Source organism: Hylobates moloch, unplaced genomic scaffold (assembly GCF_009828535.3).
Source record: "Hylobates moloch isolate HMO894 unplaced genomic scaffold, HMol_V3 SCAFFOLD_14, whole genome shotgun sequence".
NCBI lineage: Eukaryota > Metazoa > Chordata > Mammalia > Primates > Hylobatidae > Hylobates > Hylobates moloch.
This window is the reverse complement of record NW_026652289.1, coordinates 30,030,902-30,102,990: the sequence shown is the minus strand read 5'-3', so window position 1 is coordinate 30,102,990 and position 72,089 is coordinate 30,030,902. Positions and strand designations below refer to the sequence as shown.

The following is a 72,089-nucleotide window of genomic DNA, read 5'->3' as shown; positions in this document are numbered from 1 at the left end:
AAGTAGCTGGGATTACAGGCATGTGCCACCATGCCTGGCTAATTTTTTGTATTTTTAGTAGAGACGGGGTTTCATCATGTTGGCCAGGCTGGTCTCGAACTCCTGACCTCAGGTGATCCACCCACGTTGGCCTCCCAAAGTGCTGGGATTACAGGCGTGAGCCACCATGCCGGGCCCAACACTTCTTTTCATCTTGGATGTGACAATGTGCTCATGAAGGGTTGGGTAAAATCCACAAATCCACAAATTGCAAAGCGCTGTTGAATTGAGTTAAGCACTGTGGGAAATCAAAACCTTATATAATACAGTTCCTATTTTCAAGGATCTTCCTGATTGCAAAGACAATTATATGTAAGCTTAACAATTTCTACCTAAATAAAATGATGATTTTAGTATTTCAGAGAGCCAGCATGGTTTTCTAGACTGAGTGCTCACTTGCCTTGGAATCAAATGCTTCAATTCACATCTACACACTGACACTTACTCACTTTCCTCATTCATATAGATTATTATGACTAGATTATTTTTAAGTTCAAACATTTCGTGATTTACATCTTTAAAATATGTGCTTTTTTATAGTGATTTACAATGCAGCTAACAGGTTAGATTAGTAAATTATCAAAAATATTACCTAAGATTTGAGTGAATTTAGATTAATAAAAAAGTTTTATGTTCTAACAATGTTTTAACAATGATTTTGAAAAAAAACACCTTGGCTGTGTGCCTCCTCACTAATTAAATATTTATAAATGAGCATATTTTCATTATTTTTAAATAAGACAAACTGAACTTCTATACAGAGCTGCTATTTACACCTGAGGTGTTTGCTTTTTGGTTTATCTTGCTGACTTTCGCCAATCCCCCAAGTGGTTTTAACTGAAGACAAGGTTATCTTGCCATCCTTGATTTGGGGCAATCAGCCATCACAAAACAATTCTTGGTAATAAACATTAGAAGGAGAGGCCTGCAAGCAGCTCCAGAATGATACATAAGGATATCGTTTTCCAAATAGGAAACGGGAGGAGGTTAATTTAAAATAAACCACTATGAGGCTTCTTACAGAGTTATCATCACCTGCCTTTCAAAATAAGTATAATCATTACATGTGAGGGCAATTGTTCATCTGAACATCTTGTTTACTTGTCTGATTGTTCTCCCCAGGTATAATGATTTTCAACAGGTCAATCAGTGGTTCTAAGCGCTTTTCAAGCCTATTTAACAGGATAATTTGGTCAAAGTGCACGTGTTACATAAACTGCCCTCCCTTAACGTTTCCCATCATGAAGGCATGCACTCAAGAGTTTCATGCAAACCTGTCTTTACATCTTGCCTCTTCCACTTTCCTGGAAAGTTGGATAAGTTACTTAAAATTTTTTAGTCTCATTTCCCTCATCTAGAGTTTTTCAGGATTGGGGAGGTTGAGTCCTAACACTGGGACAGTCCCAGGCATCTGTTCAGGCTCATTGATGATAGAGAGGGAAGGAGACAGCATCTCTGTCACTTCATGATAACATAAATAAAACACATAACTGATGAACTATGTGTAACATAATCTTAACCTGGCATTTATTTTCAGATATTACGGTTAAGTACTATATCAATTTTTTAAAAGTAAAAAATTATTTCTACCTGCATAGAAGGCATTACCTGGATTGATTGATTGATTTAGAGACAGGGTTTTACTCTGTAGCCCGGGCTAAAGTGCAGAGGCACATCACAGCCCACTGCAGCCTCTGCCTCCCGGGCTCAAGCAACCCTCCCTCCTCAGTTTCCTGAGTAGGTGAGGCTACAGGCGCACGCCACCACACCCAGCTAATTTTTGTAGTTTTTGTAGAGACTGCCGTGTTTCCCAGGCTGGTCTCAAACTCCTGGGCTCAAGCCATCAGCCTGCCTAGGCCTCCAAAAGTTCTAGGATTATGGGCATGAGCCACTGTACCTGGCCTGATTTTATTTTATTTTTAAATAAGCCAGTTCATGAATAATTAAATGAAAACATTATAATAATAGACAAAAAGATTGCTAAATAATAAATCTGGTTTATAACTAATATATCTATCTCACTTCCTTAAATTAGTTTTCAATGCTCTTAATTTGTATGTGTGTTAACATCTCTCAATTTTCAAACAGTTTTAGCTTTTTGAAAAATAGCATGGCAATTGAAAGACTGATTTTTAAAGTGAACGAAACATTGATTCCCAGAAGAAATATTTTAATGAACAAAACATCGATTTCCAGAAGATGAACAATTTCACATGTTCATATGTAATCAAAATATGTGACACTAATTATAGGTGTATTCACACTTTTCAAACATCAATATTAATTCCTGAATACATATGCTATTAAGCCACTTTTGAACACAGAAAAGATGGCTAATTGATAATGTATTTTTGTAGCAAAGCAAGTTTTCATGCCAATTTTACATTTTGGGATTCATTAGATAATAACCTCAATTCCTTCTTATTTAACAGAAATAAAAGCATCCAATATACATGCTTTTCAAGATGTGGAAGGCTACATTTGACAATCAATTATTAAAGTAAAATTAAACCTGGCTTTGGGAGGCCAAGGCAGCGGCATCTCTTGAGCCTAGAAGCTCAAGATCATCCTGGGCAACATAGTGAGGGATCCAGTCCCTATAAAAAAATATAAAAAAGGTGAGGTGTGGTGGCATGTACCTGTAGTCCCAGCTACTCGGGAGGCTGAGGCGGGAGTGTGGCTTAGGTCCAGGACTTAGGGCCTGCAGTGAGCCATGATGGCGCCCCTGCACTCTAGCTTGAGCAATAGAGTAAGACTCCATCTGAAAAAACAAAACAAAACAAAATAAACCTGGCATTGTCTGACAACCTAACTTTTGGAACTAACATCAGCCCATGGGGAGTCCTGAGTGGTATCAGAAAAATGCCATTTAGATCAGCTAATAAATATTCAGCCCTCTACCACAAATCCTGCACAGAATAACTCAATAAATGTTAGTAGCAATGACAATTAACAACTGCTTTCAGTTCAGCAGCTTATGGATCCTTGATATTCTTAGCTTATCTTCCTAATCGTTAGTAATTCCATCATCTTTTAATGAATGAGTCAGAAATTTAAACAGCAAAAGGGAGAGAAGGCAAAACTAAACATCTGTGAATTTTATTTATTATTAGCAATTCCTTCTAAAAGCCAAGAGGGGGCCGGGCGCAGTGGCTCACACCTGTAATCCCAGCACTTTGGGAGGCCGAGGCGGGTGGATTGCTTGAGGTCAGGAGTTCAAGACCAGCCTGGCCAACATAGTGAAACCCTGTCTCTACTAAAAACACAAAAAATTAGTTGGGCGTGGTGGGGGGTGCCCGAAATCCCAGCTACTCAGGAGGCTGAGGCAGGAGAATCGCTTAAACCCAGGAGGCGGAGGTTGCAGTGAGCCAAGATTGCACCATTGCACTTCAGCCTGGGCAACAGGAGCGAAACTCTGTCTCAAAAAAAACAACAACAACAACAACAACAAAAAACAAACAACAACAACAAAAAAACAGCCAAGAGGGGATTAGAGTGGCCCTTATGGTTAAAATCATGACTAAAAGTTGTTTAAACGACCCTTTCAATGCCATTCCCCTTGTGCACTGTTTAATCAAGAACTGGTTACAGTGGCATATTTGAGGTTAAGAAATATTGAGAAAAGGGAAAGGTGTATGTGTGGTTTCTGCTTCACTGGGTTGTCAGGAGAATGGCAATAACATAACCATTTAAAATGGAAAAATGGAGCAGTAGGCCCTACTCTGAAGAAGATGGGACATATTTTCAATGTTTCCTGAATGTTATGAGACATAAGAACAGCTACCCAGGGAGTTCCTATCTTGAAGACTGGAAAGTTATGAACAAAAGCAACTAGCAAAATAAAAGAATTTGGAATATTTATCCTCTTATGATGGCTAGACTTCAGACTTCCTGAAATAGCCTTTCTCTTCGCTTCTAAGCCACTGCTTCTCAAACTTTAATGTTCATACAAATCACCCAGGGATCAGGTGAAAATGCACATTCTGATTCTATAAGCCTGGGTTGCAGCCTGGTGTTCTGCATTTTTAACAAGCTGGTCTTCAGACTCTTCTTGAGTACCAGGCTTCTGTCTTTCTTACACTGTAACGTTTCTTATGCTTATGGTGACGCTACATCCTGTACTCTTTAACATAGCCTAAATTTTATTGGTATTTCATTATTTTCAGCAAAGTCAATTAGCTAACTAAATGGATTTAATTTTTATACCTTTTGGAAGCTGTTAATATAAAAGATTTCCCTCACCAGAAGTCCAATGTCTTGACTTGGGGTTTCAGAAGATGGTCTTATCACAAGTGACTTAGCAAAGGTTACCTCTCTCTCTCTCTTTTTTTTTTTCTTCAGACTTCTCGTCTTACTCCAATAGCCCTTTGTGTATCTGCATAACAACTTGACTGGAATAAAGTAACTATTATTTTCTATCAATCAAGGCTAAATGAGTCACCTATGAGGAAAGAACTGTTCAGATGGACTGGAGCCCTGGGCTAGGTATTACAACTGGAAACAAGGGAGAATGTGATTTAGGAAATGTTCCTAATAGTCATAGGAATTTCTTTCTTTTCTATCAAAAAATAAATTGACGAAAATCTCTTCTCTGGTCTCCAGGCTCCAAGCTCTAAATCTTGGCTTCATGCATTAATGAAATTACACTTCACTCAGGAGAACTGAGTTAATTTCTTGGTCTGTCACTCACCAGCTGTTTGACATTGGTCAAGTTACTTTACTTCACCTTTGAGAACTTCTGTTTTCTTCTTTTTTTTTTTTTAATGAGAGAACAAAGTTAGGGAGGCAACTAAATGCCCTATAAGCTCTTGTTCAACTTCAAAAAGAAAATATAAATATATGGCATCAAATTTGAGCTCTTACCAAATTCCTAAGGGCTTGATATTCTGATTATAATATGGTGATTATGATTTGATTGTAATTTACCAAGCAGTTGATAAGAAATCGGTATGTGTAATCCAAAGCAAGTCCTTGAAAACCTTGTGTCTCCCAAAGATAATTAGAAACTAGGATTATCCAGGCGACATTTGAATTTCTGTTAGTAAAATCTTGAAAGTTGCTGTACTATGTCTCTATGCGACTGGACTCAGACTGAGGGCTACTTTTAGATCTCATTTTAGCACTCTGAACCATTGTCATCTAGATAACAACAGTGAACTTCATTTTAGTATGAGGGCAAAAGTCTCCTTTTCTAAACTCTAAATCACTGAAATAGTAATGGGAAATAAAATAACATTCACCATCTCATTAAAAGAGGACAACAGAATTTGCATGGGTGTATATGTTAGTCTGGTTTCTTCAAAACAGTTACTCAAGACCCGAGTAACTGTTCAATCAAAAACTCAATCAGTTAACAAAATCATGGAGAAGCTCTGGAAAACCTGTAACAGAGGATAAAGAAAGTCTTTAGAACCTAAATTGAAGGAGAAGTACCATAAGCTTTCTCCAGAACTTTAATACCTTTGAATTAATTAATTATTATTTTTTTTTTTTGAGACAGTGTCTGGCTCTATTGCCTAGGCTGGAGTGCAGTGGCACCATCTTGGCAACTTCTGCCTCCTGGGTTCAAGAGATTCTCCTGTCTCAGCCTCTGGAGTGGCTGGGATTACATGCATGCACCACCACACCCAGCTAATTTTTGTATTTTTATTAGAGATGGGGTTTCAGCTTGTTGGTCAGGCTGGTCTCAAACTCCTGACCTCAGGTGATCTGCCTGCCTCAGCCTCCCAAAGTGCTGGGATTACAGGTGTGAGCCACTGCAGCCGGCCTGAATAATTTTTTCTTAAGTGACAGTCTATCAGAGTTTTAGAAAAATTCAAATTCTGGGCAGGAGCATACAACACATTACTATGCAAAAGGTGAAAATTAAACATTTACAAACTACCTCTAGAAATCATTTTCATGAAAGTTTAAAGTGTATGTTGAAGAGAAGAAATATTGATATGAAAAACTCCAGTGAGCCACAAAACTACTTGAATCTCTTAACTCCATAATCATTTTCAACCACCACCACCCAGACGGAAAAACACAAGCCTGAACTAATGTAATGCTTCCCCTCTCCTACTTCCCAGCAAATTCATGCCTTCACACTGATGACTTCAGGTAGTGATCATTTAAAAGTAAATGTATGATGACTTGTTATGTGACTCTCTCCCAGCACCAGGAAACATAGATCTCTGCGTATTTGATTACAGGTCAAATTCTCCATTCAGGGAGCAATTAAAGGCTGCTATAACTTTTAAGTCATTGAAATGAGAAAGAAAATCCAAGAAATGAAATTTGCTTGATGATTCTATTGCCTTTATCTAACACTGATTTTCATATGAAAAGTATTGCTTTCAAAAGTCCTAATTAGAAGGCCACCCTTAATAGCTGCATCTACAAGACATCAGCAATATATAGTAACAGAATTAAGCAGAATACGTGAACTTTGACATTGGTGTCTTACTGGGGAAACAGCTTTCAATCAAGTAGCCCTGTCTGTATTCTATGTTGAAAAGGAGTTTTTAAACCAAAACTACATGGATTATGCTCAATGGACTATATTGATAATTTACAACTCCTCTATTTACTATGTTCTTTTCAATCATAAGCTAAGTTTCTTAATGGAAAGAAAATATTAAATGGTAAAAATATGGAGATATTTGTCTTTGGTAGAACCTCTCTTTATAGGCTATGAAAGGGGAAAATCAGATACTACCAACACCAACTTTAATCTTATATATTTCTAGTCACTTTGTTTTCTGAAATCAGTCTGTGCAGAAATCTTTTTCATACAATGTCACATATTTAATCTTAATAGTAAAACAACATTACTAGTTAGAAGGAATACATAAAGTGAGTTTAATTATTCTTTTACTTTCCATGAATTAATAATAGAAGCATTATTTTTCTCATTGCATTTGTAATGAGTGAAGACTGACAACTCTTTCTGAACACAAATTCCAGTAACTCAGAATTATGATGAGACTTGAAGAATTTTAAACATTTCCTACATTTAAGAAGAACTCGGTGGCTCTTGCCTGTAACCCCAGCACTTTGGGAGGCCAAAGCAGGTGGATCACGAGGTCAGGAGATTGAGACCATCCTGGCTAACACGGTGAAACCCCGTCTCTACTAAAAATACAAAAAATTATCCAGGCGCGGTGGCAGGCACCTGTAGTCCCAGCTACTCGGGAGGCTGAGGCAGGAGAGTGGCGTGAACCCGGGAGGCGGAGTTTGCAGTGAGCCAAGATCGCACCACTGCACTCCAGCCTGGGTGATAGAGTGAGATACCGTCTCAAAAAAAAAAAAAAAAGAAAAAAAAGAAGAGGTGCTCTTTCAAAAATACTGCCACTGTTGAAGAAATTCAAGATTGTCATAAATGCTCACGTGTAGATTTTAAGGAAAAAGTTATCTGAGAAATATAATAAATCATCTGGGTTTTTCATTTGTTTTACCAGTTATAATTTTCCTCTTGTTACGGTGAACTTTTTATTGCCCAGAATCCTATTGGCAAAAACTCTTTATTAACCAAAACTTATTTGTACTACCTCCCCCAACACTATTGTAAAAATGTTATAGCACAATATTTAATAGCAACCCTAAAATGAAAATGATGACTTAGAAGATTCTGTATTATTTTCTGAAACATCAAGAAATGAATTTACTCATAGATAATCTGCCTCAGTTAGAGTAACTCTCAGTTGACTAAGATTTGAGAAAACAGAATACCCAAATCTCAATCAGGCAAACAGAATTTACTCTGTATATAACTGATACCTAAAGAGTGGGAGGAACGTTCACAGAATTTTAGAAAAGGTATCTAAAACCAAGTGAGAAGATAACAATGTAATTAACAGTCTTTGCATTGTATTTATGGATTCAGATAATTATAAATTGTTGCATTGCCTAAATGAAATTAGGAGACTTAAAAGCTAAAACTTAGAGAAGAGATCCAGAGAATGAATCCAATTCCCTCATACTGCAGATGGGAAACCAAAGCCCAGAAGTTACGTGATATTGGGTTTGGACCAATATCCAAGTCCAAGTTTCCATTCAATATATTTTCCATAACAGAACGCTTTTAAAAAATAGATAAAATATAGGCTAAAATTGGAGTTGGGGAAGCACAAATAGGCGTAAGCAGGGATGGAGGCTACCAGCATTTGAAGAGCCTCTTACTAGGTGTCAAGCATTGTTATCGATATTTTTATTTATTATTTTTATTTATTATTATTTATATTTTATTATTTATTTGTTTATTTACTATGATTATTATTATTATTTTTTGAATCTTGCTCTGTCACCCACGCTGGAGTGCAGTGGCACAATTTTGGCTCACTGCAAGCTCCGCCTCCCGGGTTCATGCCATTCTCCTGCCTCAGCCTCTTGAGTAGCTGAGTAGCTGGAACTACAGGTGCCCACCACTGTGCCCAGCTAATTTTTTGTGTTTTTAGTAGAGACAGGGTTTCACCGTGTTAGCCAGGATGGTCTCAATCTCCTGACTTCGTGATCCACCCGTCCGGGCCTCCCAAAATGCTGGGATTACAGGTGTGAGCCACTGCTCCTGGTCTATTTTTAATTTTTTTTTTATTATACTTTAAGTCCTGGGATACATGTGCAGAATGTACAGGTTTGTTACATAGGTATACACGTGCCATGGTGGTTTGCTGCACCCATCAACCCGTCATCTACATTAGGTATTTCTCCTAATGCTATCCCTCCCCTAGCCCCTGACACCCTGTCATGTGATGTTCCCCTCCCTGTGTCCATGTGTTCTCATTGTTCAACTCCCACATATGAGTGAGAACATGTGGTGTTTAGTTTTCTGTTCCCATGTCAGTTGGCTGAGAATGATGGTTTCCAGCTTCATCCATGTGCCTGCAAAGGACATGAGCTCATCCTTTTTTACAGCTGCATAGTATTCCATGATGTATATGTACCACATTTTCTTTATCCAATCTATGATTCATGGGCATTTGGGTTGTTTCCAAGTCTTTGCTATTGTAAACAGTGCTGCAATAAACATACATGTGCATGTGTCTTTATAGTAGGATGATTTATAATCCTTTGGGTGTATACCCAGTAATGAGATTGCTGGATCAAATGGTATTTCTGATTCTAGATCCTTGAGGAATCGCCACACTGTATTCCACAATTGTTGAACTAATTTATACTCCCACCAACAGTGTAAAAGCATTCCTATTTCTCTACACCCTTTCCAGCATCTGTTGTTTCCTGACTTTTTAATAACTGCCATTCTAACTGGCATGAGATGGTATCTCATTGTGGTTTTGATTTGCATTTCTCCAATGACCAGTGATGATGAGCTTTTTTTCATATGTTTGTTGGCCACACTTCTTTTAAGAAGTGTCTGTTCATATCCTTTGCCCACTTTTTGACAAGGTTGTTTGTTTTTTTCTTGTAAATTTGTTTAAGTTCTTTGTAGATTCTGGATATTAGCCCTTTGTCAGATGGATAGATTGCAAAAATTTTCTCCCATTCTCTAGGTTGCTTGTTCACTCTGATGATAGCTTCTTTTGCTATGCAGAAGCTCTTTATTTTAATTAGATCCCATTTGTTAATTTTGGCTTTTGTTGCCATTTGGTGTTTAGTCATGAAGTCTTTGCCCATGCCTATGTCCTGAATGGTATTGCTTAGGTTTTCTTCTAGGGTTTTTATGGTTTTAGGTCCTACATTTGAGTCTTTAATCCATCTTCAGTCAATTTTTGTATAAAGCGTATGGAAGGAATCTAGTTTCAGTTTTCCACAATGGCTAGTCAGTTTTCCCAACACCATTTATTAAATAGGGAATCCTTTGAATCCTGTCCCCATTGCTTGTTTTTGTCAGGTTTGTCAAGGATCAGATGGTTGCAGATGTGTGGCAGTATTTCTGGGGCCTCTGTTCTGTTCCATTGGTCTACATATCTGTTTTGGTATCAGTACCATGCTGTTTTGGTTACTGTAGCCTTGTAGTAGAGTTTGAAGTCAGGTAGCATGATGCCTCCAGCTTTGTTCTTTTTGCTTAGGATTGTCTTGGCTATGTGGGCTCTTTTTTGGTTCCATATGAAATGTAAAGTAGCTTTTTCTAATTCTGTGAAGAAATGCAATGATAGCTTGATGGGGATAGCACTGAATCTATAAATTACTTTGGACAGTATAGCCATTTTCACGATATTGATTCTTTCTATCCATGTGCATGGAATGTTTTTCCATTTTTCCGTTTGTTTCTGTCCTCTCTTATTTCCTTGAACAGTGGTTTGTAGTTCTTCTTGAAGAGGTCCTTCATATCCCTTGTAAGTTGTATTCCTAGGTATTTTGTTCTCTTTGTAGCAATTGTGAATGGGAGTTCACTCATGATTTGGCTCTTTGTTATTGGTGTATAGGAATGCTTGTCACTTTTGCACATTGATTTTGTATCCTGAGACTTTGCTAAGTTGCTTATCAGCTTAAAGGGATTTGAGGCTGAGATGGTGGGGTTTTCTAAATATACAATCATGTTATCTGCATATACAGATAATTTGACTTCATCTCTTTCTATTTGAATACACTTTATGTCTTTCTCTTGCCTGGTTATTGACACTTCTACATGTTTATCACATTATGCACTGTGCTCAGTTTAGAGATAAATAAACCAAAACTGTCTCATGATGAGAGGTCATCACAACCCCAAGGTCTATGCAATTTCTCTTTATTGACCCCAGAAACAAACTGACTATGTATCTGGTGATTGGTTGACTATAAACTGGCTTATTTGCTCACATACTCATTCAACAAACGTATACTGAGCCTTTTCTTTGTGGCATACCCCATCCTGGAAGTTGGGTGTGCAGTGAGCAAGAGGCTTAATTAACCCTTGCCCTCAGATAGTCAGTGGGCACAGGGGCCAACTCCACTCTTTTCTACCCCACAGTGTCTCTCAGTCATCGCCATGGTTGGGAGCCGCCACTTCAAACTATTTTAGAAACTCTGATAGTGGCCAGATCCTTGAGAAAAACACCAGAAAGCTTAATATCAGCCCTTTATATACGTCTTCTCTAAAGAAAGGCTATTAATGTAAATGGTTTCAATAACAATTGGCAAATATGTTTTTCACAGTAGTTTTCCACGGTAGGGAAACATCAAACTTCAGATTTGTTTCAGAATGAAGTATATTCTTAAAATTTTACATTTTCTTTAAATCTGTCAACTCAAATATGCTAAAATTTGAGTATAATGCAACATAATTTTTAAAGTTAGGTTTATTTTAGACTCTATGCAACAAGATCAATTAGAGAAAAGGTGATCATTGACCATAGGAATTGTGGTCCTATGCATTGACCATAGAGGTTTTGTTGCATTGAATTGTTAGCATAATGCTTGAAGCACCAATTCTGAGAATGTAAACCATTCTTATATCATAGACAGCATATATTCTGTGAATAACAGAGCACTCAAAAGAATGAATAGACTTGGTATATGGCTTTTCCAGGCATTTTATAAATACTCACTGCAAACTTACATACATAACTGGGTTTTGTATTTGAAAACAGTACTAATCATTCTTTCACCAACCAGGCATGTATATGTGCAGATAAGAATGATGCATGTCAGAGATGCCTGTCTACACTGCCTAGATGAGATTTGCCCTTGATTTGCAGCCACAGCTGCTAATGGCAAAACATACAGCTATTTTCAACCACTCTACTTAGATTCACATTCTTCTCTGCTCTGGTGCTTTAAAAAGCACCAGGATGCTTGCTTGTCTCCACTGTGTCCTGGCAGGCCATTATTCTATAGACTGATTTTAATTTGAGCTTAGGCATGTCATCACAAGTTTGTGGGAGAGTCATCTAAAATCATCAGAAACGTGATGACTATGTTCTTGAGGCACACATGCAGGATGTCATGCAAAAGATTATAGATCACTTTGAAGAGTCAACATTGTCTCCCAGAGTGATGATAAATCCTGAGAAGATGTACACCTCCACATAACAAAGATCCTCCCTGGTATTGTAGAGATGAGACGTGACATGCATCGACACTGTGTCCCATGATAGACTGACAAAGAAGCATGATGATACCTCAATTGTTCACAACTTCTGTGGGTAAAACAGACTTTGGGCAAAGTAGGCCCAGGTAGGGGAAAATTCCTGACTCTTCATTATTTTAGTGGCTGCTGAGAAAGCTCAACCGTTTCTTTTGTAAAGCCTTCTGTGACCCATCAAGACGAGTTGATCCCTTCCTCCTTTGCACCTTTACTAGCGATTTGACATCTTCTTGTTTTTGTATCAATTTACAGTCTACTCCCCTCCTAGACGCTTATCTCTTTGAAGGAAAGATCTGTTTCTTTAAATTCCTAACACATTTCATAGTGCCTGACATAAAATTTTGGGATTAAATATGGGTGGATGAATGAATCGATGAATGGATAGGGTGAGAAAAACAAGACTCAGTAGGCTACTGATGTTGTCTGGCCTGGGGCTGTTAAACTAGAACTAACTTACCCCATGCTCCCACAGTTGAGTCAACTTGGAGAGAAAAAATGAGGGGAGTAATCTCAAGCAGTTATTATATGACATCGGTGCTACTTGATAGGAGTCACTGCTGAGAGGAGAAGAAGCTTCCTCCATTTTAACCAAGGTTCTTGCAGATCAACTTTCCTCCTGGTATGAGGAGAGAAGAGATTATCATTCTGTAGAGATCCAGTAAGGTGGGTAAATTGGGATGATACAGAAAAGAATCTTTGAAAAAGGACACATGTGGGAACCAGCGAGAATTTAGCCAATTACTAATTAGCTGAGAAATCTGGGACAAGTTACTTGGTTTCACTGAGTATCTGGCTCTTCATCTACAAATTAAATTCATAATATCTACTTTGCAGCATGATCATAAAGCTTTAAGGAGCATATGTTCAGTGCCTGGCACAGAGAGATACTCAATAAATATTTTTATTTAAAATAACCATGTATATGCATTACCTTATTTTTAGTTGTATAATGACATTTTATTCCACTAAATTTGACATTAATATTGTTGGAAATTATCCTCTTGGTTAATTCTGATTTTCCTGCAGAAAAAGAGATTCATTTTTCTTTCAATGAGGTAAGTATTTAGTGCCTACCATCAGGCAAAATGGTGCATCTAGAGGGCCTGTAATAGTCTTAGGAAAATGTCAAATAAAATGGGGTGAGCACAAGAAAGGTCCATACCTGGATGATTGAATCACACAGCCTGCAAATAAGAAAGCTTGAAAGGTAGGAGGAATAGGCATTCAAAGACACATGCTGTTATGGACTGAATGTTTGTGTCCTTCCAAAATTTATATGTTAAAATCCTAACCCTAAGGTGATGGTACTAGAAGCGTGGCCTTTGGGAGGTAACTAGGTTATGAAAGTGGAGCCCTCGTGATGGAATTAGTGCCTTTATAAAAAGGAACCAGAGAGCTCTTTTGATCTCTTTCCAACCATTGAGAGGACAAGGAGAAGCAGGCAGTCTATGACCTGGAGAGGTCCGTCATCAGAACCCAATCATGCTGGCACCCTGATCTGAGTTCCATCCTGTAGGACTGAGGGAAATGAATTTCTGTTGTTTATAAGTCACCTGGTCTCTGGTGTTTTGTTATAGTGGCACAAGCTGACACAGGCATACATATGCATATGGATAAGAAGGAGCTCATGGTTGCTTGGGTTTAAAGAATAATATTTGAGTATTCCACTCATATTAACCTTCCACAATTATAGAAGGTCAAATGTGAACCCACAATGTCTCTGAATTAGTTACCACGTCATGAGTTCTAGCACTAGGTCCTTAAGATGTTAACCTTTCCTTTCTTCAAAACAAATAAAATTGGTCATAAGAATAAACAAGTGACCTAAGAGAAGGGTGCCTGATGGGTCACTCTGTATGATGCCTAACACTTCACAGGCTGTTACAGCAACCGGCTCCAATATCCTAAACTCAACGATTTGACTTTGACACTCCCCCTCTTTCCTGCCCGTTCCTTCAGGTGACCATCTCACTAGAAGATGACAGATGCAGCAGAGAGACCACTAACTGTCCAAGTCACAGGATACTCCTCCTACACCCCCCTCCCTCCCTGAAGTGGTCTGTTCTCTACAATCATCTCATCATCCCCATGTTTTAACTTGTTTTCATAATTTTTCAGAACCCTAATCTCAATCAGATATGAGTATTAGTAGATTTCATGATTTAAATGATTTAAAATAAGGTCTGGATGACAGGGTATGCTTGTCTGATTTAGATAGTCTACTTCATTTAAAGAAGTACTTAGTTGCCTAAATAAGATTTAAACATTTGGATTTGGGAATCTCCTTTCACTTGTTCCTTTCCTGGTCCATAAGAAAAGCCAGAACCACAGCTTGCTTCTCTGTTTCAGATCTATATTAAGATGAGTTTAAAAACAAGTTAACTTGCTGAATGCCAGGAAGAAAAACAATATAAGAGAATAAAATCTGATGAAGATAAGATTTGGCTATTGAGGAAATTATCTTTGAATAAGCAATCATATAAAACTCAATTCTTAATTAGTTGAATCAAGCCACTCTTAAGTGAGAATTATTAAATAAAATTTTAAAATTAGTTGTCTCAAATTATTTTTTAACCAGAAGATGTATCAATAATAAATATATTAAAATAGCATGTACAGCATGCAGTTTGATAAAAATTGATTAGGATGGATTATACAGCCCTCCCCCAAGTAGTTTTGCACTGAATTCTGAAGGTAACAAGAATGAGTGGGAAGGAACCATGAAAAAAATGCAAACTTGTTACAACAGAAAACTACGCTTGTGATTCCAAAAAAGAGAAGTTTGGGTGATTTCCAGTAATTCTTGGGAGAAAAAGAGCAGGAACTATAATCTCACAACATAATGAGTTGGGATATGAGACTGAAGTATAAAGATGAAATAACATACCTTTCAAAAACAGAATTCCTCAAAAATCTACAAGCTGAGAAGAAAGCACCTTCGAAAATATTTAAAGTAAAAATAACAGAATACAAATGCTATAATTATGGGACCATACTATAGCCGTCTAGACAGATTAAGAATACAGAAGTTACCTTGACAACCATTTCAGAGATTGGATAGAATGGGGTGAGAAGTCATGAGCTATCCCATCATGACCCATCAGTCATAGGTGCTGAAAGTCTTACCATCTGTATTAGTCTGTTCTCACATTGCTATAAAGAAATGCCAGAAACTGTGTAGTTTATAAAGAAAAGAGTTTTAATTGGCTCACAGTTCCACAGGCTGTACAGGAAGCATGGCTGGGAAGCCTCAGGGAGCTTTTACACATGGCAGAAGGCAAAACAGATGCAGGTATCTTCACATGCCCGATGCAGGAGGAAGAGAGGGAGTGGGGAGGTGCTACACACTTTTAAACAACCACATCTCAGAAGAACTCTATCATTAGAACAGTACCGAAGGGGAAATCTGCTCCCATGATCCAAACACCTCCCACCAGACCCCGCCTCCACACTGGGGATTACAAATCGACATGAGATTTGGGCAGGGACACAAATCCAAACCATTTCACTATCTAAGCACAGAGCTTGGTTCTATGACCGTCAAGCTAAGTCTGCTTACAAGGAAAATGCCACTGTTTCATTTATTTTTTAAATTCAGTAAACACCTACTGTGCACCTACTTTGCTCCAGGAAGTGGGAATGTCAAAACAAGTTTTAAAAGCCCCTGGAGGCGGAGCTTGCAGTGAGCCGAGATCGCGCCACTGCACTCCAGCCTGAGAGACAGAGTGAGACTCCGTTCCCCCCCGCCCCCCAAAAAGGCCTCTGGAATTTAAATTAACATGACAAAATAATGTGGCAAGTGCACAAATAGAGGTACATAAAAAATGGCACTATGGGAGCTGTGCTGGATGGAGTCCACCAACAAGGCTGCAGGAACGACTTCATAAAAGAAGGCACACCTGGGTTGGAACCTGAAAGACAGCTCAGCCAGGCATGGAGGTGTGAGGGAGGAGTGCTCCGCCCACGTGGAAGAGCACATCTAGGAAACAGACAGAAGTATGGTGCGGGTGGAACCTCTTAAAGATGGGGTTTGCTAAACGATGTGGTTGAAGAGGACATTGTGTTGAATTTAGGAAATGAAAGGCAAATAAAATGCTTAAAGGAAAATGTGACATAATCGGATTTGAATCTTAAAATGTTCACACCCACTTTTGTGTAGAAGACACTTGGAAGAGAGTAGGACTGGGGGTGCTTTATCATACTGAGTTCATTTTCTTTTCTTTTTCCCAAGGCTGTTAATTTGCTAGATCAGAGAAATCCACTCGATAAAAATGTTTTTAAGATTTCATCATGGCACTTGATGAGCTCTCTTGTCTGCAAGTTCTGGAAATATTTACTGGATGATAATACAATCAAGTAGGTTAATCACTAGGCCCCAACCTACTTTTTTTTTTTTTTTTTTTTTTTTTTGAGACGGAGTCTCGCTCTGTCGCCCAGGCTAGAGTGCAGTGGCGCAATCTCCGCTCACCGGAAGCCCCGCCTCCCGGGTTCACGCCATTCTCCTGCCTCAGCCTCTCCGAGTGGCTGGGACTACAGGCACCCGCCACCATGCCCGGCTAATTTTTTTTGTATTTTTAGTAGAGACGGGGTTTCACCATGGTCTCAATCTCCTGACCTCGTGATCCACCCCTCAGCCTCCCAAAGTGCTGGGATTACAAGCGTGAGCCACCGCGCCCGGCCCCCAACCTACTTTTCCAGTCCTTTCTTTCCCCATTCCCTATACCTCCTTATGCTCCCATCATTAAATTCCTTGTTGATCCCTGTAAACACCTTGTGTGTTCCAGCCTCACTGCCTTTGTTCACAATGTTCTCTCCACCTGGAATGACATTCTTTCATCTTCTAGCTATTGAAATCCTATTCATTGTTCAATGGACCACCACCATCACATGTATTTTTGTACTTGCCTTATGATCCTTTCTTTATTCTATCTTCATTGTAGTCATTTGAGTAATTATCTAATACTTCCTACCACAATTTACCTACGTGAATGTAGGAATGTTTTCATATTCCTCAGCGTAATGAAAATGATACTTATAATAATCCCACCTTGAGTGTCTTTAGTGAGTCTTGCCAGGCACTGTAGAAAGTCGCATGCCTCCTTGTCTTATGTACTTCTAAGTGGGAGTTTCATGTATTCGTTAGAAATGAAAAAAACATGGCAGTCATCCAGACCCAGGCTAGCTCCTAGCTGTAACACCTTGTTGCATGACCTGGGGCAAGTTATTTAACCCTTCTGAAGTTAAATTTTCTCATCTGAAAACTTGTAGGGTTGTTTTGGTGATTGAAGTAGAGAATGTTTAAAACGCACTTAGCATAGTGCTTAACATACAATAATAAGACTAAAATTAGTCTCTATGAAATCACATCTAAACCCATTACACAGATTCTAGGAGACACAAAAATACATGTGGACTCCTCTTAGGAAGCTCACAATTTAGTGGAGAACAAAAGCTGTCAATGCTCTGGGATTTTGATAAATACTCATACTAAATAAGGAAAAATGTGAAAATGGCAAATCAATACTATAAACATTTCATATTCATATTGATATTATGGAAATGCTACATGAAAGTTAAATCATTTTTAAATCTGGCACACTTAGATTGCCTCCATGTGATACATTCATGTTTTACTAAAAATATTTTAATTACCCATAAACCTTTTTTTAATGATGGGGGAAAAAATCACCCCTGGAATATATCAGGGAAGAAAGGAAAGAAAGGTGTTGAGAATTTTGAAAAGCATTTTAATGTCATTTTCAACTATTCTTTTTCAGCCCTTCACTTCCTCCTCTTCAAATAAGCCATATAGAATAAAGGGAAAATCTACGGAATATTGGCAACTGGGATGACCCTTGGCCTCTACCTCACCTAGAGAGGAAAGGAAAGGCCCAAGGACCCTGAGATTTCATGTGCAGAAGCATCCGACGGGCTGGTTACCTTCTTTGCCCTGCAGATCTTCTCTATTCCTCTCCCCACAGCTCTCTGCCCTGAGAGGCTGACCTGGATGAGGTGCACCAACAAGCTCATTTGTCCTCAGGTTTCCAGTTGAGTTCCACCAATGGGAGGCACCATCAAGAGATGCAGACTTCAAGAAGAGTGAAGCTGGGACATTTACTTCCCCAGCTTTTGCTCTGCTGAGCTGCGTGTGAGCTGGCTGGGTACTTCGGTGAAGTTTGCAGCTCCCATCGGAGCCCTTTTCTACATCAGCCTCCATAGCTGCCCCACTTTCTTTTGCCATTGCAGCCAGTTGAGTGGCAAAACTGGCTCCCTCAATATTTGACTGTCCCTTGTTGGCTTCGTTTTAGCCTGTCCACACTTTTGTCAATTACCTTTTCTTTAAACGCTCAATCATCTGTTTGAACATGCCACCGGGGACGCTGCTTTGATCCTGCCTGACAACCTTGGTTTCTAGTTTAATATTTTCTCCTCTCCCCTCTGCTCCACACTATGCTGGGTTGAAGCATGAAGGAAATAAAAGATTGCCTTCATGGAAATGGGTCTTATTTCTTTATTTAAAAATTATATTTTATTGGAGATACTTTGATAGTTAAGAACTGTAATCTCAGTCTTTTTTTGTGATGACATTGCAATTCCTTTGTAGAACAGTTTAGAAAAACATTGAAACTTTTCCTAGGCGAATTGCTGATAGAACCACATCCCTTTCCAGCTCTTGTCCTTCCTCTGATGAAAATGAAAAGAGGTTATTCTTTGCGATATTGGAGCCACAAAACAACCAGATAAACTCACAAATAAAATCCCTCTTAAGAATAAACCAGGAGTCCACGAGTGCAGTATTTCAACTATAACATAGCATGAAGAAAGGGCAGGCTGAAAGAAAAAAGCCCATGGGGACGAGTTTTCTTTACATGTCCTACAATAGTTTTTCTTTCATAAAAGTAATGAAAGAAAAGGTGGGGTGGAGTGGCAGTGGGGAGAAGAATGGGTGAGAAGATAAGACACGCATGCTTGGTGCTGAAGAAAAGACTATTTGTACCTAGTACATTGTAGAAATTGTTCAAGAACAGCTCAGCCATGTAAAAATATGACCCTGTAATACTGCCAAGGTCAATCAGACCCACAGTGATTGACTTAGAAAGAGCTGGCCTTACAGGATACCATTGCACAAAGCCTACGAGAGTGTATATGCCTAATTGCTAGCATTTGGAAGGTATTTTTGAATCTTGAGAATTTAATTGTACAAAACTACAGTATAAAACTCATACTTTAGTTTTTTTCTTGGTGGATAAGACTTAAAAGAGATACCATAAAAATGTAAAGTAGATACCCAGTCACTATTTCACGTTATGGTATTTTCATTATTTTATTAGCATTTATTCCTGATATTTTTGTTTTAATATTTCTTTGGCGTGGCTTTATTTTCCAAATAGAACTTTAGCTGCATAAGAACAGATATCATGCTTTTTAGTCACTGTTTTTTGAATAAGCTAACTAAATATTGACTCATAAATAATAATTTGTAGAGAGTTGCCTATTAAATGTCAAATTTATATACCTCTAATATGAACAATTATGACATCCCTGAGTAAGAGCAAAGTGTGTGCTGAGAGTATGTTCATTTTTATCTTATTCATACAAAAGAATAAAGTAATTCTTTTTAAAAGAAGGGGCCCTTTATATATTATGTATTATATGATGAAAAAATACATGTATATAAAAATTTGCAAGTCCAAAAAAGTACCAAGTTGTATTCAATTTTTCCTCCCAGGGAATCAGGTTTTGGAGGTTTTACATTTTTTTTAGACTTCTGTATTATTTGTTTTTTCACAAGGAACAAGCATTACTTGTTTAACTTAGAAAAAACTAAGATCATTAACAAAATCTTGTAACATAGTGGCTTTAGAGACAACTATTGAACCAAGTTAGAAGATGTATTTGTAATAAATGATGATTTGATTTCCCTTCTCTCACTCTTTATATGTTTTTTGTTACAAGAGTTTTTTGTTACAAGAGACTTCTCCCCGATTTCAGCTCCTATCCCCAACTCACTCCAACAATATATTTTGCAACCATCTCTTTACCCATGACCATATACCCTATTAAGATTTTACTACCCAGTACTATTTCTAGGCTGAACCAACTTTTAGGCTGTGGAAAATAATAAAGGGAAAAGGAATAAGGACGGGATAGGATTTAAAAGAACAAAGATATTTGAGGGGAGGACAGGCTAGGGAGAAAGTGACAGAGCCCTAAAATGATCTCTTTTGCATTCTACCCTCCCCCCAGATCAGTGCACTTAAATGTCTTTTTTTTTTTTATGGTGATTTGGGCAATATTTACTAGAGCCAGAAATACCAGAGTATCAAGTATTCTTGTCTGAGCTGGCATTTTGCCTACTAGTCCATGAATTCTCCCACTGGGTACATCCTGAAGCCTTCTTGGAGATTGCAGGTCATAAATATGCATGATTAATTGCCTATGTTGAAACAAACAAAAAAGAAGTTTCCAGAACATTCAGACTAGAAGGTGAAGCAAGACCCTGTTGGGCGATAGAAGAAATCTGTTTGGGAGCCTGACAGTGATGGCTGAAGGAAGAGGACTGAGCTGACTGGAGCTGACTAATACACATTTCTAGTAGGTGGAATAACAAAAGGGATACGACTAGGAAATAGGAGTTTGTTACAAATTGTGAAAGACACCTAATAAATTACAAGGGACACAGGCTATGGGCAGTGACTTAGATAAAACTAGAAGAGCAATGGGTAAAGCAAATTTTTTTATTTTTTAATTTAATTTAATTTTACTCTATTTTTTGAGATGGAGTCTTGCTTAGTTGCCCAGGCTGGAGTGCAGTGGCGCGATCTCGGCTCACTGCAAGCTCCGCCTCCCGGGTTCACTCCATTCTCCTGCCTCAGTGTCCCCAGCAGCTGGGACTACAGGCGCCCGCCACCATGCCCTGCTAATTTTTTGTATTTTTTGTAGAGACGGGGTTTCACCGTGTTAGCCAGGATGGTCTTGATCTCCTGACCTCGTGATCCACCCGCCTCGGCCTCCCAAAGTGCTGGGATTACAGGCGTGAGCCACCGTGCCCGGCCAATGTAAAGCAACTTTTAAGAGAAGTCCACAACTTTGTTTCTAAGTAAAATTAACTAATTGAGATGGGAACATAGGGGCAGTATGTTGTCTTCCTTATGTCTAGAGATACCCACAGATGTCTACCACCTATGGGTGAGAACAAATAATTCATCATTTTCCAGTTCTGGTTAACAAACTATATTGCCTCCCTTGGAGGTGTACAGTATGTGCATACAAAAACCTGCATTAAATATGTTACAAAAAGTCTGGCCAGAATTGGGCAAAAGAGAGCCCCGTGGTGTCCTCAATTGAGGCCATACACTTTTGAAGTCCTCACAGTTAACAAATGAAATATGAGAGAATACGATTTAAGATTTCTTTGAATGCCCAAATCCGTCTTTAGCAAATGAAATTATATGTTCTATAAACTGCTCCACAAATCCTGGTACAAAAGCAGTCACTTAGTAACTTTTTTTCATTTTCAATGAACTGCTGTGGAACTACCTTAGTGCACGTTGCACTGCTGTAACAGAATATCAGAGACTGGGTAATTTACAAAGCAAATAGTTTTTCCTCACAGTTCTGGAGTTTGGAATGTCCAAGATGGAGGGGTTGGAATCTGGTGAGGGAGGAGGGCATCACGTGGGTGAAGGGGAGCAGGAGATTGAACTCACAGCCTGAAGCTTTCTTATAATTGGCATGAATCCATTCATGAGGGTAGAGCCCTCATAACCTAAACACCTGTGATTAGGCCCTGCCTCCCAATAGTGTTGCACTGCGGATTAAGTTTCCAGCCCGTGCTTTTTAGGGGATACGTCCAAACTATAGCAAAGACTTACATGTTTTCGTAACTGGAAGTCTAGTATTTTTTTCTTGAGGTTCCCTGTCTTTCCCTTACTCATCGATTCCCTACCCTCTGCAGGCTCATCCAGTCCAAAGTAGGGCAAATCTGGCTACCAGAAAGTGGAAAGATATAGAGGCAAAACAGTGCTCTGCTGCAGCTGATGCCTCTCAAAGATTAGTCCTACACAGTTGGAACAGTGATGACTGGCCCAGAATGCTGCAATTATCTCACTTCTTCAGTTCTAAGGTTGGCCAAAGGCTGTCCATGTTTGAATTCCCAGCAATTGCTGTTATACACAAACTATCCATTCTAAACTGCAAGCTACTAGTAAGGGACTGGAGCTGATCCACTTTCCTGTATACTAACTCCCAGGTCCCGGACCCCCGTGGCTTTTCCTCCTCAGTGAGCTACCTAAGGGAGAAGTAACTGATCTTGCCGCCTTTACCCACATCTCTCACATTTACCTTTTGCTCACCTTTCTCAGGGACGCAATCCTCAGTGATTTAGTCAAGGTGCTATATCCTTTTCAGGAAGTCTCCCAAGTAATTCCATGGTTCCGTATTTCTACCTTTCTAAGTCAGGCTACTCTCTGTGACTCTAAAGTGATTTTTCATCCTGGCCTAAGTCATGAAGTCCTGGGCATTTTTCTCCCTAAAGAAAAGAAAAACACGTCTTCATTTCTGATTGGTTACTGTTGGGTACGGCATCTCCGGACAGATGTAGCTTCTGCTTTCAAAATTATAAACAGTTGCTGCTGGAAGCAGTGGCTCACTCCTATAATCCCAGCACTTTGGGAAGCTGAGGGCAGATTGCTTGAGGCCAGGAGTTTGAGACCAGCCTGGCCAACATGGAAGAAACCCCATTTGTACTAAAAATACAAAAATTAGCCAGGCATGTGGTGTGCGCCCGTAGTCTCAGCTACTCGGGAAGCTGAGGCATGAGAATTGCTTGAACCGGGGAGGCAGAGGTTGCAGTGAGCCAAGATTGCACCACTGCACTCCAGCCTGGGCCACAGAGTGAGACTCTATCTCAAAAATAAAAATAAAAAAATTCTAAATAGCTGTGACAAAGTACAAACCATTAGCTTTAGATGTCTTAAAACCTTAGGACGATGGTTCTTTACAAAGTAGAACTTTGTACTTATCAGAATGTTTTTGGATGTAAATTCAGAAATCCAGCAAAAGCAAAGCAAACAAGCAAACAAACAAAAAAGTAGCCAAGTGTGGTGGCTCATGCTTGTAATGCCAGAACTTGGGGAGGCCAAGGCAGGAGAATCACTTGAGCCCAGGAGTTTGCAACCAGCCTTGCCAGCATAGTGAGACCCTATCTTTAAAAAATTTAAAAAATTAGCTGGGTGTAGTGGTTTGTGCCTATAGTCCTAACTACTTGGGAGGCTGAGGCAGGAGGATAACTTCAGCCTGGGAGGTTGAGACTGCAGAGAGCTATGACTGATCACAACACTGCACTCCAGCCTGGGCAGCAGAGCAAGACCCTATGTTCCAAAAAAACAAAAAAAGTGGATTTTTTAATTCAATTAACTAACCGAGAATTCCAAGTCTAAGTGTTCTTCTCAGGGCTCACTCTTTCTATCTCTTAGATCCACATGACTTGGTTTCTTTTTAAGAATTGACTGAAGCTTCTCACCAGGTGGCACTGGCAGGAAAGGTTGTCAAAGCTCATACCCTACAGCCCATGATCTAAAAGAAAGAGAGAACAGTTTTACTCCCAGTTCCCATATATGGAACTTCATGAGTGCAATTGTCTAATTGTCACTGCTAGGGTTGTGCATGTGCTCTGTAAACCATGTGAATTAGAGAAGGGGATTCCACCATCAATTAGGCCACACAATGTTTCCCTATTGGGTAGAGACAAGTCATGATTGGCAGTCTCACCACAACCACATAGAAAGAGGAGAAATATTCCCCAGTGGCAAGAGAAAAGCTATATTTAAAACCAGTTTTGGAAGAGGGCATTGCATTGGGTCTCCTTTAAACTGCTACTGGCTGAGTTTATGAGGTTCCACTGAGAGACATAGTCCATCCAGTTTGTATGTGGCCTTTATCAGGCATGCGGGAGAGCACAAAAGACTCACAACAAACCTTTGACCTCATGTCCATAGGTTTGGACTGGTTTTGGAGAGTTCACCTGCAGACTAGCTTGATAAAAAGTGCTGTCACAGATGTAAATTGGAATGTCAGGAATAGCTTTATTGACTTCTGTGCCAGAGCATAGGATCTGAAAAGTCATTTGTTCTGCAATCTTTTAGAAAGACAGGGGCCATGCAATATGATCTTCTTCTACTGTGATATTACTGGAAAAAGGACTGGACATTTGTGCTGGTTCCATTTTCTGCTGATACGTAGTTGTGACCCAGGACAATTTATTTAACCTCTTTGGAACTTGGTTTTCTAATGTATTAAGGGAGGTGGTTATGCCAGTTGATCTCCAACATCTTTGATCATTCAGCCCTGAATTTCTAAGGTTTTATTTTTTTCATTGGTTTTCATCTGACACATGGGCTGGAAAAGATGAGACTATGGTAAGAGGCAGGTAAAAGTCATTGTACTAGACAACTTGAAAAGGATATCTAAAAGATAATAAAAAGACAACTGGTTATTTTTATTTGTTTTAATTTCCCTAAAAAAGATGTCAACTCCAATTATCAATCTTTGTTTTTAAATTTTATAAATCACTCATTTTAAGGAATATTTAAGAAGGACTTTGTAGTGTCCAGTGAAGCAACTTCAAAAAGAAATTAGAAAAAAAGACTTGAGATAACTAGCAAAAGCAATGAGTAGATCTTGTTTTGACTCTGGCTTGAACAAAACAATTATAAAATACATGTTCTGTACAAGGGGGAACTTAAATATGACTTGCCTATGATATGGTATTAAGGAATTATGATTTTCTTAGATGTGACAACAATAATATTGCTATTATTGCAAATTGTGGGAAATTGTTATTACATTACAGCGATGCATACTTAAATATTTAGGTTTATATGTCATGATATCTGTGATTCACTTTCAAATACTTGAGCGAAATAAAAATATATATAAATCAAATGTGGCAAAATGTCAGCAAAAAAAAACCTTGGTGAAAGTTCAATGGTTATTTCATATACTATTCTCACCCTGTTTCTTTAAGCTTGAAAGTTTCCAAAAAAATTAAAGAAAATTGATTGTCCTTTAAAGGTTCAAGCTGTGCTTACCTTACATATTTATTTCAAATACAGTTCTAGTTTTTAGTTTTCCCAGGTGAAACTGGACTTACGTGTCTTTAAGACAGTTAAAATATGATACCTGGATTTTCAACTTCAGGATGTGAGTTATAAGGTAGTAAAGGTTCAGCCTATTTCCTATGCAAAAATGACCTTAAATAGAATCTTTAATATTCAATATGTCCCTCCCTGCCCTCAACCACACACACACATAGACCCTTAACTCTTTATAGCTTTTGCTAATTGTGTGGATGAGCCCAGATGAGGCTGAATAATGTAGTGGTTAGAAATTCTAGCTCTGAAACCTGTTACCTGGGTTGGGATCCTTATGTTAACACCTTATGTTTCAGTTTTCCCAGCTGTGAAATGGGGGAAAATGTTATCACCCATATGATGGGGGCCTTTTGAGGATTAGACCTATTATACACTTAGCACAGTTTCTGGCACTTAGTAATTGTTAATTATTATTTATATATTTTGCTGTGGGAAATCCAGATAAGGTTTGAGTTGACGTCAATGTTCAGGGACAGAAATACTTTTGCTTTTCAGGTGATAAAATTTGTTCAAGAGATGCATTCTGCCCTAGTGACTAATGCTGAGACAGAGATTTTTAAAAACTGGAAGGGCAGCATGGCACTGTGGAGTGTCTTTGATTGTAGTAATTTCCCTTACCAAGTGACTTAGTCAAAGTCTTCTCAGAATGCTAGAAAACTAACATCTGAGAAAATAAATTTCTCAAGACTCTCTAAAAATAACATTTCCCCAACAACTACAGGCTGGAAATATATTTGATAGATGCTTCATTGTACTTGGCAGGCATATTAAAGTGATGTTGTGGTGGTTATTACAAAATATCCTGCAATCATTTATAACCAAGTAAGACTCCTTCATTAGGTTACGTGTCTATTATAAGCGCTTATTGAAAACCAAGGATTTGGTTTCTTTGTAACATGTAAGTTTCCCATTTATCTATGACCTTTTACATTTAAGTATTGCCCAAGCATATGAAAAAAAGGAATTCGTTTCAATGGAGATACACAAATATCCTTATTCTTCCTGCACCTTATCATGAAAATTCAATGCTACTCAAGTTTCTCTAATACAACTTTAGAGAAACTGCCAAAGACTTGAGTTTTACTTTTGTTGTCAGTCTTTATTTAATAATGGCATCTGTATTTTACCCAAAGTAAATCTTTTCCTTCTTAGAAAGGTAAGCAGTGGATGGCTTCTCTATTGAAGACTCTTCTTTAGGGCCCCGGTAGCCATTTGCCAGGCCAAATATGATTCTTCACACATCAAAAGAGCCATTTAAAATAATTTAAGTAAATGAAATTGTTGCATTGCTAGAATCTGAGTAAAGAAATCCTTTGGTGCCTTGGAGCAACTGCAAGAAGCTAACATCAAAATCAGTCCTTCAAATTCTTTTTTCAAGGAGAAACCAGGTAAAAGAGACTATATGATTTAGACTTGTGTGTGTTATTCCTCTGAATTCAATTTAAATTGGGGAAATTGGCCCTCGTGGGGAGCTGTTCGTATCCTGTTGGAAATGAGGTCATCTCTGTTCTGATCTTCCACTCTCTGCAAAAGAGTCTACCGTAGTGGGGCACAAAACAGAAGCTGTTCAGGAAGGCCGAGTGAGGGAAGAAGTGGACTTTAGGCTCCCTTTCATCCCAGAAAGTCAGTATCTGTTTGGGGTAGAAGTGACAGGTCTTCAAATATGTGTCACATAGCTTTGCTAAGGACGAAATAAAGGTCTCAGTTCCGTCTCCAAAATTGTCAACTTGGACTTTTAAAAAATATAAACAGCACTAGATTAAGTGAATATATGTACTGGAGCTTCTTGGTAAGTGAAAATTATTTTGAAAACATGATTAGTAATTTTTTATTTTATTATTTATTTATTATTTTATTATTTTATTTGCCATTTTTAAATATCACTATCGCTCTTTCCTAACCATTTTTAAGTTTTAACTTTCTGCCCAAGTTTTAGCATTAAGAATACCCAAGTCATAAAAGTGTCTCTCCAGCACTGTGCACACTAGGTGGACACTGATTTACCCACTTCTCAAATTATTGGGTATTTACAGTTGCTTGTAATATCATCATTTTGAACCATTGCTTCATACAATATCTACATACTTACAAACAAACAGAAAGAAACAATACCTCTAAGCTTACATACTTACAAAAAAACAGTATTATTAGCAGATTATAAATTTTTGCTCTTTTCTTAACTTCTTTAGGCTCATTTGTTTTTTTGTTTTTTTTTTTTTTTTTTTTTTTTTTTTTTTTGAGACGGAGTCTCGCTCTGTCGCCCAGGCTGTAGTGCAGTGGCGCAGTCTCGGCTCACTGCAAGCTCCGCCTCCCGGGTTCACACTATTCTCCTGCCTCAGCCTCTCCGAGTAGCTGGGACTACAGGTGCCCGCCACCACGCCCGGCTAACTTTTTGTATTTTTAGTAGAGACGGGGTTTCACCGTGGTCTCGATCTCCTGACCTCGTGATCCTCCCGCCTCGGCCTCCCAAAGTGCTGGGATTACAAGCGTGAGCCACCGCGCCTGGCCATTTGTTCTTATTGAATGTTTTACCAATTGTCGACACTCTCCCCCAACTCTGGCCCCAGCTGGCTACTGAACAAATTTGCAAACCTGATGAAAACATGGAACATGTTTCAAGTTAGCCCTTACGTGCAGCTATCTGTCCCTGTAAGGTCACGTTCTCTCAAGCATTTGGTGAGCAGTGTAAGTGCCCTACGAGGAGTGCGACTGCTTGCTACACTCTCCAGTGGTGAAGCAGGCAAATTTGGACACAGCAGCTGTCTGCTCCTGAAGACAGCTGGAAATAACCATGTGTGATAGGATCAGCTATCTGAGGCAGGGCAGCACTGTTGTCTGTAAACAGCATGCTATCTCTGAGACTCCAAGACAGTGACACAAGCAGCACTAGGCTCAACCTGCCCTCAGAATAGCAGGGGAGGTGCTTTACATCCAGCCTTGCATAAGTTGAATCCGAATCACAGGATTTTAGGACTGAAAAGTGCCTTGGAGACCATGTCACAGCCCTCTATTTTCAGAGATTAGAAAGAAAACAAAAACAAGAATCTGAGACCACAGAGGTATAGTGACTTGTGATCTTTATAATTGTCATTTTGCATACATGCATAAACCCATCAGGGATCCAAGCAGATCCATGTATCATTCTGTCATGCGTAAGCTAGTTCATTTGTTTCCTTTCAAATGGTTAATTATGCACATCAACAAAATTTCATAAGATTTAACCTTAGATATAAGAGTAAATATTTTGATCTGCCCTCAATTCAAATATGCCCTCAGGAGAGCGACATCAACAGTCATGCGGTTACTGTATGGCAGGCTTTGTCTGGAACCCAGCACTGAAGCTACAAAGACAAATGTCAGGATGACTTAAAGGCGTTCACAGACTATCCTGGGAAACAGATATATGAACAAATAATTAAGAGATATTACACAAGTGTCATATGGGAGATTTATGTAAAGTGAAATATTAGCATATGAAAAAGTCACCACCTAGGAAATGGGGAGAAAATTGAGTAAGGCCACAGCAGAAAACCACTGATTTAAGTCACATCTCTATAGTAACAGTTGAATCCTGGAGAAGGGTGTGAGAAAGATGAAGGAGTCAGTGCAGAGGGAAAATTTCAGGCAAGAAGGAAGAGTGTTTTATTTATTGTAAATTGACTTTGAAGAGCCACCATTTTTTTTTTCTGTCTGATTCTTCTACTATCTGCTGTAGCTAAAATTTGCATAAAGAAACTGTGCGATAAGGGTCTCTTTTGAAGCCGTGTGCATGGACTTCATGATTGCATTTTTCCTTCATTCTTACAGACTCTTATATTCTGGTCTGTACTTTTGTTTGGCTTGATTGAGATTGTCAGAAATATGATTCTAAGACAGATAAGAGGCAATCTAGGTTTTAAGTGACCAAATGAGGAATAGCTGGTGGTAATTCTTAAACCAGGAGGGACGCTGGGAGATCGGAAAGTCATAACAATAATCCAGGGAAGAAAAGCTTTCACTATGACCTCAGATTGAAAGTCAACAAAGAAACAAGACACTCACGAAAAATACAGGAGGAAGAACTAAACGACGCAGTTTCAAAGTGCAAGTTTATTAGGAGTCAAAGACAATACGTTCTCATCATTTGCCTACAAATTGGGCTTTAAAAAATAAGAGGGTAAAGGAAAACAAGCACTTCTGTTTATTGCTGATGGGAGTAAAACTTGGTAGTTTTAAAATTACCATCCTGGAAGGTAATTTTTCTCTCCCTCACTCTCTAAATATAAGTATGTACGTGTTACATATATGAAGATATTATATAATATATGTAAATAATATGTTATAAATATATATATTTTACCATATTCCATTTAAATTTTATATATCCACAGATCCTCATCCCAAGAAGGTAGTACGTATGTGCCTAGGTTATGATACAAAGGTGTTCATGGTAGAGATGCTTATTAAACAGAAAAAAAAAGAAAGAAACCTGAATATTTGATAATAGAATATACATCACATGTATGTCCATAAAAGGGAATACTATATAGCTATTAAAAATATTGTTCTTTTAAAATTCACAAAGATTAAAATAGTAGACATAAAGTACTTAGAACAGTGCCTGGTACCTAATAAGTGCTCAGCCAATGTTGTTTATTATTATTATTAGCATATTTTAAAACATGGGGAGATATTTCCATATGTAAAGTAAAATAGTTACAAAATAGTATATAAATTATGATACCAATTATGTGTGTATGTCTATGTATCTATGTGTATGTGAACTTACGAAAAAGATGGAGGGGATATTAGTTTGCTAGGGCTGCCATAACAGTACCCCAGTCTGGGTGGCTTAAATAACAGAAATTTATTATTTCAAAATTCTGGAAGCTAAGAGTCCAAGATCAAGATGTAGCAGGGTGGATTCCTCTGAGGACTGTGAGCGAGGGTCCTGTTCCAGGCCTCTCTCCTTGCTTGCAGACGGCTGTCTTCTCCCTACATCTTCTCATTATCTTCCCTCTCTGGGTATCTCTGTCCAAACACCGCCCCCCGCTTTTTTTTAATAAGGATTTCAGCCATACTGGATTAGGGCCAACCGTAAAAACTTCACTTTAACTTGACTATCTCTGTATAAAGACCCTATCTCCAAATAAGGTCACATTCTGAGGTATCGGGGATTAGGACTTCAATATTTGAATTTTGGGGGAGATACAATTAAATCCATAAGAGACAGTATGTATATCAGTAATTTTTGAGTTATGGATGGCATTTACTTTATTCTTTTTCCTTATCTGTTATTTTTTTGCAATGGACTCTTGGAATTAATAAAATTTTAAAAAGTTAGTTTTTGCTGGGCACGGTGGCTCACGCCTGTAATCCCAGCACTTTGGGAGGCTGAGGCAGGTGGATCACAAGGTCAGGAGATCGAGACTATCCTGGCTAACACAGTGAAATCCCGTCTCTACCAAAAATACAAAAAAATTAGCCAGGCGTGGTGGCGGGCGCCTGTAGTCCCAGGTACTCGGGAGGCTGAGGCAGGAGAATGGCGTGAACCCGGGAGGCGGAGCCTGCAGTGAGCCGAGATTGCGCCACTGCACTCCAGCCTGGGTGCCAGAGTGAGACTCCATCTCAAAAAAAAAAAAAAAAAAAGTTATTTTTTAATTCCATGCCTCATAAAGCCAGACACCCTTTTAATAACTTGAATAAAAATACTTCTAATTCTTTCCATATTTCTCCATTCATGTTTAATATTACCTCATTTTACTGTTTAAGACTAAGCATAGAACTTAGAACATTTAACATTCCCCGTAGAAAGGAAAAGTGTGGATACTGAAACTCTGAATATTCAGATTATATATGCAATATGTATTGCATGCGCTTTAGAGTTCAAGATTATTTTCTTTTGGAGTTTCTGTTTCATCGTGGATTCCTAAACTGTATTAAGATAAAGCAGAATGATTACATAGCTTTCAAGTATTGTCATTTTGGAGGGACGCTTCCTTTCCTGCCAGTTTCTGAGCTTGTCAAATCTAAAGTCAGTACTGTATATTTTTCCTGAATAGTGCATCACTTTTAAATAGGAATCCTGCATGTTGAAAAATATGTATCAGAGGTAAAACATGTTTTATATAATAGATAGACTTTTAAGTAATCAATCATTATTATAGAAATCAGACTAAACTTAAATGTGATAGGATAACTTTTACTTTGGTAACAAAAAGAATGAACTTGTAAAGCAACAAAGTAATAATTAATTTGCATATCTTTTAAAACTTCATTACTAAATTTGACTTTCCTGAAGCCAAGGATGTGCCTTGCTTTTAATTATGAAATGGCTGGAATTAGGATATGCTACACAAAGATGAAAGTGTATGTAAGAAAAGCTTATACTCAAAAATTGTTTTCAATCTATTATTGGAAAGTGCTGGTCATCTGACCTTATGCTTTACAGTTCATTCATGGGTGGGATGTTCAGTGAAATCAATTCATTGCCTGCAATTAACATACGTCATTCTCATGTTATTAGGTGGCTTGTATGGCTAATGTTTTTCCAACTCTAATTATTGATTTGGTTTCATGAAATAAATCAGATACAAAATACCAGGTTCTTTACTTGTATTCCTGGTGATGCTATTGAATTGCAAAAATAAATTACTGAAGAAGGTTTTGTGGCTAGCACCTTAGAGGGAGAGAAGATTGTTACTCATTATGTTAAGTAATGTGTTATATCATCATGTAAATAACTTTAGTGATTGCTTGGAAAGAAAACTATTCCAAAGAGAAAATATTATATCTGATTTGTTTATTTATTCATCTAATTTAGGGCTAAAAGATTTTTGGACTGATACAAGACATGAAAATATGTCACTAAAATTTATCAGTGCACAGAGTGAGGGACCTTACCCTATAAATATAGATTTAAATAGTTGCATGCTTGGTTATCTCTGATAAGTTAAATCAGATAAGATGTTTAATATATAATTCTCCATTGTATGTTAGAAGAATTCTACCCATCTCTCTGTTTCTGTCAGTTGTAGGTTGGATGGGAAATTAAAAGTTAATTTCGTCTTTGTCCTTTTGTCTTTTTCTTATCAGCAGTGCCTGGGAGGCATGGTAAATAAAGTGTGCTGAAACTGACCTTCAGTTAACTCATATCATCTCGACACAAGTAAGCCAGGCTCTACCCTGGTAATCTTCATTGTTAGCTACATGAAGAGGAGCTTCTCTCAGTAGCAAATACACATCATCCAAAAATATATAGGTATTTTATTCATTTCATGTGATTGTTTAAAGGAGGCTGCAAGGGTAGAGAATCAATAGAGAATGCAATGCGTGAAGGAGAAAAAAATTACAGGCGAAACTGCTGCCACGCAGAGGGTGAAGCAATTTACCCAAGGTTAGTAGCAGAACTTCCATTTAGGGACACAGTCAAAATTAGAACCCATGGGTCCTAGCTTTAGGTGCAGAATGCCTTCCCCTTTTCCATCCTGCCTGAGGCTGTGGAAAGGCAAACGAGCTGCCCTTCTCATGTGGGGTTAGATGACTGGTTAGGCACTGCATAGCCACATGTCTGCGTGGCACGTTGTTTCTTTACCTCTGCCCTATTCACATTTTTGTCTCTCTCTACCGAAGTCAGAAGTTGAAACTTCTAGTTGTAAGGGCATGAAGTGGCTCCATGTCAACTTTCCCCCGTAAATTATTTTTATGGGCATACAACCAAGGGCATATCTAAAACGCATGATTGCTTTTGGCATCATACCAATGCTTCTCCCCCCACCCCCGTTTTATGGATAAAAAAGGCCTTTTCTGGTTATTCTTCTCAGACGGGGCCCTTAAAACTTCTGTAATGCATAAAGTTAATAAATCAACTAGCAAAGGAAAAAAAATAAGTCGCCTGATAAAAGTAGGCATTTGAGAGTTCAGGCTCCTGAAATCTATACCCATTTCTTAGTTATATGGAACACATGACTTCAGGCTATTCCTGTACCCCTTTTCACTCCTCAGTAAAAAGCTGATTTTAGACGAGTGTTCTGGTTAGAAGTTGCTGCATTAAGAATGTGAGAACCACAGGTCTCGTGCATCTACGGCCGAACAGATAGGTGGGGCTGCTAATGACGTTGAGTGTTCCATGAAGAGTGACTTGTAAAGATCTTCACTTGGATGTACTGAGTAACCACTATGTGTTCAGTAACCACAGGGCAGGGTATCTGAATTCAGCAAAGGACACAGTGCTGCAGTGTATGCCCTTGAGAGTCTCCTTCACAAACATGCCAGAGCAGAGATAGTGACCTCATGCTTCCCAGAGAACATCTTCACTGGGCTGTCCTGAGGTCACCTCACACTCAACACACCCAAAATAGAAACACAATCCTCCTCACACTTGCGTAGGGTCACATCATTCCCCCATTGCTAGAACTAGCAATAGCATTTTTATGCCAATGACAAATTGGTTCTGTGTCTGTACAGTCTCCTATAGCTACACCTTCCATTGCTCTCCTGACACCACTACCTTGATGCAGGCTTGTCATTACCCTTCACTGCAACTCTTGCCATGACTTTCCTGATGGGCTCTGAAACTGCAGAGTCTCCCTCGCCAGTCCATCTTCTGTGCTGCTAATGGGACTGCTTACTAAAACACCTGCTCAGGCCCACCACCTTACCCAAAACCTACAATTGTTCCTTGCTGCCTACAGAATAAATTCCAAAATGGTAAGCCTTGGAGGCAAAGCCCTTTCATAACCTGGGCCAAGCATTCCTTCTTCAGGCTTATTTGGGAATAAATAATTGCTATGGTCTGAAGGTCTGTGTCTCCCCCAAATTCATATGTTGGAACCCCTAATACCCAATGTGATAGTATTAAGAAGTGGTGCCTTTGGGAAGTGATAAAGTCATAAGTACTCCACCTTTGTTAATGGAATTACTGCACTTATAAGAGGCTCCTTGGAGCTCCCTTGCCCTTTCTACCCTGTGAGGATGTAGAAAGAAGGTACCATCTTTGAAGCAGAGAGCAAGCCCTCACCAGATACCGAATCTGCTGGTGTCTCGACCTTGGACTCCCCAGCCTTCAGAGCGGTGAGCAATACATTTCCATTATTTATAAATTACCCAGTCTAAGGTTCTTTGTTATAGCTGTCTGAAATGATGAGGTTAATAATTAATGAAATAAATCAGTTTCCTCCAGATATACTCTATGGTCTTCAGCCTGTACCTCTCTTCTCATACTATACCCCCAGTCTGAACCACCTTTAAAGGGCCCATCAAACCGTTGTATTCTTCCTATGGATACAAAGCAGGTGTCAACCTTTAGGTTGTCTTGGGCCAATCGAAGATGAAAATCTAGCATTCACATTTACAATCAAGTTGTATAAACATGTAAAAATGAGAGACTCTACACATATGAGAGTAATTGGCTAGATAGCAACCAGGCAAGACTGCCCTAAATCGTGATATATTTTGAGAACAGAATCAAATATAAGTATGATCCATGCCTCATTGCATTACAGGGAGCACCTCAAAAAATTATGTTACTGCAACTAGGGGTAAGAGGTAAGGGAGGTGGAAAGTCGGTAGAGATGGTAAATTGGTGGTGAACTTTATTTTACAATTAACCTAAGGGGATGATTATTAAATAATAGTATGCTTTGGTACTCAGAAGCCAAACCATTGGATAGGACAATGAGATTTGGAGAGAAAACTAAAATTCCCATGCTCTTATCCTTCGTGTTGTTTCTTCCAAATATATTTATCAAAACACATTTCAAGAGAGGGGTGGGAAACGCCAGTTACACAAGAAAAGCTATCCTCTGCCCGACTGAAGAAATTGTTCAAACAGAGTGCATTCTTTCATAAGCAATGCTTCCTAATGTAGCCAGGGTCAGTAAGGGCTTAGGTTATTAGTTATGTAATCCCTAGTTCCTCAAACTGCAGTTTTGATTTGAATACACAGTTTCAATTAGTTACTTCAGTTTTTGCCTTGCAGTGTATTTCATTTTTAGAATCAAGAGAAGCTCAGATAATCCCTGAGTTCACAAACAACACATCTGACCCCCGAGAGGTAGCTTTAGCACAGCTTTGAGCCCTGTGCTGTTTCTGTGACACCACTTATAGATTTAACTGTGTTCCCCAAAAAGATATGTTGAAATCCTAGTCCCTGTAATCCCTGGTATCTGAGAATATGATCTTATCTGGAAATGGGGTCTTTGCAGACATAAGATATAAGTTAAGATTAGGTCATACTGGAGTTGGATGGGTCCTTAATTCAATCTAATGTATACCCTTCACAGAAGAAAAAAGACACAGAGAGGAACACACATGGAGAACTCTGTGTGATGACACAGGAAAACTAAGCAACACCACGTACCGATGGCCCCAACCAGAAACTAGGAGGAGGCAAGGAAGGATGCTACCCAGGGTCTCAGAGGGAGCGGGGTACTCTCAACAATTTGATTTTGAACTTCTAGCCTCCAGACTGTGCAAGAATACACTTCTGTTTTAAATTACCTGGTTTGTGGTACTTTGTTACAGCAGCCCTAGTGAACAAATACACCACATTACCCATTTTGATTGCCCATTTTTGTTTTTATCATGTTCTCTTGGGGAATCTCTAAACAAAATGACTTGAGTATCATCTGGGTGCCAGATGCTGCCTTTACACTTGGCGAAGTTGTTGAGGTCCTGGCTCTACATACTAGTTCTTATGTTCATCTGCTTTGATTTGGAGGTCATTATTATCTACAATGTCACATCAAATCTTCTGTCTACCAAGAGGTTTAGTTAAGAGGACTTCAAATTCTGGTTCCTTCATGTAGCCACAGCCACAGAATGTCATAGCAGTACATGTTGGATGTACCTCTCCGGGTTGCTATGAATACAATGACATGAAAATCATTGTAAAATTATAATATCGTTGGCTAATATGTATTTAATATGAATTATGTGTCTAGGACTGGGCAGATGCTTTACATGTTGTCTCATTCAGCAATCACAAAGGGCTCTGAAGTGGGTGCTATTATCACCTATGCCCATTTTACAGATAATAAAAACTGAGGCACAAAGAAGCTAAGTAACTTGCCTGGGACCCTACGGCAAGACAATGACACAGTTGGGATTGCAAAGCTACAGTCAGCAAACTCCACAGTCCATGGATTCCCACATGCCCGGAAGGCATGTGACCTTAAACTATCTGTTTACATCAGAAACTCGCCATAACCCCCACCACATTTACTCTAAGTCCCTGCAGGATTTAGCTTCAAACTCTTTCTTAGCCTCATCTCTTGTCATCTCCAGTTTCCTCCCTGCCTTCCGCCCCTATACTTTAACCATAGCAGGATCTTCACATTCCCTGGAACATGAAGACTCTGTCATCCCGCTCTGTTTTCCACGTTCTGCTCTTTGACTCCAGGTGTTCGTCCCCCATGCCCCAATGCACGTTGTGCACATCTCCTGCCCTTACGACCCAGAGGAAACGTTATCTTCTCTGAGTTCCAAATTCTCCAATAGGCAGTTGCTCCCTTCTTCCTTCCCATGGCACGTTATTGAGACCTGTACTCTGACACTCGGCAGGGCTGCAGTAAAGCACCGAGTTGCCCAGGGCACCACAGTTATAGAAGCACTCGTTCTTAGAGTCAAGGGGCAGAATAATTCATGGAGATATTAACTTGTATTTTCTCCTTGCAGGTATGATCTCTTGGAGCAGATTCGGTTGGGCTGGGGTAGAGGAAATATAGAAGAGGGAGAGGGAGGTGATTACCTCCAGGCAGAGAAGACAATGAAGCTGACTGGGAGCTTTGGGCAGCAGGACTCAGGCAGGCCCTACTTCTTGGCAGAGCCCTGCGAGGACGCAAGGCCATAGAAAGGGAATGGCTGCCTGTGTATCTAGGAAGATGGCCCTACGCACCAGAATCCCAGATACTCAAGGATCCAATGGTCCACGTGTGTCATGGAAGTAGTGGGGTTTCCAGACCTCAAGTAACCAGCCAGGCACGGACCACAGGCACCCAGAAATAGCCCGTGGGGAGCCAAAACTGAAGGGGATCACCTCCATGCTCTGGGTTGTGAAAGACCTTGGGAACTTTGCATGAGAGAGAGACAAAGCCAGGAGAAACCCTCAATACATTTTCCATAAGCCCAGCAGGTTGAGAGCTCAGAGTTGCATTGAATCTCCTTTAAAGATAAAATCAAGACATGTGCCATTTACTGCACACACACCTCCATTTGTGAGCCATGACTCATACCCAAAACATGTGTTTCCATGTCTGTCTCCACTACTGGACCATGCACTTTTTTAGGGCAAAAACTGACATTTTTTTGTCTTCACATTCTCTACCTTTGGGAGGCACCTACTGCAAAGCAGGCCTTGAACGAAAGTCTGCTAAATGGATGAAGAGAAAATGAACCAGTCAGCCAGGTAGCTGATCAATCTCTAAGGGTTCTGCCGCTCTTGGAGTCTATGAAAGAATAGTTAAAAGTACTAGACGCTCCAATTCAATCTCTATCTGGGAAGGTGGCTAACTAAGGTCAAGCCTTCCTCACCAAAACAGCCAAAAGGAAGACGAAGGGAAGGGAGTTGCTAACTCACAAAGGCTTCTTTATTCCTTAGCCTTTGATTCAAGAGGATGAGTAAGTGAATTTCTTTTCTTTTTTATTTGCTGTAGTGCTGGCTTCCTTCAGGCAGTATGAAAAATCAAAGAATTAGGCTGGTACATATATCAGCTAACTTGACCAAGGACTGTTGGAAGTCAATGAAAAGTGACTCTTTGGGAAATGCTATTAGGAAAACTGTGTTTCCCTCTCTCTCTACTGTTTTTATACCTACTGGAAACTCTGAGCTTCACTAGCTGGTTCTTCCAGGTGTTTATATTCTGAAAGGCCATGATCAGATAATTTGGTTGAGAGAATTTCTGCTCATGATTGTGTAGTTAACCAGGCTTCTGGGCACCAGGATACCAGAACACACAAAAACACTCTATGATAGCCCAGATTCACAAGGTTTCGTGCAATTTCTTTTATGTGCAATTGCTGGGTCCCCTCCCCAGGAAAAAATACAATACTGTAAGGGTCAGATACCTGGAAAATCTCCTAGCTGACATTTAGAGAAAAAAATTTTTTTTCATGTACGTTAATAAGCCAGCAGACTCCTCTCCTCTCTTTTCTCAATGCCTTGAGAGACTGGCCTGTGTCAGTGAGAAAAGATGGCAATTTGATAAAAGCATGGTCTGTATCACAGGAGATCTGGCCTCCAAATATTCCATTGTACAAATAAACAGAAGAATTTCAATCTTCTTTCCATTCTTAGGGCTCCTAAGAGATCCCCTTTCCTCTCCTATTCAGGGTGGTTTAGCTCTAATTAAATTATTTTCTCTTGTACAAACTAACAGGCTCGTCATTAGCTTCCAGTTAGAAAGATCCTATCATCCTCTTAACCATCTATAAGAGCTGGAATGCCTTGACTTTCCCAAGAGAGGAGACAGGGAGAACAGGAACCTCCATCACCCAAGGGCTATTTGGCAATCTTCCCTCTTCTTCCTTCAACACCCTTTTTGAGGTAAGAGTCATCCTATTCCTTCTAGGTTCCACTGGAGTCAGAGGGATTAGGCAATGGGGCATGGACTGCAATGCTCCAGCCCCATCCAGGGGTCAGGGCTCACAGCCAGGTTACTCAGACACAGGTCACTGTGGCTCTCTCCTGCTGCTCAACCCAGGCTGGAGCCGCTAGCCACAGATCTTAGACACACATGGGCAAGGACCCAGGGGTCTGGCTTTATTGGCCGTAGGGCCAGTTTGGCTGGGCAACTAGGTGGACATTCTAATGACTAAGCACCTTTCCTTAGCCACTCCCAGGGTCAGTTAAGAGACATAGATTTTAAAACCAAGAGAAACAGAACCTAGCAAACAAGAGAGATCCAGATAGAAAAATACTGTAAAATTTACAGATTAGCATAGACAATTGTACCTGTGCAAGAATATGTTTTTGATTTCTGCTAGAAATATTGTATACTCATTATATTGCCAAACCAAGTATTAACCTGACCATGGCTTTCAATAATGGTGTTAGGATAAATCTGTAATTCCTATATCAAGGAATAAAGTCAGATGAAATTAAATATAAATGAAACCAGCGTCTCAGACCTTAAAGTCTTCCTAGATGGTTAGGATTCACTTTAGAATTTCAAGAGTAGCCTATCTCCTTATTCTCCTTTCAATGGAGCCTGCTATATTTTCCTCAAGTGTTAGTAAACATAATGCAATCATAATGTATTAGATTTGGTTCCCTACTTTATTTCTAGGCTTTTCAGTTTTGTATAGTTGAGCATGTTTTTTGTTTTGTTTTGTTTTTGTTTTTGTTTTAGCCATAGATCCAAATGGCCTGTGGATCTATCCTGTGTGGTATTTGACATACCCTATTTATATTTAAATAGATGCTTTGAGAAATGTAAGGTTTCCTTTACAATATTATAAGTTTGGGCAAAGTTCACCATTGCATTAGGGTTGAAGTATAACTGATTATTTAACTTCCACCGCTTCTTCACTTCCTTAAAATTCTTTGATTCAGTATGTGGGGGGAGGGCAAGAAGTTGTTTCTGATCAAAACACTTTTTTTAAAGAATATTCTTTGGTACTGATATACTTCGTCAATATGATTTATAGCAAGATGTGCGCTATACCAATATTGTGTTAAATGTGCTTCCAGATGACTGGATGCACTTTCCATAAGCCCAGCAGGTTGAGAGCTCGTTTTATTCTTTTTTAATTTTTCAATTGCTCGTATAATTCATTTCAAACAAAAGGAAGAAAGTGATCATAGAAATAGGCTAGGTAGCTGGAAAGGAAGACAGAAATGCTTACAAGTTGCAAACAGGAAAAAGAAATTAGGACAACCGGGCTTCAGAAAAGCTGCAAGCACACTGGTAAACAAACTTAGGCTGCCCTGGAACAACCCCCTGTTTGTCTTTGCTTTATGGTGCAATGTGGTCTAGTGGTCTGATCAACTGGGAATCTCAGTTTTGCCTCAGACTCCCTGTTCTGTACTGAATGGCCTTGGACAGGGCTCCCTGATCTGAGATAGGCAGGTTTTCAAACTGTGAGGCTCGATGTTTATAAGTGGAAAGGTTGCAAAGGGGTGAAGGGCATTATTACAACTAAAGGAAGCACTATTATAAAGAAACAATCAAATCAAGGATTTTTTTTCTGCACATTTAGAGCCAAGCACTCAATTTTCCTGCCCTGACAATTTGTTTATTTATTCATGTTTGTATTTTATTGCGGTCCCTGATAACACAGGCATTTTGGAAGTGGGTGGGAGCATGTGTGAATAGCAAAAGAAATCATCTATTGACAGGTATTGATAGTTTCTTCTGTTTTGTGCATCCTCTCTTCCTATCCCTAGAACTGATCTCTTTTTTTAAATAACAATGTATATTGTAATGTATATTTCAGATTTTATAATGAGCATGCTTAGTTATTTGCATTTTTCTCAAAATAATATTATATGTACATATTAGTAAGCAAGATATTCAAACACATCTTTAAATGAAACCATGTTTAAAGAAAGCTCTACTTCTATTAAAATCCCGCGATACTTGGAGCAGTGCAGTTTAGCCGAGTTTGCTGATGAGTGAAATCCATAAATAGTTAAGAGCCTCCAGCCATGGTAAAGAGGAAGTAAAATAGACTGATCTCATGACCTAAAAACAAAAGCTGCAAAATAATTAACTTTTTACTTAGTATTTAAACAAAATATTGTAGAGTGAGAATTTGGTTATATCTGAATTGGATTTTCATCTCAACGTCGGAGTCCAACAGACTTGGAGCTATTATGCTTTCTTTTATTTCAAAGTTCAGGCTTTAATAAGAAAATTGTTTCTATTGTCCATTAAATTATATAATCACTTAAGAGGAACTGTATCAAAGTTTTTACCTTTAAGCCTTATGTACAAATTACAAAATGTAAAAGTTAATTCTTTAAAATTTATATTCCGTGTTTAGTAGATTATTTTTTAATGTTGAGTACTGTTTTCCATTTAGAATTCATGGATCTAAATAGTAACAGTAACAGGCCCTGCTTATCTAGGAGTAAAGGAAGAAAGAAACCTATTCTTGCCTCCAGTTTACCCCAAACATAGGGACTGAAGAAATTAAATTTATTCTAGGTTCTGCTGTACAGAGCCTAGAAAAATAATCTAGCCCAATAGTAATTAGTCTCCCTTTTCATCTCTCTTCTCTTGGCCTGGCTTCCTTTTTGTCTTTTTTTTCTCCCTTTTTTTTTCCCTTTTTGTTCCAATATATTTGGGTACCTACTGTGTACTCAACACTGTGATGCTGAGTGCCTTGGAATTAAAAATGAAAAAGATCCAGGGTCTTCAGAGAGCAGACCAGAAAGATGGCGAATGAGAAACCATCTACGTATTCCACAAGGTACTGAGAGAGAGCATTAGCAAGACACAGAGATGAGATTGAGGTGAGCGGATCACCTGAGGTTAGGAGTTCAAGACCAGCCTAGCCAACATGGTGAAAGCCTGTCTCTACTAAAAATACAAAAAATTAGCCAGGTGTGGTGGCAGGCACCTGTAATCTCAGCTACTTGGGAGGCTGAGGCAGGAGAATCGCTTGAACCTGGGAGATGGCGGTTGCAGTGAGCTGAGATCACACCATTTGCACTCCAGCCTGGGCAACAGTACTGAAACTCTGTCTCGGGAAAAAAAAAAGAAAGAAAGAAAGAAAAAAAGACACATAGATGCAATAGGCTGCAGGAAGTAAGGTTTTAAGCAGAACTTCTTGGAGGAATTGAGCTTTGGAACTAGTTGGTACTAAAAGACAGGTAGCAACTAACTGAGTACATGAAAAGAAACAAGGCAGGGGACAGCATACACAAAAGCTTAGAAACAGCATGCCAGTCAATGTGTCTATTTCATTTAGGGGCAGGGGGAGATGAGTGGGAGCAAGAGAGAAGCTGGAGTCTGACATGGGGTAAAAGCTTTCTATGCCATGCTGTGGAATTTGGATTTATTTCTATGGGGAATAGGAGCCACAGAAGGTGATTAGATAGAAGAATGACATGACCAGATTTGCATTTTAGAAAAATTACCCTGGCATCTTCTATAAGTCTTATGGGGTTGAAATTGAGTGTTTCTGGGAAATACCATGTCATAGTCTTATGGGGTTGAAATTGAGTGTTTCTGGGAAATACCATGTCATAAAAAAAAAAAAAAAACAAAACCTGGGCCTATGCATTCATTCATGCAGCAAACCTTTGTTGAGCACCTATTTAACAAAAAGCACCATACTCAGCACTGTGGTAAATACAAAATGGGACAAGATACACCCAACAGCAACATTTTCAACATCATACCTAACTACTATCTTTAAGTGTCTAATAAAAACTTATGGTAGCAGCGCCATGCTTATTCATTTACATATTATCTATGGCTGCTTTCCTGCTACAATGGCAGAGCTGAGCAGTTGTAACAGATGTGGTCTGACCTGCAAAGCCAAAAACATTTGCTCTCTGACCTATTAAAGAATTCTCTTTTTAAGACAGACTTGCTACTGTCCAAACCTCACCAGTGAACCCCCATGCATTGTCTATAATATCCAATTGGTGTAGAGCTTAATTCCACCATTAAAATTTTTTTTTTGTTTTGAAATGCAAGAACTCCAATAAGATTAGTAGACTCTATTCTTCCGTTTCTTAAAATAATATTTTCCCTGTCAATTACATCTCCCTTGCCACTAACAATTAACAAAAACTGAAACATAGTAGAGAGTAAAACTTCAGCCTTGTAAGTCTGCACAATTCCCTGGTCTAGATAAATGAATTTCTTTCATGTCTAAGAACATTCAAAGTGCTGAAAGTTTAATTTAAAAGAACAATAAAGCTGATTGAACATTCTCACTCTAATTCTACTTGTAGGAAATAAAGAAGGATAGAAATTAGCACCTATCTCAGTGGAGTGTTTTGAGAAATCACTGCGTGAAAAGATGGACTGTGATCTCAATCAGAAGCCTCTGCAATGAGATTTTAGAACCAAATACAGCCCCTAGAGACCAACTTGGCTCTTAAGTAGAAACAATCAATCCTACAATTAAATTTCTGGGGTTTTTATTACAGATAAAAGAAAATCCAAAATAACCTTCATTCATATCTTACGCCAATTTCTTTAGGCTTTAGGAATTATGGCACTTGACTGTTATGCAACCTTTTCAAAGGGCACTTACACAAAAATTCCATTTTTCAAAAATTAAGAAAACCTTTTGTAATAAAATAGTTTGAAGAAAAATGAAAAACTAGTTGGAAACTCACTGGAAATAAGACCACCAGCTGAACCAAATGATTCATGTAGAAACAATAATGGAGAGCTAAATGCACAACTTGTGGCTTGTAGGTTAATAATGCAAGAACCACATGCATTTATTCATAATAATGGACCGAAGATAATTTGCTGTGGAATAATTGAACCAGAACTAATTGTTGCTCTACGCATTTTATGTTAGTGTTATAATCTGACATTATGAAGATTTTCATACTAAAATTTAATGTCAAAATTTCATTCAGTATTAATGTCTGATTTTTATCTATATGTACAATATACATATCATGGATACTATAACAAATATTGAACATAAACCCTTTTTAGGACACCTTTTAACTTCCTTTTTTACCTTTGATTAAAGTACAGCCACACCATTAACCTAACAAATAGTTCAAATCATTCTGGATCTCCAATTACTAGTCGAGGTTTACTCTATGAGAGAAATATAATTCTGTTCATTTCTTTGAAGAAATCATCAAAAATAATTATGGAGCCTGGAGAATCTATAAAAATAATATGAAGAGGAGGTTTTCGTCTCTAGTGAGTGCTTCAAATTGCTTGAACATTGTTTACCCTGCCCAACCACAAAGACAGGGAACCTTCATTGCCTTAAAGCTTCTTTTTTTTATTATTATTATACTTTAAGTTCTAGGGTACATGTTCACAATGTGCAGGTTTGTTACATATGTATACATGTGCCATGTTGCTGTGCTGCACCCATTAACTTGTCATTTACATATGGATGAAGCTGGAAACCATCATTCTGAGCAAACTATCGCAAAGACAGAAAACCAAACACTGCATGTTCTCACTCATAGGTGGGAATTGAACAAAGCTTCTTCTATACAGGCAATTTGGTGCTACAAAACAAAGAGAATACTAGAAAATGCCAACAATGAAAACGGAAATCGAGGAAACAGTAAGAAACAAAACCAACGGTGTTGTTCCTGGTATCCAGATTCTTGACCTGAGAACTTGATTATATCAGTTGCTTAACTTGGGCCTCAGCTTCTTCTCCCTTAAATGTAGATAACAATGGTTGCCTGTATACTTCACTGGTCACTGTGAGGAACAATGAGAAACAATAGAATAAAGGCATAGGTGCATCTCAAGTTGTCAGGTGCTAAATCTTTGTAAGGGTGGTGAATATTATTCTTCCTGGATGGAGTTCTTTCTCCTCCACTGGTTTATTTTCTTAGTTTCTGAGAATGCATAGATTTGTTAATAACTCACCCAGAATGTTGAAGTAAATATTTTTTTAGTCCTTTAATCATCAGAGGATTAAATGTTAGCCTGATTAAAAGATCTGTCTTTGATATCAATCTACTTGCTTATTAGTCTCTTCCCACACTGAAGTGTAAGTATCGCCCTTTTCCGAATTCCAGAAGCTCAAAGCCTTTCATTTCAGCAAATCTATAAACTGGAGAATTTCTTGTCTACAAAGTACTAGTTCATGGTTTGTGGTCCTTTTGACAACTGCAGTGTTGACTCTCTACAAGATCCTTGGGGGCACAGACTTTTTGTTAGGACAGGTTTTCCAATATCCACCCAGTAGCCACTAGAGTTGTGTTAAAACTGTTGAGTACTGTTGAGATGCCACCCTACTGAAAATCTGTCACTCAACTCAGTTCGATGCAATTCAGGAAGCAGATATTTTGGGTTATATCAGGGCTAGGCTCTGTGCTAGGTACAAAGCAATTCAACAAGGACTTAGATATGATAGGAGCCCTCCAGGAGCCCCCCCTGCTTATGTGATGTTACTCAACTCCATGGGATGGCAGCTGGGCTTTAAAAAATCTTTCTCTAATTTAAAACACAAACCATGTTAAAGGCAGTTTTCAGAAAAATGGAAAAATTTAATATGAGCTTCTGTTAGATGATATCTGACCATCTAATAAATTCTCATTGATTTTGTTTGTGATAATGGCATTATGATATATAAGAAAATATCCATCTTTTTAGAGATACACATCAAAATCAGAAGATGTAAACTAATAGATGTCTGCAATATACTTTTAAAAAGAATTAAGCAAAAAAAAAGAAAAAACAAAACAGGTTGATGAACAAACGGGCCAAAATCTTTTTGAGACAGTGTCTTACTCTGTCACCCAGAGGCTGGGTGATTACGGCTCACTGCAGCCTTGACCTCCTGGGCTCAGACAACCCTCCTACCTCAGCCTCCAGAGTAGCTGGAACCACAGGTACACACCACCATGCCTGGCTAATTTTTTTTTTTCTTTTCACGTTTCATAGAGACCAGGTCTCACTGTGCTGCCTAGGCTGGTCTCAAACTCCTGGGCTCAAGCAATCCACACGCCTCAGCCTTCCAAAGTGGCAGGATTACAGATGTGAGCCACCATACCTTGCCCCGAATTTTGATAATTGTTAAATGTAAGTAATAGGCCTTTGAGGAATCATTTTATTATTCTCTCTCCTTTTGTGAATTCTTGGAATCTTTCACCATAAACACATTTGAAGAATTGGTTTCCCAAACTTCTAGACTTTTATTCACTTAGGATTAGCCTTAGCACCCATAGCAGGAGCTATGCTCAAGAGTTGTGTCCTCCCACAGTTTCCTCTCCTGACTTGCAATCTCCAGGATCCTATTTGAGGCAGTCTTTGAAGGCCTCAACATCACCTCTGCTGGGAAGTCTTTGCTTAATCGCTCAAATAAAACAGACGTTGCCCATCTTTAAGTACTCAGAAGTTGGCTAATTCCTCTGTTATGATATTAGTATATTTTCTTATATAAAATATTACTTGTCTTCTTCTCCTGCTGCAGTGGAAACTTTTTAAGATTAGGCAATGTGGCTGGGGGTGGTGGCTCACGTCTGTAATCCCAGCACTTTGGGAGGTTGAGGCGGGTGGATCACCTGAGGTCAGGAGTTCAAGACCAGCCTGGCCAAGATGGTGAAACCCCGTCTCTACTAAAAATACAAAAATTAGCCGGGCGTGGTGGCAGGCACCTGTAATCCCAGCTACTCAGGAGGCTGAGGCAGAGAATTGCTTGAACCTGGAAGGCAGAGGTTGCAGTGAGCTGAGATAGTGCCACTGCACTCCAGCCTGGACGACAGAGCGAGACTATGTCTCTTAAAAAACAAAACACAAAAAACAAAAACACGAAAACAAACAAACAAAAAAGACTGGGCAATGTATTATTTTCATTGTCTTTCTTTCCCCTGACTTTTCACGGGGTCTGATACAGAATCATAAAACCCCTGAAAATGTCTGTGAGATCGTGGAGTTATCACAGTATTCACAGCACAGAGTACATAGCAGGATTGTCATTTTGTGACCTCAAGAAGGATAACGCCACAAGTATATTTGGGCAGCTAAGCTGTGAAAATTTTATTTTGATTGGAGGGATACAGAACTATGCAAAACTTGGGCATATTTGTTTAACCTAACCTAGTTACTATAGCAGTTTCTCAAACTTTCTCATTCATTTAGGGGTTTAGGTATCTGATTGACTGGAGCCAGCAAGAACTCATTTTGGAGAGCACCACATACATAACCAGGTCTCATTCAGGCACAGTGCACACTATTCCTATCCACAAAGTGCTTTTGATTTACCAGGAAATCTTTTGACAAAGCTCTTCTCCCTTCAGGGAAGTGTGGGTGGTGGTGGTGGTGCAGGACCTAGAAGCCAAAAAGAGACACTTCTAACAAAGTCGTGAAGTTCTTCTGTGCTGTTATAATGCGATCTAGCTAGGTAAAGATTTGCTCTCTACATTTGTTTACAGAAATTGATTCCACAAATCTTTGTAAAGAGGAGTGTTTTAGGGGCAAAACAGATGTGACACTTTCTAAGAGCTAACTCTATATACAAATTTAGACTTTGTTAAAATAACTAGTTATCTTGTAATCTGATCTTAACTGGCTTTTTAAAAGCAGCAAAGGAAATATATTTTATTAGTTTAGCGTGCTTGTCAGACTCCTGAGACGTGGTTTCTTGGGCACGTGGCATGTGTTTTGAAAAATCAGCCTCCTTTGGGAATTGTACTCTTAAGATATTTGTTCAGAGATGTTCAGGCTCTCAGTTACAAGATGCTTGAGCCAGAAACAGAAAAGTCTGAGTACAGTGCCATTGATACATTGTCGTGTGTGTCTGTGTGTGTGTGTATGTGTGTATGTGTGTATGTGTGTGTGTATGTGTGTGTGTGTGTGAGAGAGAGAGAGAGAGAGACAGTTATGATAAAATATAAAAGTGTCATCTTCCTCAAGTAATTCTGACCATCTGTTGTCTCAGCTCATCTTAGGTTCATAGCTGTGTTGTTTCTCTTAGGGCTAAGTTGAGAGTATAATTTTTTTTTCTGAGTGGGATATATATTTTTTTAAATTATTATACTTTAGGTTTTAGGGTACATGTGCACAATGTGCAGGTTTGTTACATACGTATCCATGTGCCATGTTGTTTTTATTAAACTTAATATAGAATTGATAGCAGGCTCTTTCTTCCCCCACCTCCCCATTGTCCAACTGTATGTACCTGTTCAAAGAACAAAAAACAGTATAAATGATAGTATTTGACCACAGATCATGATTTCCAACCTTGCTTGTTTCCTTAGCCACACTGAAACTGCATCTTTCTTTTGTCCCTTTAACCCAAAAAGTAATGATGGTGGCTGATGGCACTTGGTAAGGAATTCACCTTTTATAGAGTAATTATTTAATAAGGGTTTAAAATTATTATTACAATCACTAAGCAAATTACAGTACATAAATTTTTTTCCAGGCAAAATCCATTAGTCATGATCAAAGATTCCTCAGTACTAAAGACTGTGCATGCATAATAAATATACTTGGGGGTAAATTTGCTTTAGGGGAAAATGAAGCCTGTAGTTGCTGGATGGAATAATGTGTATTCTAGTTAAAGCACTTTAGCATCACTATGAGTTGAAGCCAACTGAATCTTATTGTTACAGATAAGCCCTATTTTCTTGAAAATACAAACTCTGTATTTGTTATGGGACTTACTTATAGGTGTGCAGAGTCTACCATAGGTTAATCTTTATTGTACAAATTACTTTTACTTTTATGGGAAGTGCTGTTGTGCTGTACTCTACATGGTTATATAAATTATGCAGTTTAAGGCACAATTAGCATGCATTCTCTCAGCTTATAAATAATAACATTCTTTTAATAACAATATATTTAGACACACACAGAATGAAAGGAGCTTAATGTATTGTTCAAGTTTCTTTCATTGCACAGAATAAGGATGAAATGCTGTTTAGGAACTCAACGAAAATGTTACAAAATATCCTCTTAATCTATAATGTACACATTGTGTATATTACATCCTTGGGACTATGCAATGGAAATAGTGACAAGTAAACAATGAAACAAAAGGAAATCAATTTACCAAACACAGAAAGGTGAAAGCATTTGGTGGAACACAACTCCACAAAGAAATGTGAAGTGCTAACAGAACTGTTATATAACCTTCAATTTATTTTAATAACACTGGAAGGGCAGATGTCACAGTGGTTCCTGGAAATCTTTTTGAGGTTTCCAGGATGTGTTCCCATTAATTTTTTTTAAAGCACCTACTATATTGTGCAACCTATAACCAGCATTGACTAATTTATATCATGTTCCCTCTTGAGGCTGACTCAGGTCTAGTTCTCCTAAAAGGGTTTCGACTGAGCAGGATGTAGGAGTCATATGCAAAGAGGCTTCTCCCTGCAGGACAGAACACAGCCTCAGGAAGGTCACAGGGGTCAAGCTGATTACCTCCTCCAGCTCTGGCAAGCAGAGGGCTCAGCTGGGTTACCCAAGTTCACAAGAGCTATTGACATTCAGCTGTAGCTCCCACTCATTATGGGATCAGCAGGGGACTGTCTGGGCCTCCTGTTAACTCTTCTGTGCCCTGTTTTAAGATTGCAGTGAGGTCAAAAAGGAAGCCATCAGGTAGCTTTGCCTCAACTTCTTCATAGTTACGATTCAAGAAATGAACCTTTTAAACCAGTGTCTAATCAACCTTTTAGAAGTGGATGCATGCAACCAATCATTTCAAAAGCTCTGGATAAAACGCAAGTAAATACGTTTGTTCACGATGCAGTAAATGTTTATTTCCTAGATTGAAATGGAAATGGGGAGGATATGTTTTCTCTTCCCACCAAGAATAATTCCCACTTTGTCTTTAATAAGGAAGGCCACACATGATTTTTAAAGAGATAATAGCAGCAGTTGCAATTCTTTGTCACTTAAAAGTGCATGTTTTCCCTGAGTTGCTCATGTAAAACTAACCTCAGAGAGAACTTTAACAACTCATCGTCTAAGAAGTGAAGTCATGGTTTTACAGAAGTTCAGAAGCTCTCTATTAGGTTACAGACATGGAGCTCTAAGTGGTAAGCCTGTTCCTTCAGGCTTTGATCTCCTGCTGACACATTATGAACTTCTAGAAGTGACTTAACCTCTTTGCCTCTATGAACTCATTTGTAAATTGAGAATAATAGTTAATTAATCCACGAAGCATGTCTCTGTGGTAGCAATGGGAAAACTGACTCACTGTTACACCCAAGGGCCTCTAAGTCATCTATCATTCCTAGTTCTTCCTTTTTTAGCATTATACTGGCCCTAGAACACACATTATGCTGAATCCTTGTTTCTCCTCTTTTATTCCTAATTGCTCCCCAAATGGTTGAGTATCTGTTCACAGTTGGGGTTAGTTTTCATTCAACTACTGTATTTAAAAAGTATTAAGCTTCTTTTAAGAGCCAAGAGCTTGTAAGACAAAAGCTCTACCCTAAAGGAGCTTAGAGTTTAGCCAGAAGACATGGAATTATAAGCAATGTGGTCAATTCCAGGAATCCACATAAATAATTCAGAGTCCAGGTGGATTTGGGGAGTTAGGAGTTATCTAGTTTGATTTCTGGCCTTGTCAGATGATCTAGCTGACTGCCAAATCTACACTTGACCCAAAGACACAAAAGACTATCTACATAGACTCGTTCAATCTTGACTTTAATCACAAATACAAACAGAAATCCCTTGATCTACCTCTTTCTGTAACATTTGACACTGTTGGCCATTCTGTCTATTATGAGTGTTCTAGAAGCTGTCTCAGTAAATTGGGCAATGCTAGCTCTGCATGATTCTTAGCTCTCCCCCTTTCTCTTGCCATACTCTTTCACTTGATGATTTCTATCACCCTCACCCCCACCTCCCACTCTATGGATTTAGCCATTTCCCAAATCTCTAGCACTAACTCCCAGCCCTCTTCTAAGCAAGAGGTCGATTTTTGTACTTGCCTGCTCTGCATTTCCACTGGTTTATCCCACTGGCATTTTTAACTCGAGTCTATAGTGACATCTTTCCCCAAATGAGCTCCGTCCTCCGACTTCCTTTTTGCTGTGTAAGGATTCATTATCCGCCCAGTTAATCAGGCTCTCAACTTCAGAGTCATCTTTGATTTCCTCCTCTTCTTTGACCCTCCTAACTTGTCTCCCATCAATATCCCATCCATTCTATTTTCACCCTTTCCTTTATTTATTTTGTACACAGCCTTCATCTTCTTAAGGCAAAACTGTTAATTTTCTCATTTCTCCATCATACCCTAATACATCACAGGCTAAGTTCCAAAATGTTGGATGTACCGTTTAAACTTCTATAATCTGGCATCAACTTACCTTTTGTCAACCTTCTGATTGATGATATATTGTTTCATATTGCCTTACAGCCACCCCAAAAGTTATTCATCCTTCCTGAATATGCTGCATATGGTTCTGCCTCCTTCTGTCTGCATTTGCCTTCCCTGCAGTCAATATCCTACAGTTCTTCACAAACTAGTTCAGACATCCATGAATCCCTCACTGATTTATCTTACAGTCAGTCTTCTGATATGTAGCTTTTAAGTCCTACTTTTCCTAAGGAACTCAACATTGACTATCACTGTCATGGGCATTTATGGCTTTACCTGACTTCTCAGTGCTCTGAAGATGGAGAGGCTGCATCATGTGGGTGTGGATCCCTCTGCATCACTAAGCACAATTCTTGGCAGACAGTAGATGGTTAATAATATATATTGCAAAACCAATGTATTAGTCAGGGTTCTCTAGAGGGACAGACCTAATAGGATAGTTGTATATATAAAAGAGACTTTATTAAGGAATATTGACTCACAAGATCACAAGGTAAAGTCCCACAATAGGCTGTCTGCAAGCTGAGGAGCAAGGAAACCAGTCTGAGTTCCAAAACCTCAATAATAGGGAAGCCCACAGTACAGCCTTCAGTCTGTGGTGGAAGGCCTGAGAGCCCCTGGTAAACCATTGGTGTAAGTCCAATAGTCTAAAAGCTGAAAAACGAGTCCCATATTCAAGGGCAAGAAGCATCCAGCACAGGAGAAAGATGTAGGCTGGAAGTCTCAGTCAGTCTAGCCCATCCACGTACCTCTGCCTGCTTTTATCCTAGCTGCCCTGGCAGCTGATTAGATGGTGCCCACCCAGATTGAGGGTAGGTCTGTCTTTCCCAGTCCACTGACTCAAATGTTAATCTCCTTTGGCAACACCCTTACAGACACACCCAGAAACAATACTTTGCATCCTTCAATCCAATCAGGTTGACACTCAATATTAACCATCACAAGCAACATAAATGCAATCAAATAAAGGTTACCTTTTTTCTGAATAGGCTGAAATATTTAAAATTTTGGAACATCAAAACTTTAATGAAATTCATTTTAGTTTATTATTTCTTCTATTACAATTTCCTCAAAACGAGAGAGAAAATTCAGATTATTTTTTGACATGTAAAGGACAATAGACGGCTACTAAATGAGGATTAAAATTTAAATATGAAGAGTTAATGACATCAAGAGTGAAAATCCCACTGGATTGCAAATAGAATGGAAAAACCAAATAGTGTCATCAAACCATTCCATTAGACTTTCAATTAATAACTGGCAGTAACAAAGTTCTCCTCAGGAATATTAACAGTGATATCTAAGCAGGGCCATTTCTGTGATCAGAACTATGTAAAAAATCAAGAGAAGAAAATGAGATTAAAAAAAGTAGTTCCTGGAAAACATGGATGATTTATTATCATTTTATCGTGAGACAATTAACAAATTAAATTATAGAAGTCAAATCCTAAAAGAGAAATACATTTTATAGCATATTTTTGTTTGTTTTTTTGAGATGGAGTCTCGCTCTTGTTACCCAGGCTGGAGAGCAATGGCACGGTCTCAGCTCACTGCAACCTCCAGCTCCCGGGTTCCAGCAATTCTCCTGCCTCAGCCTCCCGAGTAGCTGGGATTACAGGCACCCACCACCAAACCCAGTTCATTTTTTTTATTTTTATTTTTAGTAGAGATGGGGTTTCACCATGTTGGCCAGGCTGGTCTTGAACTCCTAACCTGAAGTGATTTGCCTGCCTCAGCCTCCCAAAGTGCTGGGATTACACGTATGAGCCACCATGCCTGGCCCATTTAATATCTTTAAATATAAAAATAAAGACTAGTTTCTGTGACTTGTTATAGAAGATATTGAGAAGAATGTAAAGTTGTTCAAGATGATGCAAAACTACCTTTTAAAAAAACGAAAAGTGAAAATATGGTAATATTGCTATTGTGAAAACTACTGTAGAAGTAACCACTCCATAGATTTGCATTTTTCATATCTAAAAAAAGAAAAGAAGAAAATTGAATTTTGTCTGATTGCTGCCTTTAACATCCAGGGTTGAGTCTATTACTACTACATGAGTAGAAACGCGTCTGTTTTTTTCTCCAATATTCTTGATAGAAAATCATGGGATTCCTAATGGGTATTTTCCCTCCTCTGGCAGATCACTTTTTATTATTGCTTATATTTAGAAATGAAGAACTGGCAGAGATGGACATATAGGTGTAAGATTGTGGCTCACATTCTGAATGCCATAATTTGTGATTTCCCCACAATCTCACTGATCCACTGCTTGCAGTGTCTGGTTATGGTTTCTCTCCTGGAATCTGACCCCTTCCTATACTCAACAGAGGTCACCTCAAAGGAGGCTGGTCTGTCTGCCCCCTAGTTTCCCAGATGCTAATCAAGCTGCCATTGAAATTGTGCTTCAAGGTAACTTTAAGTCATTAGTTTCCACACTGCTTTTAGTCATGTCAGTTCAGATAAGTGCACCATTATGCTATGTCTTGAAATCTGGCATCACCAGTTCTTCCCACATCTTCATCTCAGTGCAACCGAGGTGCAATAAGCACTTCTTGCTTTAATGCTGGTATGTCGGGTACTTAACATTGAATCACCTGTGAGCAATCTGTGTTTTAAGGAGCTTTCCTGGTGATTTTAGATATGCTAAGGTTTGAGAACCACTGGTTTAGGTAATTAATAAAAACTGATGTAACAGACAAACCTCAAATCTCAAATCTAATACGACGAAGTCTTCTTTCTTGCTCACATCACCATCTAACATGGGTCAGATGTGCTCCCTCTATCTTGTAGTTAAGACACCTTGTTTTCTTTTCTTGTGGAGAAAATTACTTTAATAATTATAAAAGTAGTACATGCTTATTATAAAAAACTTGAAAGACATGAAGTTCTAAATAATACAATAAAATCACCTATGATTTCAATGTTTAGATTAATAATGTCTATTAATATCTTGGTGCCTTTGCTTTCTTCTCTTGAACACTTGGCTTTCAAGTTGCTAAGGAAGGGAAACAAATCCAAGGGATTGTTTGGGAAGAGGTTATGGGGCAGGCTCGGGAGTGGCTTACATCCTTTCTGCTAGAATTCAGTGACATCAGTGACATCATTGCACCATACTGCAAGGAAGGCTAGGAAATGTAGAGCATCGCATGGTTATTTTTGAGAGTTAACATCTGCCACAAACGGGATCAGAGAAACTTTAGGTTACTTCCACCAGGCAGATAGCTTGTTTTGATTTTTCATTTTATTATTATTATTTATTTATTTATTTTTAATTTTTTTGAGTTTTGCTCTTGTCGCCCAGGCTGGAGTACAGTGGCACGATCTCACTCACTGCAACATCTGCCTCCCAGGTTCACACAATTCTTGTGTTTCAGCCTCCTGAGTAGCTGGGACTACAGACATGCTCTACTACGGCTGGCTAATTTTTGTTTTTTGAGTATTCTTAGTAGAGACGGGGTTTCACCATGTTGGCCAGGCTGGTCTCAAATTCCTGACCTCAAGTGATCCCCCCCACCTCAGCCTCCCAAAGTGCTGGGATTACAGGCGTGAGCCACTGCACCCCGCCTCAATTTATATTTTTATAGCATCCATGGACCCTTGGTGCTGAATCATCCTGAAAGCCATCTTCCTGCCCATATTTGACTGACTAGCATAGGGTCTCTATTTGTCCTTGAGCTTTTTTCTGAATCTATTTGTGTCCAGGCTAGGGCCACACAAGACACAGACATAGACATACATACACAGCTATGCATGTATAAATGTAAAAATAAGAGGGCTAGCTAAAGATGTTCTGAAGGGTAGAAACTATACTGAAGGGTAGTATCACTCAAGCTATCCTCTTCCCACTCTTGATTCACCCATTCCCCCAGAGGTACCAACTTTGAACCATGTGTAGAGCTTGTATTTAACTCCATAACTCTCAATGAAGTCATAAATTCCAATCTCATAGAGGCTGGGCAGGTAATGTAAGCAGAGAAAGCAGAGTAGGAGATACATAGCTATGAGATTGAGGATTTACGGTCAATGGAATAGCATAGTCTCCATCCAAAGGAAACCGTATGCCAGCTCTGGCCAGTTGCTCCCATGTATGAAGGCAACCTCAGTGTTGCTAGATTTTTCTTTCAATTATTTTTCTTTAGGAAAACTAGAAATCTAGATGTTTTGGTTAAGTTTCTTAATTTTTTTTTACAATCATTGCATGAGAAATAAAAGACAAATGAAAAGGATCTCTTTTGCAGAACTGGCCTGTACATGCAAGCCCTGTGCTAAACCACACACTCACACGTCTATTACATATATGTGTGTGTGTGTGTGTGTGTGTTTTGAGACAGGGTCTCACTCTGTCATCCAGGCTGAAGTGCAGTGGTACAATCATGGCTCACTGCAGCCTCAATCTGCTGGGTTCATGTGATCTTCACACCTCAGCCTCCTGAGTAGCTGAGACTACAGATGTGTACAACCATGCCCAGTTAATATTTTAAATTTATATTATGTAGAGACAGGGGCTTACTATGTTGCCCAGGCTGGTCTCAAACTCTTGCGATCAAGCGATACTTCCATCTTAGCCTCCCAAAGTGCTGGGATTATAGGCATGAGACACTGTGCCAGCCCACACCTCTATTTGTCATTTAACAAGTTAAAATTGCTTAACAATTTAAACCCCCGAATTTACAACTTAAAATACCTTATTTTTCCAAATAGAAATTGATGAATTTGCTGACCTATGCTCTCTCCTTATTTCTACTTTATTTTTCCCACTGAATTTTTTATTAATCATATTATTATTATTACTATTTTGAGATGGAGTCTCGCTCTGTCGCCAAGGCTGGAATGCAATGGTGTGATCTCGGCTCACTGCAACCTCTGCCTCCCAGGTTCAAGCAATTCTCCTGCCTCAGCCTGCCAAGCAGCTGGGACTACAGGTGCACGCCACCACACCTAGCTAAGTTTTGTATTTTTAGTGGAGTCCGGGTTTCACCATGTTGGCCAGGGTGGTCTCAATCTCCTGACCTCGTGATCTGCCCGCCTCGGCCTCCCAAAGTGCTGGGATTACAGGTGTGAGCCACTGAGCCCGGCCATTAATCATACAATTATTATTAAACCTTATTTTTTATTTATCAAAGTTGACATTAACTCCTTATGTCCATTTTTAGGATAAGAAAATTAGTTCTGCATATTTTTCTCCTCCTTTTGCTTCATACCTTTATGGATCTATTCGGTATGGCATTATTTGAACTTGATTAGGTTTATACTACTTAAATTTCAGACTAACATGGCTAATTAAATATTTAATAATTTACATTCTAAAATTCGGAACCAATAAATGTTTTCAATATTACAGTTACAGTAATTTAAAATCATCTTAGAGCTGAGTAGAATGATGTAATGCTACTTCACTAACCTCGGTCCACTTGACAAACGATGTTCTAAGAGTGAAGGTCAAGTGGAGCTTTTTCTTTATATTCCACAAGTGGCTCAAAACATTCCACATTGCAGTCTTCTTCAGATTGGGTTCGTGGCTTCCTTATACAGGATTTTGCCCTTCTTTGAGTTTCCAGTTTTCTTTTTGAATTTCCCTATTGACAGAAGAAGCTTAAGCCTTTTATTCAGTGCCACAATAATCCCGTCTTTTAACTCTACTGTATGTCAAAGTTAATCCATTTCTTCTAGAAAACATTGTAGTTAGTGTCCTCTATACTCATGTTCCAGTTTTGACCATTTTTTTTTTCTTCTCACATGCCCCAGGTCCTACTTTGGAAAGATTACTTTTTTTTTTTTTTTTTTTTTTTTGAAATGGAGTCTTGCTCTTTTGCCCAGGCTGGAGTGGAGTGGCACAATCTCGGTTCACTGCAACCTCTGCCTCCCTGGTTCAAGCGATTCTCGTGCCTCAGCCTCCCGAGTAGTAGGGATTACAGGCGCCCACCAACACACCTGGCTAATTTTTGTATTTTTAGTAGAGACAGGGTTTCACCATGTTGACCAGGTTGGTCTTGAACTCCTGACCTCAGGCAATCCGCCCACCTCAGCCTCCCAAAGTGCTGGGATTACAGGCGTGAGCCACTGTGCCTGGCCTGGGAGGATTTCTTTTCATTGTACTTCTGGGTTGGTGTACTGTGTCTTAGATCCCATGGCTTCTCTTTTTTTCTTGAATAATAAACACAATTCCTTTTTTTTATTTTATTATTTTTTCATTTTATTTTATTTATTTTTTATTTTTTTCTTAGCAAAGGTAAGTGTGGATAACCCATTGTGTGTTTGAAAATGTCGTTATTTTACACTCAACATTTTTCTTTGTCCTCAGGCTGAGAACTCAAAAGGATGTGTCTAGTTCTAGCTCTGTTTTTAATTTTTTTATTATTTTTTAATTTTTTTGAGACAGGGTCTCACTTTGTTGCCCTGGTTTGAGTGCAATGGTGCAATCTCAGCTCACTGCAGCGTTGACCTCCTGAGCTCAAGTGATCCTCCCACCTCAGCCTCCCAAGCAGCTGGGACTACAGGTGTGCGCCACCACGCCTGGCTACTTTTTTGTGTGTCTTTTGGAGAGATGAGTTTTTCCATGTTGCCCAGGCTGGTCTCGAACTCCTTTTCTCAAGCTATCTGCCAGACTCAGCCTCCCAAAGTGCTGGGATTATAGGCATGAGCCACCGTGTCTGGCAGGATGTGTCTAGTTCTTCTTAATGCCTAGACATGGATCTTTCATCCTGTACTCCAGTTAGCACCTAGACATTTCTTTGGCTCTGGAGAATTTGGTCCTTTTTCTTCTCTGCTGCCTCCATTTTCTTTAGCTTTATTTTTCTTCCCTCTATTTTGTTCTCTTCTTTTTTTCAGAAATTCCTCTTAGTTAGGGATATTGGGCCTCCAGATTTGAGTCTCCACGTTTGCTCATTCTTCTTTCACACATATGTATGTAATATATTTTAATCTTGGGGGCTTTGACTCTATGTTCTAAATTAAAATTTCTTGACTTTTATCAAGTACTTTAGTTAATTTTAAGAAATTTGTCAGTTGCATATTTAACTTCCAAAAGCTCTCATTTTCGAATTGCCCTATTTCCAGTAGTCTCTTCTTGAGTGTGGGTATGTTTTGTGGGCAACATACTCCTGAATCTTTCTGAAGAGACTAATTATAATTCTGGTTAGTGGGTTATTTATTTTCTCTGGGATCATTTGTTCTGTTTGTTTATTTTGGTTCTTTTTTGACCCTGACCCTCCGATTTTTCTCAAGTGAGTGTGGTTGGTTGTCTACTTAATATTATGAATGAAAGACTCACTTAATGAATGTAAGTAGCAAGGATAGGTTTTCTGTGCTAGAAACTTGTGAGTATAAAGAAAAGCAGATATACTTTATGGTGTGCAAGAGAGGGGTAGACAGGCAGGACTTCTTCTTCTCTTTTTGTCTGTAAAACTCTAGCTGAAGCTTGTCCAACCAGGCCACACGCGGCCCCAGACGGCTTTGAATGCAGCCCAACACAAATTCATAAACTTTCTTAAAAACATTCTGAGATTCTTTTTACAACTCGTTTTTAAAGCTCACCAGCTATGGTTAGTGTTAATGTATTTTATGTGTGGCCCAAAACAATTCTTCTTCTTCCATTGTGGCTCAGGGAGCCAAAAGATTGAACACCCCTGCTCTAGCCTCTGAGTTCTCATTGAGATGGAGTTGAGAATTAACTCCAGTCCTTCTACTTGGCCAGCCCTGGGATTATTTAACTCTTTCTTTGCTGAAAACACCTGCTTTCTCAGTACATTAACTTTTCTGGGCAGCAGGCAAGATGAACCCATCAGGCGATTGCACTGCAGCTTCAGGACCTGGGAACCCTACCTTGTCCTTTGGTCCCTCTAGTCCCAGGAGTGGTAGAACCTTTCTGCTATCGGTAACCTCTGCATTGAATCACCATCTTCAACTATTGGCAGTAGCCATTGCTTACATCTTTAGGTTAACAAACCCTTTGTAGTGATTTATTTCAGTTTGGAATATCTATTAAGACTTTTGTTTTCCTGATTAAACCCTGACTGACACAGTTCTATAGCCCATTCCTGTTCTCTAATCTGCTGGTTCTTAGGTTGGAGTTTCTATAGATCTTCACCAGCAGAAGGGGTCCTCTCTGAATTGCTGCATCTTTCAATGAATATTCTGTTAGGTATATGGCTTCCTCCACCCTGAACATACACTTCATGTCATCCCATCTTTTTACTTTTTCTTCTTATGCCCCTGCCTATTACCTTGTTTTGTAACAGCATTGTAATGCTGTTATAATTTATTTCCTTTTAAACATGCTTACTGTCACTTCAATGGCAAGACAGGAGGAAGAGATGGATGTGTGCACTCAGTTTATTGCCTAGTAGTCAAAGTTTTTGGTGAGCTACTTTCAAGGGGTTTTTTATTTTTTTAAGAAAACTGGAGGCCGGGCACGGTGGCTCACGCTTGTAATCCCAGCACTTTGGGAGGCCGAGGCGGGCGGATCACGAGGTCAGGAGATCGAGACCACGGTGAAACCCCGTCTCTACTAAAACTACAAAAAAATTAGCCGGGCGTGTTGGCGGGCGCCTGTAGTCCCAGCTACTCGGAGAGGCTGAGGCAGGAGAATGGCGTGAACCCGGGAGGCGGAGCTTGCAGTGAGCCGAGATTGCGCCACTGCACTCCAGCCTGGGCGACAGAGCGAGACTCCGTCTCAAAAAAAAAAAAAAAAGAAAACTGGATATGACAATCTGAGAATAATTTCATTTTTACTAATTTATTTGTATTAAAAATAAGATTCAAAAATAATAAAATAAAAAACCCCAACAACAACAAGATTCAATGTAATGATTATTTCTGCTGTTAAAGGCTGGAGGATTATTTTGAACTAGGAAAAACTAAGAAAAAATTGGGGTGAATGATTTCTGTCCTACCCCTTCATCCATGGGGTAGGACAGAAGCTATGTCCTTAGATCAGAGGCTCTTCCTATGTGACATTTCTGTGTATTGGAGCTGCCTTTCTTGAGGTTACGTGGTTTAATCAGTTATTCTGTGAACACACCAAAACTATTCAATTTGCTAATTTGGTCCTGTAGTGGATTTGAGTATGTCCCTTTCATTTAGCCACTCTGTTATGACACAAACATGATTATAATATATTAAGAAAAGACATTTCTTCAGCAGATTTTCTTTAGTTCTAGTTACATTGAACTGAAAATGTCAATCTATCTGGGAAAGTGGAGAAAATTACATAATGACCAAATAAGGTGTTGATTCAATCATCCCTATAATGATTTTATAGTGGCTGGAAAATAGTGGTCTAAGTTTTGAGGATTGAATCTACTACAAACTCACTCGGAAATTGACTCTGCTCAATACTGCATATTTTAAATACCTAATAAAATGGTAACATAAATTTTTTAAATATGTTTTTTGTATAAGAACAATTTTGGAAAAGAACATGTATGGAATATAAAATTATTTAAGTATCTGCTCAATTGACACTCACCTCCTTTCTATGAGAAATTCACCCCTGAATGTCTCCATTTGTTCCTTTATTTATTTATTTTGTTGTAAGACCTTTGCTACTTTGACTACTATTGATTGGTCCAAGGTGGACACTTGACCACTCTGAGTCAGTCAAATTCTCTCTCAAGGAACCCATACTCAGAGTCATCTAGTTTCTAAAAATGGCTGGAGATGAGCAACATGTAAAATGTCTGTGGGTGCTGGACAAGCCACCCATCATCCATTATTTGGGAAGAGACAGAGAAATGACAATGAAGAATGACAGAAACAAGAGAAGAGAAACAAAGGGACAAGAAATCATGGGGGTGGAGGGGAGGGAGAGAGAGAGAGAGACTGCAAGTCTGCTCTGGGTTCCTGACAGCTTTTTATTACTGATTCCAGTTTCTTTAGAGGCATTGGATTTGTGAGGTTCACCTGAATTCCTATAATGAAATCTTTCTTTTGCTTAAGCTGAGTTGAGCTGCTCTGCTACTTGAAACCAAAAGAGGCTAAAATAAAACAGAGCACACAGCAGAACAGGGAGATTGTTACTCTCCAAGTGCATGAATACGGAAATTCAGAGACTGCTGGGTTTAACGTCTGTGTAAAGAGAACAAATTGACTGCGATTCTAGGTTGGCCTCCAGTGATTTTTTTCTTTATTGATACATAAGAAATACATCTTCAACAATTTGCATATTAAGTCTTCAGCAAGTATCCAATTCCTGAATATTTAGATATACTGTATTTAGTTAAAGCCTCATAAATTTATGCTATATTTTATGTAATCTTGGGCAGTTTTGAAAAATCTCATTCAATAATGCTGAATGAGCTTTGCAGAATGTAGCACAGTATCTGGTAAATGTGTAAGTGCTCATTATTGTTTATAGTAGCAAAGACATGGAATCAACCTATATGCCCATCAATGGTAGACTGGATGTAGAAAATGTGGTACATATACACCATCGAATACTATGCAGCCATAAAAAGAATGAGAACATGTTCTTTGCAGCAACATATATAGAGCTAGAGGGCATTATCCTTAGTGAACTAACACAGGAACAGAAAACCAAATACCACATATTCTCACTTATAGGCACCTAGACATTGAGTACATATGGCCACAAAGAAGGGAACAACAGACACCAGGGGTCTACTTGATGGTGGAAGGAGAGAAGAGGGTGAAGATTGAAAAACTCCCTATTGAGTACTATGCTGATTACCTGGGTGGCAAAATATTCTACACCCAAACACCCATGACACACAATTCATCTACATAACAAACCTGCACGTGTACCTGTGATCCTAAAATAAAAGTTAAAAAATAGTGTAAGTGCTCATTAAATGTTAGCTCACGTTCTCTTTTCTTCTTAAAGTGGTAAGTTTTTCACTGATTGATTGCTTCGTTTGTTCAGAAAATATTTGAATACCAAGACCCATATCTAGTTCTGGGGCTATGGAGGTTTTAGTTAGACCTACAGCTAGAACTACAGAGGAGGTAGATACAGACAAATATTTTCAATACTACTTGCTAAAGACTGCAATGGAGAGAAGATCAGAAATTTGTAGGAGCACAGAGGAGGAGCAGCTGCTTGGCTGTGAGGGCAATGATGTCAAATTTGCCAGTTCTGCCTTTAAGCAAGTCCTTTCGGTTCTATGGCCCTCAGCTTATTATATGTAAAATAAGGCTAATAAGGATTTTATCCTCAGTTTTTGCCACAGTTAAAGGTGGTAATAAAAAAGTATAGACATATATACATATATTTTTATATGGAGGGAAATGATTGGATCATGGGGGAAGTTTCCCCCATGCTGTTCTCATGATAGTGAGTTATCATGAGATCTAATGGTTTTGTAAATGGCAGTTTCCCCTGCCCTCTTCTCTTTTGCCTGCTGCCATGTATGATGGCTTGCTTCCCCTTCAACTTCTGCTATGATTGTAAGTTTCCTGAGGCCTTCTAGCCATGGTTTCTGTTAATTCACTAATTCACTAATACTGCCTGGAGAAGTCGAAAAACAACCAAACAAACACACAACTAAGAGGCAGCATTTGAACTGGGTTATGCAGCATTTGGTTAGTGGTATAGGTTTTTGCAGGGAAAAATGTTCTAGAAAAAGCAAACAGCATATACAAGAGCATCGGTTTTATAGTAACATAAATTCATAGAACACAGAGGAGAAGCAACTACTTGGTTGTGAAGGCAATGGATAAAGTGTCTTCAGGCAGTAGGAAGAGCTTTGCACAGCCCACTACAGGCAGTATTAGAAAGGAGTGGTTGAAAAAGCAGGTTGGGGCTGCAGAGGAGGAAGATTTTCCTTAACCCTCATGCAGACTCTGGCATTGTGTGAAAATAAACTGATAAAAGACAGTGACATGGTTTGGCTCTGTGTCCCCACCCAAATCTCATCTGGAATTGTAATCCCCATGTGTTGAGGGAGGGAAATGACTGGATCATGGGGGCCGTTTCCCCCATGCTGTTCCCATAATAGTGAGTTATCATGAGATCTGATGGTTTTGCAAATGACAGTTTCCCCTGTCATTACATGGCCTGCTGCCATGTAAGAAATGCTTGCTTCCCCTTCACCTTACCAAAAGACTGTAGGTTTCCTGAGGCCTCCAGCCATGCTTCCTGTTAAGTCTGTGGACGTCTGAGTCAATTAAACCTCTTTCCTCTATAATTACCCAGTCTCAGATAATACTCTTTATAGCAGTGTGAAAACAAACTAATACAGACAGATTAACAGAAGAAAAATATTCAAATTTATTTAGTATAAGGTTTCTGTGAAATAGGAGCCTTCATAAGGAAGTGAAGACCCAGAAAAACATTTAGAGTTGTATATTTTGCAAGGTTTGGTGAAGAAGTGAATTGTTTTTTTTTTGTTTTTGTTTTTGTTTTGAGACAGAGTCTCGCTCTGTTGCCCAGGCTGGAGTGCAGTGGCGCAATCTCGGCTCACTGCAAGCTCCGCCTCCCGGGTTCACGCCATTCTCCTGCCTCAGTCTCTCCGAGTAGCTGGGACTACAGGCGCCCGCCACCACGCCCGGCTAATTTTTTTGTATTTTTAATAGAAACGGGGTTTCACCGTGGTCTCGATCTCCTGACCTCGTGATCCGCCTGCCTCCGACTCCCAAAGTGCTGGGATTACAAGCATGAGCCACTGTGCCCAGCCTAGAAGTGAATTGTTGTGGAGAAGTATGATGGAACAAATCAGGGTATGATGTGATGGTAATATGCTGGGGAGAACTTAGCAAAGTCTGTTTGTTCAGATCCTTCTTTGTCTCCCTGTGTCTTCAGAGATGAGAACATTCCTTTCCTCAGGGAATAGGATGGGCACCTCTCACATGACAGTCTCATGATGGCTTTAGAGGAAGGTCAGAAAATTCTTTCTAGGTTTTGTGGCTTGTTTTAGGGGAGAAGGGCATAAAAACATCACAGAGAAACCTTCCTGCTTCTGCAGTTTTCTCAGATTATTTTGGGTTAAAATACTCAGTATGTCAAGATGACATATTCTGGGGCAGCCTTGATAGGGCTCAGATGGGAAGGGCCATCTCTGGAAATGGGATTTTATTCTACAGGTATTAAGAGGAAAACAGAAGTTTTTTTAAATTAATTTTTTTATTATACTTTAAGTTCTAGGGTACATGTGCACAACGTGCAGCTTTGTTACATATGTATACATGTCCCATGTTGGTGTGCTGTAACTTTTAAATTTTATTGAGGCATTATTCACAATAGCAAAGACTTGGAAAACAGGTTTTAAACACAGGCACAACAATCAAATATGCATTTAGGAAGATAACTTGACCACTGGTGGAGAAAGCACTGGAAGGAAAAAGGGAAGAAGAGCAGTTTAGAATTCTCTGAAGATAATAAGTCATCTATATCCTCTGTTTGTTTCTTAGGGATCATTCATTCTCTCAAGGCTCAAAAGGCTAATAATGATTGCTGTGGAAAAATACTTCTTTCCCAAAAGTGCCTGTGGATTTACAGATCACCCTGAAGACAAGCAAAAATACGTGGCTACAATACGAAGTAAGGAAATAAATCTTAAGTATTTTTGATTTTTTCAGAAAAATAAAAACTACTAAAAAGTGATGTGACTTATTGAATGGAGCTATTTACAGCTGGTTGAACGGACTTATTGATCACTGCTTGATGGCGCCCAGGGCTTAAAGTTATTTAGCCAATTTGAGCAACCTATTTTATGACTACAACTGTTTGTATCCCCAAATTTCCTTCTTTTTTTTTTTTTTTTTGAGACAGGGTCTCACTCTCTCTCCTAGGCTGGAGTGCAGTGGTGCGATCCCAGCTCACTGCGACCTCCGCCTCTCGGGCTCAAGCGATTCTTCCACCTCAGCCTCCCAAGTAGCTGGGACTACAGGTGCCTGCCACCACGCCCGGTTAATTTTTGTATTTTTAATAAGTTTTAGTCATGTGTTTTACTTGGGTGATAGTTATAAATCTATGGGCGACGTGTCTAGTCTCAGAATGTACCATAGTTAAAGAAAAACTCAGAAACTAAAGACCTATTTCAAAATAATAGGAATGCTTTACTCTTTCTCTGTTTTTAGAATACCACAAAGAGAACTCAGACCCACAGCATTCATTACCTTTTAATTCCCTTTCTGCTCTTGTTTTGCACAAAGCAATTGTATCTATGCTTCTTACTTCGAAAACTCCCTTAGAGCTCCTTCCTCTGACCCAGTCTGAACTCTGTTTTTCCCTACTTCCTACCATTTTCCTACTGAACTTGCATGACAGAGGTTCAGGAGAACCTATCTGGTAAAGGAGGATTCCCATCAGATGGTAGGGAATGGGAAGAAACTAGGGTAACACTGGCAGGATCCTCTTTAGAATAAAAGTGAAGAGGATGAGTGGGACCATTCACACATGAGCCATTGGACCATGGAGAACCAAGTATGAGAAAGGGTGACCCTAGAGAAGGGAGACAAGGTGAAGCATGGAAAAAGTTGGCATACATAAGTGTGGTCTTTGGTCTGATAAACTATGTCCCACTCTAGTTTTTATATCGGGTTAATGGCAGTAAAGAGAGGGGCTGAGCTATCCATTAGATTGCACTGCATTGGAAAGGCTATGATTTTATTTTTCTTAAGTCCTTAGAAAGTGGAGATACAAAGAAGACCAAATTATAAATGAAGTAATCATAAAATAACAGCTAATATATTTACTGAGTGCTTATTAAGGGCCAGGTATTTTTTAAACATTATCTTATTTAATCCTCACACATAGCTCTGGGTATATACATCTCCACTTTATAGATAAGGGAGCTGGGCTTTAGAAAGTTTAAATAATGGCCAGGTGCCATGGCTCATGCCTGTAATCCCAGCACTTTGGGAGGCCTAGTCGGCTGGATCACCTGAGTTCAGGAGTTTGAGACCAGCCTGGCCAACATGGCGAAAACTCATCTCTACTAAAAGTACAAAAATTAGCCAGGTGTAGTGGCGGGCAATTGTAATCCCAGCTACTCAGGAGCCTGAGGCAGGAGAATTGCTTGAACCCGAGAGGCGAAGGTTGCAGTGAGCAGAGATAGCACCAAAGTTTAAATGACATGCTCAAATTTGTAGAGCGAGAATCTGAGCCTAGCATTTTTAGTCCAGAGTCCATAACTTAATAATTGGACTGAGAATTTATTGTAACCTTATCCTTCCACATGAAGTCCCAGAAATAATAGATAGAAGAGTGAAATACTTTACAAAACATATTAATTAAATTTATTGTGTTACTTCAAGATACTTTCTCTGAATTATTGGCATTTATAAAAATGAGACTAGAATTTTCATGAATGTGAAAATTGGCGAATCTTAGAAGGAAAGAGCTTTACTAATGGCTAACAGAATTAACTAGCAATAATAACATCTATGGAAGAAAATGACTTTAAACACTGCTTTTTCAAATGAGCAAGCATCTGTTGAACATCAACTGTACCCTGAATTTTGGAGGTCATACAAGATGTGTAAGATTTTGATCTTCAATACTAAATGATTGCTTAGGATAGTGTATATAAAGTCTCCAACATATTCCATTGCTTACAACACATCAGTTAATATTATTTTTTTTTTCCTTATTCTCTGTAATGAGCTTAAGATCCGGTTGGGGAAACGTGACTAACACATCTGAAATATACATAAACTAGTGAAATATAGTTAGTATATGATGTAGTTTGGATATTTGTCCCTGCCCAAATCTCTTGTTGAAATGCAATCCCCAGTGTTGGAGGTGGGGCCTGGTAGGAGGTGTTTGGATCATGGGGGTGGATCCCTCATTAATGACTTAGACCACCCTCTTGGTGATAAGTGAGCTTTCTGTGTGAGTTCACAGGAGATCTGGCCATTTCAAAGTGGCACCCCCTCCCATCTCTTGCTTCTACTTTGGTGTGTCTTTCAGCATGATTGTAAGCTTCCTGATGCCTCCCCAGAAGCCGAGCAGATGCTAGCCCCAAGATTCCTGTAAAGCCTGCAGAACCATGAGCCAATTAAACTTCTTTTCTTTGTAAATTACCCAGTCTCAAGAATTTATTTATATAAATGCAATGCAATAATGGCCTAATACAGTGTAGTATAAGATACATGCAACATATTTATAACTATGTCCCACTCTAGTTTTCATATCAGGTTAACGGCAGTAAGAGAGGGTCTGAGTTAACTATTACATTGCATTGGAAAGGCTCTGATTTTATTTTTCTTAAGTCCTTAGAAAGTGGAGATACAAAGAAGTGGAGATAATATACATATATATATTTGAGACAGGGTCTCACTCTGTTGCAATCATGGCTCCCTGCAGCTTCAACCTCCTGGGCTCAAGCAATCCTCCTGCCTCAGCCTTCCCAAGTAGCTGGAATTATGGGCATGCGGCACTGCACTGGGCTAACATATATATATATATATATACACACACACACACACACACACACACACATATACACATACATATATATATAAAATATATATATGTATGTATATGTATATGGTAAAGTCAAGAGTTCTTGCAATGTTGCCCAAAATTTAACCCCAGCACTGAAACAAACCTCCTGCCTCAGCCTCCCAAAGTGCTGGGATTACAGGTGTGAGCCACCATGCCCAGCCACATGCAATATTTTAAATAGAAGTGAGTAGTTAGGTTAGATTTCCAAAAGGAATGGGGATTTTACAGGTTGTTAAGATTTGCTTAGGTGAAGAGTTGGGAATTTATTTTAGGAAGATGAAATAATTTGAATGTATACAAGATTAAATATGAGTTTAGTGGAATATTTAATGTATTGATATGGTTGAGTTAGACTCTTTTCTTTAAAACTGAAAAAAAAATTCATAAACTTCCAGCAAAATGATAAGATTTTAAATCTTTTGACTAATGTGGGTTAAGCAGTATAATCCTGATGAATGTCTTGGTAGCATATTATCCCAAGTGAATTAAGCATTATGACTGGTGACATCTGACCCCAGGAGCTTTTGAAACAAAACAAAGGGACATATCAAATGTCTGGTTTTACTCCAAAAAAACTTCAGAGTCTGGCTAAAGGCAAATATTTTAAACATGTTTCTTAGGATAACAGCCCAGGTTTTAGGACTCTTCCAAGTCATTTGGAGAAGAGATTGTTAAATTAGAAACATCAGCTTTAGGTCTATCTGATCAGGTATTAATTTGTCCTTACAAATGAAGGCTTTTCTCCTTGTGGTGAAAATATCAAGTTAATCATCTCATGCAACTCTCAGTATTCAGTATATTACTCTTAAAGTCACATACACATTAGAATGTACAGTGAAGCAGCGATTAATGAAATATCATTTCCTGATAGGGCAAGCATTGTGTCTGGAGATACACATTTTTGCTTTTGTCATTGTTTTTTTTACAGTCTTGGCATATCTTATGTATTTTTAAGGGAAGAATTTTACAAAATGAAAGTCTAAATCTTGGGAGTGACTTTTTATTTTAGAGGAGAAAACTGGATCTTGCTCAAGCTGAGATATATCGGCATTAGTCCTGCTGTGGTATATCTTGAAAAGACAACAGAACTACATCTTGACTATTATACTGCCATTCTGTTTATGCAAACTTGCAATATTCTGCATGCTGCCTGGTACATTCCAGAGACAGGAGGAGCCAAACAAAACACTTTAATAACATTAGCTCATATGAATTCATTTTTTATACAGTGCACATGGAATGAAATATATAATCTTATTAGAATTAATTGAAATCACATGTCAAAAATGGAAATACCATTCATTGTCTTTAATTTGGCCAAGTGCCATTTAATACCAAAAACATTTCACACAACTTCATCATTTATATATTGTATCTAATGGGCATCAAATGGGATAATATATATTAAAAAAACTAAAGACCATCCTAAAATGTAAGGTTTTCATAATAATAGCTCCCTTTGACTCAGTGTATTTTAAAAGAAAAATGTGGTATTTGTGTAATACTTTTTATTGTGAACTTCCACTTGGTTATTTCATCAATGAGTGATCCTAATTGTCTTTGTGAAATCTATTGATATGCTAATGCTACTGCAACTTGCAAAATATAAATATGAAATAAAATCACATATGTTTAACATTAAAATATTTTTTCTCCAAATAATTCTGAAAGAAAGGTAGAAGAAACTTAAAACTTAAGACAAAACTTATTTTAAATAAATTTTATGAATATTTAAAGATAATATTGTAAGGTAATTAATTCCTCACTTTGGTCTCTGCAAATATTTGAAATACAATGCTAGGAAATTGTTGGCACTTGGATCTTAATGTCATCACTTTTCAGATCCAATTTCTAACAAATATAATCACTGCTAAGCACAATACGGGGAAAATGGCACTGGTGGGTTAGGTCATGACTACATGCGACAAACAATACAATTAACACGTTGGTACTTAGATGGAGAAAAGTACACTTTTCTTGCTCTGAAATATATCCAATTCTTACTAAGACAACTGAATTTAAAATTGTGTTTCCAAACACAATTCGGGTTCACCAGATTCCATGGCGCTGTTTCTTTAACCTGGAAGACAAGCCTATTTATCATCTTGCTATACCTCACCGTGGGTTCTTCCAATTCCACACTCTGCTTGCAGACTTACTGGCAGTATTCTGACACTTATTACGCAGTTCTGGGCACCCTAACCTTAGTGACCTGACCTCTTGGTGAAGGGACTTTTGACTTTGCATCCCAATCTTTCAGGATAGCCGTTAAGGCACTTCACAATTGAATTCTGATGTCTGCCAATTTACAACTACCAGGGAAAAGTCACTTGGGAGTCCAGGTGGGGGAGTAGTTTGATCAATTAATAACACTCCAGCTGCATCATTTTCTAACAGGAAGAACAACTCTATTGGTCAACATCTGACTATTCAAAATTCTCCACTTAGAAGAATATCTCCTGTCCTTAAATTCAAGGACTTAGTTAAAGCAGTAAGCAAACCCAGCAGGAAGTCCCCTTTGAAGTGCAGGAGCTCAGATATGCAAAAGTCTTGATCAGCAAATGCTTGAAAAGTGCTTACTTTTCTCCCCTTTGGGATTGGCCATTAACTCGCTTCTGGACATTCTCAAGTAAAGCTGTTTTTCAGGTTGCTTCAACTTCAGAGTCAATAAGTGAGTGGCTTTCGTCAACGAGGGTTAATAAACACTTTCCTCTGCCTCCCGCCTCCTCACATTCCAAAGTGGACTCATTTAGCATGAATACATTAGCATTTGTAAGGGACAGACTTAGAGTTATCTACATGGAGTTCCTGGGATTACTGCAGTCTTTCTTATTTGTTCTCCCTGCCTTCAAATCTCTTCCTGCTTCAAAAGATCCTACATATAACTGCATGAAAAATCTTCAACACTCACCTCATTCTATGACTTGAGAGCTTCCCCGGGGGTCCATGTCCCATCTTAGTGACTCTGCTCAACATCTCCCACCGTTCTCTCTCAACATCCCATTATTTTGACACCTCTTTCAATATGCTTCAGTGTTATTTGTCTACTCCTGGCGTCATTATTTCTGCTGTGTATATTTTTTGCCTCTGCTATGAGTTGCATTTGCATTACAATTTTAAAATTTTAAAATTGCCTTCCTCCAGAAATTCTGCTGTGGTTTACCTACCTCTGACTCATCCCCTTTCTATTCATTATATCCTCAACATAGATATATGAAATTTTACCTTATTATCTTTAAGCTGTTCTTTAACAATAGGACAATATTAATAACTACCATTTTCCAAGTCTTACTGCATTCCTTCATGTATTATTTTTTATCATAGCAACAATCTTCTGAGGTAGATATTATTGTATTTATTTTATAGAAAAGAAACTGAAACTTAAGGAAGTTAAGTAAGTTTATTAAGGTCACCCATACAGGAATTACCAGGGCTGGATGTGAACCCAGGTTTGGAACATCATACATAATTACTCTACTGCGCTTCTGGCTGCTCAAGCCCCTAACCTTTAATAAACACCTAGTAGATATCAGATTCCACAGCTAAGTGATGGAGACAATAAGAGCATGGTCTCTGCCTGTCCCCTGGTTTCTCAAGCCTGGTGGAAGAAAGGATGTGGATGTTATGAGAGCAATGTGATAAAAGTTCAAACGTGTGGAACTGCACGGGTAAATGAGGGTGACTTATGAGAGGAAGTGACAGCTGAATTTGAATTGGGAAGAAGGAGCTTGCCAGATGACAAGGAGAGAGGAAGTGGCCTTCCAGGTGCAGGGAAGTACCAAAACAAAGGTGTAGGAGGAGGAAGGGTCTTTAAACGTTAGGTTAGGTAAGGGCTCTTCACCCAGAGTGGCCAGAATGCAGGACTCGGGTTTGGAGTGGTTGGAGGAAGATTCAGAGGCCCTGGAGACTTATAGCCCGAAGGGCTTGTATAAAGACTAAGGGGGTAGAACTTTATCTTCTGACATGTAGTTGGCGTTGTAACATGTTTCCTCTGAATGACTTTCCCTCCTGATTAAATCATAAAGGCTTTGAGGACATCTAAGCTGTTCTTATTCCCACCTGGATACTCTTCCATATAGAAAGGGAGGCATCTGTCTATTGGACGCATTGGATGACCTGCTGTTTTTCTTAGTTGAGACTTGGTACCACCAAGAAGCAGTGAGTGCCCTCATTTTGGGAAGTTATTAGATGCCTCCTGAAGATGTGGAGTACTCATCCCGAAAGAAGTTAGATAGCTATTTTTCAAGTAGTGTGATACTTGTCGAACCTGTATTAAAAATTCTGATAAGGAGCAAAAAGAGAAAGAGGCCCAACAGTAGCTTTAAAATAGAGAATGATCCTAGAGAAGATAAAACAGAAAGATCCAGAAGAGGACAGGTGCGTCATAATCAACATGCATCAGTTTTGCCTTGGTGAAGGGTAGTATTTTTATTATTGTTAAAATGAGATCACTTTTTTGCACTAGGCCAGTGTGAAAAGAAAGACTTCAGGAAGGTGACGTAAGTTTAAAAGTGAGGGGAAAATCAGAAAAAAAGAAAAAAAAAATCC

General features: G+C 38.9%; 1 long non-coding RNA gene across 1 annotated transcript; it reads left to right on the top strand.

Moving 5' to 3' along the window:
- Positions 1–36,790: 36,790 nt before the first annotated feature.
- Positions 36,791–64,620, top strand: LOC131381134 (uncharacterized). Its single transcript, XR_009209618.1, has 3 exons — positions 36,791–36,858; positions 38,559–38,725; positions 64,502–64,620. It is a non-coding gene; the product is annotated as an uncharacterized LOC131381134 (long non-coding RNA).
- Positions 64,621–72,089: the final 7,469 nt, after the last annotated feature.